The sequence below is a fragment of the Fringilla coelebs genome (genome assembly GCF_963513975.1).
Source record: "Fringilla coelebs genome assembly, chromosome: 23".
Classification (NCBI taxonomy): domain Eukaryota; kingdom Metazoa; phylum Chordata; class Aves; order Passeriformes; family Fringillidae; genus Fringilla; species Fringilla coelebs.
Window position 1 is genome coordinate 4,779,047 of NC_140049.1, and position 69,806 is coordinate 4,848,852.

At 50.9% G+C, this 69,806-nt stretch overlaps 5 protein-coding genes across 6 annotated transcripts in view; 3 read left to right on the plus strand and 2 right to left on the minus strand.

Moving 5' to 3' along the window:
* Positions 1 to 9,412: 9,412 nt before the first annotated feature.
* Positions 9,413 to 11,347, plus strand: KCNA10 (potassium voltage-gated channel subfamily A member 10; the record flags this gene model as incomplete). The annotated part of the gene is made up of 1 exon (XM_084220768.1): positions 9,413 to 11,347. The coding sequence occupies one exon, from the start codon at positions 9,413 to 9,415 to the stop codon at positions 10,961 to 10,963; it is 1,551 nt and encodes a 516-aa protein (XP_084076894.1). The 3' UTR covers positions 10,964 to 11,347.
* Positions 11,348 to 15,930: 4,583 nt separating this feature from the next.
* On the minus strand, positions 15,931 to 22,618 carry LOC311162363 (embryonic pepsinogen-like; the record flags this gene model as incomplete). The annotated part of the gene is made up of 9 exons (XM_084220666.1): positions 15,931 to 16,068; positions 16,239 to 16,337; positions 17,041 to 17,185; positions 18,061 to 18,174; positions 18,990 to 19,189; positions 21,178 to 21,296; positions 21,695 to 21,812; positions 22,073 to 22,235; positions 22,563 to 22,618. The coding sequence occupies 9 exons, from the start codon at positions 22,616 to 22,618 to the stop codon at positions 15,931 to 15,933; spliced, it is 1,152 nt and encodes a 383-aa protein (XP_084076792.1).
* A 4,144-nt stretch (positions 22,619 to 26,762) lies between these two features.
* Positions 26,763 to 29,195, plus strand: LAMTOR5 (late endosomal/lysosomal adaptor, MAPK and MTOR activator 5). The gene is made up of 4 exons (XM_084220626.1): positions 26,763 to 26,841; positions 27,098 to 27,159; positions 27,794 to 27,911; positions 28,873 to 29,195. The coding sequence occupies exons 1-4, from the start codon at positions 26,807 to 26,809 to the stop codon at positions 28,931 to 28,933; spliced, it is 276 nt and encodes a 91-aa protein (XP_084076752.1). The 5' UTR covers positions 26,763 to 26,806; the 3' UTR covers positions 28,934 to 29,195.
* A 2,489-nt stretch (positions 29,196 to 31,684) lies between these two features.
* SLC16A4 (solute carrier family 16 member 4) lies at positions 31,685 to 51,470 on the plus strand. 2 transcript variants are annotated; one of them, XM_084220682.1, is made up of 9 exons: positions 31,685 to 32,053; positions 32,473 to 32,594; positions 34,604 to 34,736; positions 36,343 to 36,486; positions 38,053 to 38,214; positions 39,080 to 39,616; positions 43,902 to 44,113; positions 45,870 to 45,963; positions 50,889 to 51,470. In XM_084220682.1, the coding sequence occupies exons 1-9, from the start codon at positions 32,044 to 32,046 to the stop codon at positions 51,029 to 51,031; spliced, it is 1,557 nt and encodes a 518-aa protein (XP_084076808.1). In that variant the 5' UTR covers positions 31,685 to 32,043; the 3' UTR covers positions 51,032 to 51,470. The 2 variants fall into 2 exon arrangements, with proteins under 2 accessions (XP_084076808.1, XP_084076809.1); XM_084220683.1 differs by having other exon boundaries at positions 32,476 to 32,594.
* Positions 51,471 to 68,356: 16,886 nt separating this feature from the next.
* RBM15 (RNA binding motif protein 15) overlaps positions 68,357 to 69,806 on the minus strand; it is a 3,089-nt gene continuing 1,639 nt past the window's right edge. The window contains exon 1 of the mRNA XM_084220812.1: positions 68,357 to 69,806. This exon is cut by the window's right edge and continues 1,639 nt beyond it. Coding sequence (XP_084076938.1) covers positions 68,612 to 69,806 — 1,195 coding nt within the window. The 3' untranslated portion in view covers positions 68,357 to 68,611.

Below are 69,806 nucleotides of genomic sequence, written 5' to 3' on the forward strand. Positions count from 1 at the left end.
CTGGGCTGACTCACGTGGGGTGATGGGTGCTGCTCACAGTCCCAATGGATCACTGGAATAACAGAGGGGTTGTGGCCACATCCAGAGCTCTGCCCAGCACCTGCTGAGAGCTGCTCTGGCCTCAGAGCAAGGCACAGCCAGGACCTGGAGCTGTCCATGGGGGTGTGACACCCCCACAGGGTGTCAGGCATGAACAACAGCCCCTGGCCATAGAAAAACAGGATGGGAACAGCCCTGGGGAGGCAGTTCCAGCTCCTGGAGCTTCAGCAGTTTGGGAGCTCAGTGCTGGCAACCACAGCTCTGGGAACAGAGGATTTTCCTGTGTGCCAGGGAAAAGCCAGGCCCGGCTGAGGAAGTGCCTGGACAAAGGCCTGGAGGGTCTCTGGGTGTGAGGCTGTGAGGCTGTGCTGGCACTGGCAGCACTGCAGGCTCCTGCTTTTCCTGCTTTTCTCTCTGTGGAGGCAAACCCCCTGTGAGCCCTGTCCTGGCTGCCTGTGAGAGCATCCCGTGAGCAGCCCTGCTCGGAGGGGACAGAAGGGGTCACACCTGGGCATCACCTCCTCTTCCTCTGCTCCACGCTGCTCCTTCCTCACCTCAGAGGCCTCAAACCCCTTTGTAGACATGAAAGAGGAGTGCAGGAGCCCTGACTGCCGCTGCCGCTGCCGGGCAGGACCAGCGAGGGAGCAAAAACCCATTTCAGGCACAAGGAGAATGAGGGCAAGGAGTCCCACCGGGCTCACGTGGGCACCGGCATCGCCTTTCCGCAGGAGAGGCTGGAGCATCCCCGGCACAGGCGGAGGGGCAGCTCCGCCGGGCAGCCCCGGCCGGCCAGCCCGGGAGGCGGCGATGGGAGCGCGGGCAGCCCGCACGCCGGAGGAGGATGAGGACGATGCCAAAACCGGGTTTGTTGCTCCCCTCTTGGGCTCAGCCGCCGTCGTGGCCGGGGGAAGTTTGGGGGCAGAGGAGAGGGGAGTTTGGGGAGTGGGTTTGGGGCAGTCAGATTTTGTTTTTCTTTTTCTTTTCTTTTTTTTTTTTTTGGATGGTGGTGACTGGGGGAAGTTTAATTTGTCCTTGGAGAAGCGGGGAGGGTGAAGTGTTCCTGAGCTCGGGGTGAGTGCTGCGAGGAGCCCGGGCTCTCGCTGGACTCATCTCAATCACTTTAAGTCCTAATTACTTATTGTGGGTCCGAATTCCCACGTCCTCTCCCGGGGGTACCTGGGGGTTGCCGGGCTGGGCTGGGGGCTGCCCTGACCTCTGCAGTGGCTCTGGCTCAGCACATGAAGCCACAAGCCTGGAGTGACACCGGGACCCCACAGCTGCCACCTCTCAGGCTGCTTTCAGTGCTGCTCTTGCAGAAACCGGGATCAATGCAGGATCTGTCTGGCCCCATTAGCGGCTTCCTATTGCTTTCCATTTATACCTTCTCTCCATTTTTGGCTCCGGCCGCCGACCTCCTCCAGGGTTTGCTGCCGGTGCAGATTTCCAGGGGGGACAAAGTCCTTTGCTCACCCCTGGGAGCGGAGCGAGGAGCCAGCGCCGAGCTCCGGATGGGGACGGGGGCGGCTCTGCCTCTGTCCCAGCACTTTGGGCCACGCTGGGAAAGTTTCCCATCGATTTGGGATCGGGTTCTTTATCGTGTTACAGGGCTGTAAGCAGGAGGGGGGCAGCGCGGGGGTGGCTGCCTGCCCCGGCCCCAGGCAGGCGCCCGGGAGGAGCCGGGATGCTCCAGGGGGAAGAGGTCACTCCACGCACCTCCTTTTCCACACCTCCGCTGGGTCAGGCTGATCAAAGCACTTTCCAAGCGCTTTGTGTCCGTGTGTCCATCCATCAGCCGCTTCCAGAGTGTGTCCAACGCTTCGCAGCAGCAACTGCTCCGTGAATCCCAGGGGGAAAGAGCCCCAGCCCCCAACGAGCCCACTCAGCATCCCCAAAAAGCCACCGCAGCACCTCACGGCCAAAAATCCATTTCAATCTTTTCCTGAATCAGGCTAAACCCCGGCTCGGAGTGCAGGGAAGATGAGCAGGGCTCAGCTGCGGCCAAGCCTGGCCCGGTCCCAGGCTGTCCCTGTCCTGTCCCTGTCCCTGTGCCTCGGCTGAGCAGCCGGCACCGCCGCAGGGCTGATTTAATCCCATCTGGCTTTTCCTGCTACCTGCGCTGGGCTGGGGCAGCTCTCACGGCACACCCGGAGCGGGACCCCGCCGGCTCCCTCCGAGCAGGAACTCGCCCTCGCTGGTTATTAAATTACATCCTGACCCGGTTAATCCATAGCTGATTAATTTTGGACTCCATGGCTGGGTATAAGAAAGGGTTCATCTGTCTCGTGGTGTGTACTGTATGTACTGAGCTCTCTGATAATCAGATTTTTTTTAATATAAAAAAATCAGAAGAGGTAGAGAAATCAGAAGGAGGTATGAAAAGTGGGGAGGGCTGGACACATCTCTGCCTGCTGTGGGGTCAGCAGGGATGGACACTCCCTCCCAGCCCTGGGAATCCAGCTGGGGATCTTCCTCATGTGCATCTTGTCCTGGGGTCCTGCCTGGCTTTATGGGCATCCACAGCCCTGGGGAAACTGAGGCACGGAGATGGAAGCAGCCCTCAGGAGTTGGTGGCTGCTTGCTCAGGGTCATAATTTGTTTCCTGGTGCAATTTCGTGGAATGCCAGGATGGTGTGGGTTGGAAAGGACCTCAAAGCTCATCCTGTCCCACCCACACCTTCACTGCCCCAGGTGCTCCCAGCCCTGTCCAGCCTGGCCTTGGGCACTGCCAGGGATCCAGGGGCAGCCACAGCTGCTCTGGGCACCCTGTGCCAGGGCCTGCCCTCCCTCCCAGCGAAGAATTTGTCCCAAATACCTCATCTGAACCTACTCTCTTTCAGTTTAAAGACAATTTGTGTGTTTAGATGTTGAGGTTCATCCTGCCCCCCCCTTTTGCCACAGACAAACTTTAACCTCTGCTTTTAGAAGCAAAGAGGTTTCAGGTCTGGCTGCTCCTGAGCCCTGGGCTCTCCTGGGGCTGCAGAAACCCTGGGATTGCCCTGAGTCACACCATTATTTCAGTGGATTTTGGCCCCTTTTCCATTTCTCCACTGTTCCCACAGTCAGTACTCGAAAGCAGATGCAGCTTTTGCCAGAGCCCATCATCCCCTGGAAGATCTGAATGATTCCTTCCTGTATTTTCATCATTCATAAACTACCACCATCTCCCCTCCTGCTTATTTCCTCACAGCTGCACACATTTGCTTGGAATTTAGAGAGTTCCATTCGCAAACCCCTCTCCTGAGGAGGAGGATGAGCCACACATTTTCACAGCAAACCCAGCAGCTCCTTGCTTTCCTTCCAGAGATGATTCCTGCCCCTCTCCATCAGTGCCAGATGCTCAGGGCACCTCACTGAGCCTCCAAGGACACTCCCTGCTGCAATCAGAGCTCCAGTATTAATTACCCCAGCCCTAATTGAGGGCGTTCAAGGGTCTGGAGTGTGGTTTTATATCCTGCACCCCGCAAAATCCAGCCCTCCTGAAGCTGGGGGACTGTTGCTAATTGAGGGGCCCTTCAATTAGCTAGAATGAGAAATAAGAAAAATTCCCTCGGTGGAGAGGCTGCGGAGCCACCTGAGCTCCACCCCGGAGCCGCGGGGCTGGAGTCACCGAACCCCAGGTAATTAGTGCTGCAAAGAGAGGACAATTAGCAGAGGCTCATTAGTGCCCTGAGCTGCTCCGTGGCCCGGAGCCGGTGCCGGCAGAGCTCCCACGGATTTCACAGCACCGCTCTGCTTGGGAATTCGGGGAAGGCAAAGGAAATGTCACTGCCTGGTTCCAGCACAGGCCGGGACCTGCAGGACCCCTCCAGCCTCCTCCCGCACATCCCGTGTCAGATCAAAGGGAAAGGGAGGATGAGCTGCTCTGTCTCCTGCGCCATTTCCCACAGGGAAAGTTAAGCTCCCTGTCCAAACAATAATTCAGGGACCTGCTGCCAAAAATTCCTCCTCCGCCAGCTAATCCCTCTCTGGTTTTGGGCAGGCTCGGGGGTGTTTTGTCTCCCCTCTGGTGTCAGAGCTGTGCGTGCAGAGCTGCTGAGCAGTGATCCCGTACGGGACTCGCTGGATTCTGCTCCATCCCGGATGCTGGACACCCTCAGGGGCCAAATTTGCCTGTGGGATAAATCCCAGCAGAGCCGGCGATTCCAGGAGCGAGGATTAGAGGGAGAGAAGCGCCGGAGGAGCGCCTGGGGCAGCCCGGCTGGAGGAGGGACTGAAATCCTCGGAGCCGAGAGGGTGTTTGGAGTCACCTTGGCGGAATGCAAAGGCAGAGCTTTCCCGGGGGTGTCCGGGGTGCAGCCGAGCTCCCCGGAGGGGAGGCAGTTGTGTAACTGCCCCGTTTCTTGCCGGCAGTGATGCCATTCCGGGCTTGTCCCCCCGTGCCCGTCTCCCCTGGACCGCAGCACCGCTCCCACTCCAGGGATATCCCCGTTATCTGAGGGGTTTTGCTAAAGCTCCTCAGCCCCAGCACGACCCAGATCTGCTCCTTTGGATGATTCTCACGCTCTGCATTTCCCTCAGCCACAGCTGCTCTTTGCCCGGGTGCAGGAAGTGACCCTGGCTAGTTCCAAGTAGATTTTGGGGGAAAAAAAACACCAAAAAAAGTCAGATTTTCCCCACAGGCCCCATCACCCTGTGGTCAAAGCCCTTCCAAAGCTGGGTTTGGAGGTGAGATGGACACAAGCTGAATGGAGGTGCCAGGAACAGAAATTGTTAATAAATGCCCTCTCTGGGATGAGGGTAAATTTAAGGACTGTATTTTGTAGGGGTAGAGAAATGGTGTATAAAATGATAAAGCCTCCCTGAAGGGCCTGATCAAAGGTCTGGATAATCTCCTGTCCCCTTTCCATCACAGAAGGCTGGAGATGTCTGTAAGATGCTCCAAGCTGGCTCCAAGCCGGGCTCTCCTCGGGGACAGGGAGGTTTAATGTGCTCATTAACGTCATGAGAGGAGAAATAGCTCAGAGGACAGAAAAGGATGCTGGAGGGGGGGAAATCGAGGTGAGCGGGTCCCTCAAGAGCAAAGGAACGTCACCGAGGAGGAATTCAGGAATTCAGGCTGAAGCCTGCGGGTAGAAATGTGCCACCCCCTCCTCTGCCTTCCCCTCCTGCCTGGGAGGCCGAGGAGGGGACAGAGGAGGAAGAGGAGGGTGGGAAGATAACCTGGGTGAAGGTGGAGGTGGGATCCAGCCCTGGGTGAGGCCAACGGGGACGAAATCACTCAGGAGCACCCAAGGCGAGATGGCCGTGAGCAGTAGCAGGCTCCGGGATGGAAAGAAAATAAAAATAGGGAAAGAAAACAAAAATCCCGGTTATTTTAACGACTCCTGCCAACCTGCCCGGTCCTGCCCACCCAGGGTGCTCATTTATTTATTAATTAATTCCTGGAGGTGACAAACCCGGTGGCGCTGGAGTCGGAGCCAGCCTCCAGCTGCACCAGGCGTGAGGAAGGGCCACGTCCGTCCTCTCCCTCGTCCCCCACCGATGCCCTTTGCTGGGCTGTGCCAGCTGTACCCGCTGCTGCAACTGGTCCCAGTCACCCCGGGGCGGGGACGGAGATGTCCCACGTGGTGGTGGTGGTGGCACTGTGGCCGTCCCCTCCTGGAAAGGCGCCCGCTGTCCCCACGACCACAGGCGAGAGGTAGGTGGGCAGCAGGGGATGCTCCAACCCTTGGGCTTTCCCCTCCCCTCCTCTTTTCAAAGCCATTCTTTTAAAATAATACCGAAAAGAGCTGTAAATCCCTCTGCGGGTGGCAGCGGTGTGCGGGTCCCTGTCCCCCCTCTCCCGGGGACCAGCTCAGACCTCGCCACGTCACGGACAAGACTTGTCCGCGCTGGACCATCCGCAGCATTATTGGGGATTAAAGGTGGCATCCGCCAGAAGGGCACGTCCTCCCCCGTCTCGCCGCCGGCGGGTGGGGGCAGGAGGTGGGTGGCTCGGTCCCCCCTCCCCGGCCGAGGGGGGCGTGGGGAGAGGGTGTCCCCAGAGCCAGCAGCGCCTTTCCATGGAGCCCCGGCTGGTCCCAGGGCTCCCGGGGGGATGGCGGGGCCGAGGCCCCACGGCCGCGCCTGCCAAAGCCCGGCCCCGGCTTAGGCGCGGGGCTGCCGAGGAGAGAAGAGCCTTTCCCATGACACTGCCCGCGTCAGCCCAAAGGCGCCTTTCCAGGGTATGGCCGGACTTTTCTCTCACCCTACACATCCCTGTGTGTGTTTGGTAACTCTCTCCCCAGATGCAGAGAGCCTTGGCGCTTCCATGCCTTGCCCAGGTAAGTCCTTGCAGGCGGGGGCGGGCAGCGGGGACAATCTGCTCCTTTCTCATCCCACCCCGGGATGGCGATGGGGAGGGGACAGGAGCGGGGAGAAGAGGCTCAACACCTCCAATAATCTGGGAAAACCTTGGGGATGGACGTTGTTCATACAGGAGGGGATTGCAGGCGGGTGCCTGGTGGAAAGCACAGCCCTGGCTCGCTGGGATGTGCTGGGTAAAACACCAACTCTCCCTCCAAATGACCTTTCTCTTTCACCGTGGCTCTCCCTCGCGTGGTTTTTTTGTTATTATTATGATTTTCCACAGGCAGGGATTTCCGCTGAAGGATATTAGTTAATCAGATTCTGAGAAGCAGATGTTGGGTGATTTAAGAGGAAAAAATGAGGCAACTTTCTAGTTCAAGCCTCGGCTGGAGCATGGAGCAAAGCTTAGGGAGGATGTTTTGTGGCTTTGGGATGCACCGTTAATTTTGGTTTTAATTAAAAACGAGACAGATAAGGTGGTTTGTGGGACAGGTGGGGCAGCTCCCTCCGGTGATGGGACAGACAGACATCAGCATGCTCAGGGGATTTAAGGTAGGGAAAGGAACCTCAGAGCCCTGCATCCCAATGGAAATTGTTCAGAGGACTTGAAATGGAGCTGAAGTGCTCTGGGAATTTCACAGTCAGCTTTGTTCCACTGCCAAGAGGAGTTCCTGTGCCTGTGGACCCCTCTGGGTCCTCCCCCTGGCTGGAGGTGTGGTGGGCCAGGTCAGCTCACCCTGCCACTGAACACTGAACTCTGATCCAAACTTTATTTTATTCTGATTTAAAAGCCAGCTTGGGATTTATATTAAGAAAAAACAAGTAGGCAAGAAGGGAATGATGTGTGCTGCTTTTCTTCTTTCCTTTAAAACTTATTTTTCCCCTGAAAGTGCTTTATCAGTGCCAGGTTTGTTGCAGCATCCCTTTGTAGGCCTCCTGATGCTCCTGAAAGCAGGGTTTTCCTCAGCTCTGATGCCCCAAATCATCCTGCCAACACCAACTTCTCACAAAGGCACCAAACAGGCCAGCCTGGGATGAATGCAGCCCCGTGGAGAGCAGCTGCACCCTGGGCATGTCCAAGCTGAGCAGGGCTGGGGCTTCAGGACTCAGGTTTGGAGTCCTTGAGGCTCCCCAGCTTTGCCTGAGGTCACTTTGAGGATACAACCACGCTGCTGCTGCTCCAGGCATCAGCTCTGTCCCTTGCCCCAGCCACTCCTCTCCACACATCCCCAAGAGGGAAATTCGGCACAAAGCCAGCCTGAAACTGCTCCTTAGGGCTGGATTTCTAAGAACAGCCAAATTTTGTGGGTTTAGCTCAAGCAAAGAGACCTGGTCTGTAAATAGCTTATGATAAATTGTAGGATTTGTCCCCAAATCCAGAATCTCTTCTCCTGAGGAGAGAGCGAGGTTGACCCCTGGATGCTGGGTCCTGTAAGGGCTTCTGCTGTCAGAGCTGTAGAGCTGAGAGGAGGAGAGGGAGCAAGTCAGGGTCTTCATGCCCATTCCTGCAACAGATTGGGGATTTTGGCCTGTCCTACCCCATCTGTGTGTCAGCAAGGATGGATCCTCAGCTTCTAGGGAGGCAAAACCTTCAGCACCCCAAATCAGCTTGGGGAGCAGCTCAGGCCCCGTAGGGGGTTGGGTGCCTGCCCAACTCTGGGAAGCAACCCTACCCCAGCTGTGTGTCAGCAAGGATGGATCCTCAGCTTCTGGGGAGGAAAAACCTGCTGCACCCCAAATCCCTGGAGCAGGGAGCTCGAGGCACCGGGAGCAGCTCGAGCCAACCCAGCACTGGGGACCACCCTCATCACAGGACCAGCCCTGGCACCACTGCTGCTGCTCCATGGCCTAAATTGTGTTGCTATTCCTGGCAGTTGAGGGCATTTGGGTTTTTTGTGTCCCTCTGGCTGGAGCTGGCTGGGTAAGAAAGCCAGAGTGCCCTTGGTGAGCAGCGGTCACGCAGAGCAGCTCCACGTGTCCTCCTGTGGTGTCTCATGTCTGGGAAATGCATTTGGAGGGGAAATAAATCAGGGCACTGGATTTACTTGGAAAGTTCATTCTGGGGAAAATCTCCACAGAACTGCTCCCTGTTAACAGCTAATTTCTCTCTGTGCTTCTCCCTGATGCAGGACAGGTAATTTCCCAGCTCCAAAACTTGGCCTGGTCCCTGGGCTCCTCTTTGACTTTGCTGAGCTCAGAGTGATGTTGGTGTGTGGGGACGTGTGTGCCCAGGAATATTTGGGGATGTGGGAACTGTTCCTGAGTGCCTCTCAGAGTTGGACTGGGAAGGAATCCCCCCCATGGCCTGAAAGGTGCTCTCCAAGGGATCCAAAGGTTTAGTCCTGAGCTTCCTCCTGGGGCTGGGAATATCAGGTCTGTTGTGGAGGAGGGCTAGGAGAGCTCTGGGAGATGTCACCCCATCCTCTGCCTGCCCCAAGGTCAGGGGTCCTGTTCCTACCCCTCCTTTCAGACCAAAGGGGTTCTCCAAGGCTGGTGGACATTTCTCCTCCTGGGCTGCATTCCCCAAATTCCAGTGTGGTTCCTGCTTTGGGAATTGCTTCCAAACAAAGGTTGACCCATCTGCACTGTGCCCAGGACCTCCTGGGGTTTCACCCAATGCCTCTCCCCCTTGGATCAAGGGCTGTTCTTAGCTTGGGACAGCTGTGTTCAAAACCTCCAAATCCTGCTCTGAGCTTTGGATCCGCACCTGGAAACAGATGAAACGACCCCTTGCTCTGGGATCATGGGGTGGAACACCTGGATTCACCCCCATCCTCTGCTACTGCCTGACCTTCCATCCTTGGGTTCTGTAGGAGGTTTGGGGAGGTTTAACAATGGCAAAGCTGTGCCAAAACGACGTGCAGGATCCAAAGCTGAGTGACTTGCTGGAAGTCATTTTGCTACTCAACAGCATTAATGCTTCCATTAAAAAACAGAACAGGATGGTGTGGCCTTGGGTTTGTCTGAGCCTGCCCATGCACAGTTCAGCTCTGTGTCCCTGTCCCTTGCAGATCCTCCTAGCGTGGGAGAGGCGCGGGCAGCCGGCGTCGGCCGCGGGGATTTCTGCTGCTGAGCTGATTAGCGTATGATGGACGTGGCCAGTTGGAAGGAGATGGAGGTGGCACTAGTCAGTTTTGACAACGCTGATCAGATCGTGGAGGATCCCTGCTACTCCAACGACCTCAGCCCCGCCGGGCAGTCGCGGAAGGGCCACCCCAGCTGCGCCAACCTCCTGTCCAACCTGCGGATCCTCATCAACAGCGAGAACGCCAACAATGAGACCATCTTCTCCAGGTTCTCCGCCGAGTTCAGCGACCACCTGGTGGGGGAGAGGGTGGGCATGGATGAGGGGGACCAACGAGTCATCATCAACATCGCTGGGCTGAGGTTTGAGACGCGGCTCAAGACCCTCGACCAGTTCCCCGAGACCTTGCTCGGGGACCCGGAAAAGAGGATGCGTTACTTCGACTCCATGAGGAATGAATATTTCTTTGACAGGAACAGGCCCAGTTTTGATGGGATCCTGTACTACTACCAGTCTGGGGGGAAAATACGGCGCCCGGCCAACGTCCCCATTGACGTCTTTGCTGATGAAATCACCTTCTATGAGCTGGGTGATGAAGCCATGGACCAGTTCCGGGAGGATGAAGGGTTCATCAAGGATCCTGAGACCCTCTTACCAACCAATGACTTTCACAGGCAGTTCTGGCTGCTCTTCGAGTACCCTGAGAGCTCCAGCGCAGCCAGAGGCGTAGCTTTGGTCTCCGTCCTGGTCATCGTCATCTCCATCATCATCTTCTGCATGGAGACCCTGCCGGAGTTCCGGGAGGAGAGGGAGTTTAGGTCCACCCAGGAGCTTTCTAAGAACGTGACAGACACCTTGCTGTCCCACAGCACCTTCACGGACCCTTTCTTCGTCATAGAGACCGCCTGCATCGTCTGGTTCTCCTTTGAGCTCTTTGTCCGGTTCATCGTGTGCCCCAGCAAGACCGAGTTCTTCAGGAACATCATGAACATCATCGACATCGTGTCCATCATCCCCTACTTCGTGACGCTCACCACCGAGCTGATCCAGCAGAGCGAACTCAACGGGCAGCAGAACATGTCCTTGGCCATCCTGCGGATCATCCGCCTCGTCAGGGTCTTCCGCATCTTCAAGCTCTCCCGGCACTCCAAGGGGCTGCAGATCCTGGGGCAGACCCTCAAGGCCAGCATGAGGGAGCTGGGCTTGCTCATCTTCTTCCTCTTCATCGGCGTCATCCTCTTCTCCAGCGCCGTTTACTTCGCGGAAGTCGACGAGCCGCAGTCCCATTTCTCCAGCATTCCCGACGGCTTCTGGTGGGCCGTGGTCACCATGACCACCGTGGGCTACGGGGACATGTGTCCCACCACGCTGGGCGGGAAGATCGTGGGCACCCTGTGCGCCATCGCGGGGGTGCTGACCATCGCCCTGCCCGTGCCCGTCATCGTCTCCAACTTCAACTACTTCTACCACCGGGAGACGGAGAACGAGGAGAAGCAGATGCTGCCAGGGGAGGTGGAGCGGCTGCTGGCCAGCGTGGCCACGGGCAACGGCAGCATGGAGTCACTCAATAAGACCAATGGGGGTTACCCTCGAGACAAGGCCAAAAAATGATGGTGGAGGCCCTGAGGGACTGGGCACAGTCAGGTGGGATTGGCTGGAAAACTTATCCAACATCTGCATGCTCTGATTTTTTCTTTTTTTTTAAATTATGTGCTGCTGCTTTCTTTTTTTTTTTTTTTTAGACATTTTTCAATCTCTGATTTCCTGTGGCTGTTCAAATAAATGCCATCTTTCTTATCTCTCTGCCCTGCCCATCTGGTCTGGTCTGGTGTTTTTTATTTGATGCTCATCTGTTTGACATTTGTCTTCTCTCTTCTTCCACACTCCCTGGTGTCAGAGTGGAACTCCCCCACATACAGAGATTTCCCCATTTACTGGAGAGAAAAAAGGACAAAATGACATGAAATGCTTGGCTTGGTGACACCCAACTGCCCAGGGATGAAGGTGGGTCCAGCTCCCTGCTTTGCTTATAAAAATAGTTTAAAATATTTGAAATAGTTCCTCCCCACCCACCACTTCAGATCTGGGGGTCTGACAAATTCCCAGACCTGCGACAGCTCTGACTGAAAAATAAGCTGGCAAAAAGAAATGAGAAGGGGCATTTTTAGCTTGCTCTGCCTGACTCATTAATTTTGATGGCACAGCAGGGTGGGCAGTCACAGATGCACCCAAGGCAGCAGGGGGGATTTGGGGTTGCTGACCAGACACGGTGGCACGGCCACCCCAAAGGTCCAGGGCACTGCAGCTCAAAGCCCACCGGGGTTCCTGCTGGAAAACTGAGCTCTGACAGAGGGAATGGGATTTCTCCTGCAACAAATGCTCATTATCTGGTCTACAAACAGCCCTGGGGATGAGCCACTGTGACCTTGTAGCTTTTATTGTCACTTCTGGTGCTGCAAAGGGGGCAGAGAGCAATGAGAGCCAACATTTCCTGACAGCTCCGCTCCCTGTTGTAACAAGGCACTTCTGATTTCCTAAAAATGCAAATTTCCAGTGGCACTTTGGATGGGAGCAGCCAGCAACAGCTCATTTTGCCGTTCTCTCCAATGCCAGCAGTTTTTCTGACAAAAACATTTTGTTCCCACTTCACTGTTTCACTCCACATTTTTTTTTTTAATGTTTCTGCCTCCATTAAAACCCCAGCTTCTCGTGCAGTGTCTCATCCACTCTGGTGTCCCACACCTGCTGCACAGATGTCTCATCTCCTGACGGATCCCCGTGATCTTCACGCAGCGTGCCAGCATTTCTGGTTTGCAATTTCATTCAGAAAGCAGTGCTGGAACAGGGCTTGGATTTATTGCTCCTGCTCTGTTGGAAAATGTGGCTTTGGGCTTGCTGGGATTTTCCCTGCAGCAGAAATCCCACAGCCCTGGTGGGAGGGGGTTGTTATTTTGGTTTGAGGGGATTCTGTGCCCTTTCTGCACTGAGGTGTTTTGCACCCCAGGAGATGGATCTGAGACATGACCAGTACAATCCCTTTTCCCTCTGGGACAAATCCCACTTACCACCTGCTCTCCCTGTTGTTTTTTTCCCATCCCTCCACCATCCCTTTCCCCTCCCTTGCAGCCCTCACGCCATCATCTCAGACAGGAGGAACTGTCAGAGCTATTTAATCTCCTCCCCACTGTGTCCAGATTCTGTGGGGACACTTGGAGAATGCACAGCTGGGCACAGCTGGAGGAGGCACAGCTGGGAACAACACTCAAACGTTCCCAGCTCCTCTATTTTCACCCCTCAGTTCTCTCCAGCAGCTCTTTCACATCACTATTTTTATTTCATAGCAGGTTCTTTCTCATTTTCTTCTAGAAAACTTGATTTTTTTTTTCCATTCTTTTGTATTTTTATTGCTCCCCTCCCCAAATTCTCTCCCAGCCTCTCTGATCTGAAGCACTTTTGGTGTTTTTTCCTTGGGAAATCACCGTGAAAAACTCTGATGAGAAGGTTTGGGCTGGGAAATATTCATCCTGATCAGCCATGAGCACACTTCCATTCCTCCTGCAAACCTGGACTGTAATGGTGCTGGGATGGGTGGATGGATGGATGGATGGATGGATGGATGGATGGATGGATGGATGGATGGATGGATGGACGGACAACCTGATTCTTATAAACTTGTAAACTATCCTCAAATAAAAGAATAAATGCTTCAAAATCTGATATGCAGAAAATATTGTTTGTTTGGACTCAACTTTTTTGTTCTTGGCTTTGTGCTGCTCCATGGCAACTCAGTTCCAGCTGGGGATTGTGTGTGGGAGGGGTGAGACATAGGGCAATACAGAATCCCAGAATGGTTTGGGTTGGGAGGGACCTCAGAGCTCACCTCATTCCACAAGGCAGGGACACCTTCACCTATCCTGGATTGCTCCAAGCCCTGTCCAGGGACATTTCCAGGGAAGGGGCAGCCACAGCTGCTCTGGCAAACAGGAGATTGCAGCTGTCCAGCTCTGTGAGATGAGAACAAACCCTGCAGCTTGGCTCACACCATCCATTGTGGGAGGCCAGGTCAAGGGGGATCCCTGACTGATGCCATGGGAAGGGGAGCAGAGGCATCAAACCCCCCCAGACACACCAACCTATTTCCAGTTTGCCCCATAGAGGAGGAAAACCAGGCTATGAACTCCCAGTGTCAGCACTGATGAAAACCTGCAAGAAACCCCATTTTCCTGCACAATTTGCAGCTTTGTCCCTTCCCAAACACAGGCCCAAAGCCCAAAGCCAATGAAATCCATACAAAGTCCCCAGTGATTGTCCTGTTCCAGAGCCAAGCCCTAATGAACCAATCTGTCCTGTCCTTCTGCACACAGGATGAATTCCCTCTTGGAAATTCTTTAGTGCCTCAGGAAATCTAAAAGGAGACAAGAACCCCCTTTGCTCTATCAGAAAGGTGTCCTGGCCGTGTTTTATCCTTGGAGAAAGACAAAACCTGTGGCCAGGTCTGAAATATTTGCAGGTAGGAGTGACTCCCTCCTTTGAGCCGAAATTCCCGAGAAATCCCAGAATGGTTTGGGTTGGAAGGACCTTAAAGCTCACCCTGCCACGGGCAGGGACACCTTCCACTATTGCAGGTCACTCCAAGCCCTGTCCCACCTTGGCCACGTCCAGGATGGAGCACCCAGGATGTCAGGTTGGGAGCCACGAGATGGCACTCCAGGATCGGCATTTCCCTGCCACGGGCAGTCCCCGCTCTCCAATCCGCTCTTGGAAGCTTTTCCTTGGTTTATCCCTTTATTGGAATGCGAACTGCGGGAAGGGCTGCCCCGGCCAGGGGGATGCTGCCGTGGGGGAATCCCTTTGTCGGGAATTCTCAGCAGGAGGAGGATTTAGGAAGTGCTGGCGTTGAGGCCGGGTGGGTCCTGCCTGGAATAAGGAGCAACACGCCACTGCCATCACTCTGAAAGGGCAGGTCCAGCCCCGGCTGCTCCTCCAGGTCTGCTCCGTGCTGGCAGGGCTGATCCTCGCTCCCCCTGCACCTGCCTCATTTATTCTTGGTCACAGTGGTGCCTTGTGCAGGCTGAGCTAGAGCAGAGACCAGACAGAGCTAAAGAATAAAGCAGGGAGTAAATAAACAATATAAAAATAGAGATAAAAACCAAGGGGGATAAAATAGGGATAAAAAAAGGGAATAAATTTGGAGGCCTCAATGGATCCACCTTGGGCAGCACAGGAGCCCAGCCAGGGCTGCACCCCAAAATGGTCACGGGGTCTCTCACTGTGATCAGCTCTGCTCCATTTGCATATTGGAGTTAATTGTCCAATTACAGCCCCAGCCCATGCAGTCCCATCCTTGTTTTTCTCTCTTCAGCCCACGTTGTTTGTGCTCTTGGGTCTGAGAGTTGGATCATTTGTCCTTGGTCCCCAGCTAGAGCAGGAATTGTTTTGTCTCCCTGCTCTGTGCACAGAGCTCACCATCCCCTAGTTTGAAGCCCAGACCCACACACTAAAGCAGAACAGAATGTGAAAAATATCAAAGCTAAACCTGAGGCATCAATAGTAGTGAGAAAATTCCTGTGACAGAGCTGAGGGTGAGTCCCGCATGCCCAAAATCCGGGGCTGGATCACTCTTGTGCTTGGGCACAAGGGATTCCCACCAGCTGGGCTGGGAATCCCAGGTATGGGGGGGTAAATCCCACTCCCACCATCCCCCATCACATCCTCCTCTACAGCCAGCTCAGCTTTTACACAGTGCAAGAAGACAACAGTTAATTTCCAGCCCAAATCACTTGGATCTCTCCCTCCACATCCCTGTTCCTGCTGGGTATGGAATCTCCAGGCCCCACCAGTGGTGGAGCCTCCTTCACCAATAAATAAAGGCAGCAGTCCCTTGTCCCTCAGCACTGCAGGAATGAGGACACAGCAGGGACTTGGATCACTCTCCTGGCTTCCTGCTGAGCAATTCCACTGCAGCTGCTCCTGGGGAAAGAGGCAGCTTCCATTTTTAAATAGGGTTGGAGGAGGTAATTTCCTTCACAAAACAGAACTGTGCAGGTTCTGTGCCTCTGTAAAAGCCTCACCATGGGAGGCACTGGGTGAAAGCCTTTTCCTGCCCTCTTGGGTGGTCCAGGGGAAATGTCCAGCTGAGCCATTTCCTCCTGGGGGATATCCCTGCCCTGGGGTGGCTTTGGGCTGTCAGACACCTCGCAAGGAAAGTGGGAACAAGCCCTGTGCCCAGGGATGGGGAACTAGCAGGGCAGGAACTGGTGGGACGTGGTTGTGGGTCTGGGATGGTTAGTGCCTGTGGTGGAAATTTGGAGGTTCTAGAATCCCCCACTTGCTGTAGCCCCAGTAAAAGAGCCAATCTTGGCTTCCAGCCCCCAGCCCTGCAGCGATCACAGCTCCCAGTGGCCCTCAGCAGACCTGTGATCACCACACAATCCTTGGCTCCTTCCTGCCTCCTGCCATTCCATCAGAAACAAGCACACAGCCACCAGCCCAGAACCACCAACTCTTTATTTGTGCCAAAAGCTGTGTTTGGGGCTGGCTGTGGACAGAACCCCAGCAGCACTCCCACCTTGGTGGATCTAAACAGCCTTGGCCAGCCCAACACGGTTGTTGGCCCGGTCAAAGATGCTGTAGTACACCCTGATGAAAACATCTCCCAAGATCCAGAGGTCCCCAGAGGTGTCCTGGAAGCTGCTCATGCATGATCCTTCGTTGTGCTGCATTTGAGCACGAGAAGGAAATTGGGGAAATGTGGGAAATCTCTTCTGGAGATGGCCCATGGCCGTCCATCTCCCAAGGGAATGGGAGAAGCCAAGGTGAGCAGAGCCACTGGAGAGAGCAGAAGGACCTTGAGAGGGGCAGCCAGGAGCAGCTGGTCCCCACGTACCTGCTCGGTGTAGGCCACGGCAGACACGGGGTACTGGACCCCATCGATGACAAAGATGACATCAGGCATGGCAGGGATGGAGCTGCAGTTCACACTGTGCTGCAGGGAGCAGAGGGAAGGGAGCAGCAGGGAAACGTGTTCAGAGGGTGAGGAGTGAGGGGAGACCTCACTGGGGCCTTCAACCCCCTCCTGAGGGGCAGCAGAGGGACAGCTCCAATCTCTGTGACAGGGACAGGACCCAGGGAATGGCTGGGGCTGTGTCAGGGCAGGTCAGGCTGGATCTCAGGAAAGGCTCTTCCCCAGAAGGTGCTGGCACTGCCCAGGCTCCCCAGGGAATGGGCACAGCCCCGAGGCTGCCAGAGCTCCAGGAGGGTTCAGACAGCACTGCCAGGGATGCCCAGGGTGGGATTGCTGGATTGTCTGTGCAGGACAGGGTTAGACTGGATGGTCCTGGTGGGGCCCTTCAGCTCAGGACATCTTGTGATTCTCTGTCCCAGCCCAGGACATTCTGTGATTCTCTGTCCCAGCTCAGGACATTCTGTGATTCTCTGTCCCAGCCCAGGGCATTCTGTGATTCACTGTCCCAGCCCAGGGCATTCTGTGATGCTCTGTTCACCCCAGGACATTCTGTGATTCACTGTCCCAGCCCAGGGCATTCTGTGATGCTCTGTCCCACTGGTACAAACCAGAGAGCCCCAGGCTGTCTCTGCCGGGGTTGCCGTGAGCACGGGGCGCTTTCCCCACGCCTTGGCTGGGCTCTGCTGTGCCAGCGGCCTCCAGGGCCAGCAGGGCGAGCTCTCACCTCTCCATACTCGCCCTGCCTGGCCCCAAGTGTGCTCTGGATGCTCCTGATGCCCGAGGGGGGCCCGGCCACCAGGGAAGTGCCGGTGTCGAGGATGGCCTGGCAGCCACCAGCGCATGCGACCTCCTGGCTGCTCACAATGATGCTGTGGGAGAGACCAAGCAGAGGCTGTGGAATAACCAACGGGGCTGTGAGATAACCAACGGGGCTGTGAAATAACCAACAGGGCTGTGGAATAACCAACGGGGCTGTGAGATAACCAACGGGGCTGTGAAATAACCAACAGGGCTGTGGAATAACCAACGGGGCTGTGAGATAACCAACGGGGCTGTGAAATAACCAACAGGGCTGTGGAATAACCAGCGGGGCTGTGGAATAACCAACAGGGCTGTGGAATAACCAACAGGGCTGTGGAATAACCAACGGGGCTGTGGAATAACCAACGGGGCTGTGGAATAACCAACGGGGCTGTGAAATAACCAACGGGGCTGTGAAATAACCAACAGGGCTGTGGAACAACCAACGGGGCTGTGGAATAACCAACGGGGCTGTGGAATAACCAACAGGGCTGTGGAATAACCAACAGGGCAGTGAAATAACCAACAGGCCTTAGGGATGGGTTTTAACTTATTTTGTGAGAGTTAAAGCTGGGTAACACCAAGTGCTGCCTGTCAGCCTGTTCCTGTCTGGAGCTGCAGAGCCACCACTGCAGACGTGGGCACTGCACACATCCCAGCAGCTGGGACCCACTCCAGCCCAACACAAGGGGGTTTTGACCCATGATTTTGCTCTCCTCATCACCAAAGGCATTCCCTAAATCACAGGACAGGAACTAGGCACAAAACATCCTCATTTTGGGTGACAGTTACCAAAGTACCACAGAGTTTGTCCCCTTATCCCCCCGCACCCCTCAGCCCTGGGGTGGGGATGTCTCTGGGAGCCTCTGGTGCTGATGGGCCCAATGTCTCTTTAGAAGCAAAGCTTTGAGGTGACCAGAGAGCCTCAGAGCTGGTTTGTCACCTGTCCATGGAGATCTGCCAGTAGCCCTGGTAAGAGACAGGGATCCAGTGGATGGGGCCAGTGAAACAGGACTCGTCGATGCCCCCGAAGATGACCGCGCTCCCTGCTGCCTGGCTGGATGGTGCAGGAAAGAAAACAGGGAGGTTTGCCAGGTTCAGTGCAGGGCTCTGTGTCCCAAGGGTGGCATGCTGACTGTGTCATGTCCCTCCCCACAGCACAGCAGCAGGACCAGGGCCAGGGCCTTTGGCACCAGGAGCCATGTATGTGCCTGGGAGCTGCTTCCCAGCAAGCCATAAGCCCTCGGGGGAGGCTGGTGGCCCCCTGAAATAGGAGCCTCCTTGAGCCAGGTCTCACAAGCTCTTGGAGGTCTATTTCATGCCCAAGATAGCTCAGCTGCTTTAGAAGGCATAAAATCAGCAGGATGGCTTCTGCTGCAGTGTTGGAAACAAAAAGGTTGCAATAAAAGGCAAAATAACAAACTATTTACAGAGAAAAACTGATCCAAGTGCAAGAGGCCCTCCTGCCCCTGGTAAAACGCCTCACAAAAGTGATTGGTTTCTTTGTTCTCTTCTTTTTTTAGTAAATTGCCTAAGCAGGACTTTTTGGCTCCTGTCCAATTGGCTAACCTTAGGTTTGAGGTGAAGTCCCCCAAACCTATGAGACGCCTTTTTCACCCAATCAAAAAGAGAAACTCCTGAGCTTATTTCCTTTTTAAAGAGACAAAGAATACTTTTGTCACTCCATCAACAAGAAGCACATTCCTACAGCCCCCAGCCCTTGCCCGTGGTGACACAGACACAACACCTGATGGCAGCAGCAAGAGAGGAGACAGAGCCAGCAGCAAACCCTGCATGAGGCGCATCCCTGTCGGAATTCAGGACATCCCCCTGGCTGTCCTGGATTCCAACACATCCCCCCACGTGGCTCACCGGGACAGGTAGACAGAGAAGAGGTTCTGCTGCAGCAAGCTCTGGTTCACCAGGTTGTCAAAGACAGGAGTGATGCCATCAGCAGCCAGATTTGGGTAGCCCAGGCCCAGGATGCCATCGAACTGGACGTGGACGAAGAAGGGGCCGGGCTCGGCGGTGCTCAGGCCAAAGAGCTGGTTGGTGTCCACCAGAGAGGCCACCTGGGGACAGGGGGGAGGCCTGGAGCAGGCACTGGGATTCTGGTGCTAATGTGGTGGGGAAGGAGCAGGGGATCCCCTGCTGCAGGTGGAGCACGAGCTTCAGGCAAAGGTTATTAAAGGAACCCAAAAGTTGAGGCGGGAGGGGCTGAGAGAGGCGCTGGCTTTCTGAGAGTCTGGAGGCTGCTGGAGCCAATCTTACCTCAGACTAGCAAAGAGTTGGAATTCTGCAACCTCGTCCCACAACTTTTAATGATGGCAAATTAAAGCAGACAGCTGGCTCCCTGCAGGGCTCGTGTGCCCCAGGCGAGCATGGCCTGGAGAGCTCAGTCCTTAGTGACCGAGTGCCCGGACACCCAGGCCGCTCTTAGCCACAGGCTGCCTTAGCAAGCCCAAGGGATATCAGCTCTTGGTGATTTTCAGCTGTTAGGATTTCAGCTCTTGGCTTGCTAAGGAGCCTTGCAGGCTGGCCAGGACGCGAGGGAGGAGAAGGCAGCCTGGAGTTCCACAGCCATGGTTCAGTAGCAGGTCCATGAAGGGTTCCAGTGATGGCTCTTCTGGCCAGAATGGGCTAAAGTAGCCGCTTATACAGGGCTAGAAAGGATCAGAAATTGTCCAGTAGCAGGGGTTAGGGAAAAGTAACCCATGGGGTGACAGAAAGATAAGCTAGGGTCTGGAAGGTGGAAGAAAGGGGCTTCTGGCCTTTTCACAATGACTTGGCCTTTCCTTACTTTAGGCCTTGGTCCTCCATGGGGCTTTAGCCAGGCCTGGGCCTGCTGCAGCAAATCACATACATTTAATAAAAGATGAGATATTTAGTAGGAAAATGAACAGACAAAAGATAACAGATGAAATATCTCCACGAGAATTGCTACACAGGATAAAACTAAAACTCTACAAATAGGTTACAGCATAACATAAACACTGCGCTATATTAAAGCTGGCATAAGAATCATTACATTACCACACTGTATTACATTTTAAACCCTAAAAACTCCTCTTTGGGCCCTTCTGCCAGGCTAGCAGGGTCTGCTCTGCCCCTTGGAGCTGCCTGCAAGCAGAGGGTGTTGTTCCATCCAAAGGGGATCCCCTTCAGCTGGCCACACCATTGTTTTCCAGTTGTTCAGTAACTGAGGCATCTCAAAGCTGCTTTCATTTCAATCTCACTTTTAGTTTCCATATTCTCAAAATCTATTGCCAGGCAATCATAGTTATAAGGCTTTCCTGTCTCATCTTCCCCCACAGACCATCCTACCCCCTGTTGCTCCTGCAGGTGGGGTGTGGGATGTTCCCCAGGGATGTTCCCCAGGGATGTTCCCCATGGACGTTCCCCAAGGATGTTCCCCATGGATGTTCCCCAGGGATGTTCCCATGGACGTTCCCCATGGACGTTCCCCAGGGATGTTCCCCATGGATGTTCCCCAGGGATGTTCCCCATGGACGTTCTCCATGGACGTTCCCCATGGATGTTCCCCATGGATGTTCCCCATGGACGTTCCCCAGGGATGTTCCCCATGGACGTTCTCCATGGACGTTCCCCATGGACGTTCCCCATGGATGTTCCCCATGGACGTTCCCCATGGACGTTCCCCAGGGATGTTCCCCATGGATGTTCCCCATGGATGTTCCCCAGGGATGTTCCCCATGGACGTTCCCCATGGACGTTCCCCATGGATGTTCCCCCTGGATGTTCCCCAGGGATGTTCCCTATGGACATTCCTCATGGATGCTCCCCATGGATGTTCCCCATGGACGTTCCCCATGGACGTTCCCCCTGGATGTTCCTCATGGATGTTCCCCATGGATGTTCCCCCTGGATGTTCCCCATGGATGTTCCCCATGGATGTTCCCCCTGGATGTTCCCCATGGATGTTCCCCATGGACGTTCCCCAGGGACGTTCCCCAGGGATGTTCCCTATGGACATTCCCCATGATGTTCCCCATGGACGTTCCCCATGGACGTTCCCCAGCCCTGCCATGGGGACACTCACGGTCACGGTGTCCAAGCCCACGATCCCCTCCATCTCTCCCGTGCTGTAGTGGATGGACAGACTCAGCCCTGTGCTCTTGTAGGTGGAGGACTGAGAGGGGTCAAACACCCGGTGGGTTTCTGGATGAGTGGAAAACACAGAATTTAATCTTTGGGTAAGGCCAAGCCTAAGGGAGGTGTGGGAGGGGGACCCCTGCTGCATTGCTGTACTTTATCCTGCCTTCAGGAATAATTCAGAATTCAGCTGTGAGCATTTGCTGCTCATCCTTCCCCTCCTGCAGCAATCACAGGCATTCCCATCCCCCTTGGGCCCACGGGGAAACTGAGGCACCGAGCAGTAATCCCATCACCTGAGGAATGCAGCCCTGAGCAGCCCCTACACCCCAAATATCCATCACTCACAGCTGCCATGGCCCAGCTGGGTGACCCCCTCTCCCCTGGCAATGTCACCCCAATTTTTGGGCTTGGTGGAGCCATTCCAAACCCAGAACATGCAGCTGGGTCTGGCTCCTACTCACGGCAGGCCAGGCTGGGGCAGGACACAGAGGGGACCCAGAGGTCGGAGGAGCCGGTGTCAAAGACCACGCTGAAGTCCTGTGGGGGGGTGCCAATGGAGATGGTCCCATAGTATTCCACCTGCAGGCCAGGGATGGATTTTGGAAGCATGAAAGCAAACCTGGACCTTCCCCAGGCTTGTTCCCCTGCTCCATGGAGACCCCCTGCTTCCAGCAGAGCTCCTGAGGGTTATTTCTGTGTTCAGAGCCACCAGCATGGGCAGGGGGGGGTGAAGGATGAGAGCTGAAGGCTTTGGGATGAAGGATTTGGGTTTGGACAGAGGGCTGGCCATCCCACAGAGCTGCCAGGGCTGTGTCCCTGGGATTGGAGCCCATACTCACGTCGAGGGCGTTCAGCAGGGGCTCGGTGGCCACCCCGGTTCCGTTGGGAAAAGCGTGCGGGAACTTGGCGCCGATGTCGTAGTGGTGATGCTGGAAGAACTGGTGCAGCAAATCCTTCTCCCTGAGGACATCTCTCAGCTTCTTCCCCCTTTCCAAGGGCAGCCTGGCACAAGCAACAAGGGAAAAGGAGAGTGAGGTGGGATTTTGCTGCCTGCAGCTCCGGTGAGAAGTGTTTGACACCTCCAGTGCTCTGATCCAGCAGCAGGACCACAGGAAACACCCCCAAAACTCTGAGGGATTTCCTCAAAAATCCCAAACCAGCCCAGAAACCAGCCCCTCCCCAGACACACCCTCCTTCTCTGCACCCCTGGAGCAGCTTTCTGCAGCCTCAGACCTCACCTCTGCTCCCCAAAGCCATGAAAAGCCTCCAAATTCTCATGTCCCCCTCACTTTTCCCAGTGGCCCTGGCCCTGATGCTGCTGTGGCTCACCTGGTGACACCTTGGCAGAGGGCAGAGACAGCACAGAGGAGCACAAGGAGCCACATCCTGCCAGGACAGCCAGGGCCACTTCCCTCTGGTTTATAAAGCCCCTGCCCACCCCACCTGCCGTGCCAAGGGCAGCCAGGACCGGTGGGAGCTACCCCCTCCCCTCCTTTGGGCACCTGGCCAAGGCAGGTGACACCCAGGGACTGAAGGACACAGCACACACGAGCCACACGTCACCTGGCAGGGGGAACTGTCCCCTAATGCCTCCCATGATCCTTTCCTGGGGACCCCGTGCTCCCCACCAGATCCCAAATCCAAACTCTCCATCCTTTAGGCTCCAAATCCTTCATTGAGACCGGCAGTGCCTGGCTGGGGGCATGGATCCAGAATTCCAGGATAATTTGTGTTGGAGGGGACCTTAAAGCTCATCCAGTCCCAACCCCTGCCACTGTCCCAGGTGCTCCCAGCCCTGTCCAGCCTGGCCTTGGGCACTGCCAGGGATCCAGGGGCAGCCACAGCTGCTCTGGGAATTGCATCCCAGCCCCTCCTTACCCTCCCAGGGAACAATTCCTGCCCAACATCCCATCCAGCCCTGCCCTCTGGCAGTGGGAGCCATTCCTTGGGTCCTGTCCCTCCCTCCCTTGTCCCCAGTCCCTCTCCAGCTCTCCTGGAGCCCCTTCAGGCTCTGGAAGGGGCTCTGAGCTCTCCCTGGAGCTTCTCTGGATGTGGCACTGGGTGCCAGGGTTCAGTTGAGGTGTTGGGGCTGGGTTCACTCGATGATCTTTGAGGTCCCTTCCAGCCCAGTCATTCTGTGAATTCAGTGAATTCTGTGAATCCTCCTCCCCAGGTGAGCACCCCCAGCTCCCCCAGCCTGGCTGCAGAGCAGAGAGCTCCAACCTTGGGAACGTCCCCGGGGCCTCCTCTGGAATTGCTCCAGCAGCTCCACACCCTGAGGCTGCAGACCCCGGAGCTGGAGGCACCATTCCAGCTTTTCAGCAGCCAAAGCTGTTGCAAGGAGCAGTGGCACTCTGTTTGCAGGACACTCCTGTTTGCAGGAGCCCCCCAGGCTGGCACAGGAGGGGCCCTGTGGCTGCTGACGTGGGTGCCCCCCTTATCTGTGACCCCAGGAGCAAACAGGACAAGGTGACCCCGCCGGGCTGGGCTGGTGCCAGGCTGGGCTGGGACAGAGAGCCCCGTGGATTTATTGAAATCGTGGATATTGCTCTAGTGCCCATATCCAACTGCGAGGGACAAAGACTCTGACAGTTTAAAGTTAGAAAGTGTGTGTTCATTGTGGGGTAATCCCAAATACACACCCAATTTACAGGTGATCACAGAGCCCTTTTATCTGTACAGGTATTGAATACCCAAAATACAAATGCATATTCATCACTTTGTACATCCCAGTCCCCACTTCCCATGGTAATTAGTTCAAAAGCCATTAAGCATGGTAATTAGTTCAAAAGCCATTAAGCATGCATAGTTTGTTCCCCAAAATGGGTTTTTCATGGGGAGGGGTCCCAACATGAGGAAGTAAATGAAGTCTTCCACGTTCTGACCTTTTAACCTTTCCAATGCAAACATGACAAATGAACCCTTGGTAGAACTCCCATTCCCTGTCTCCAATTGGTTTCAGAGCAGAGGAGCCCTACAATTGTCTTATGTTCCTAAAAACAATTGTCTTATGTTCCTAAAAACAATTGTCTTATGTTCCTAAAAACAATTATCTTATGCTCCTAAAAACAATTGTCTTATGCTCCTAAGAGCTCTTTATCAATTTCTATATTCTTCATCAAAACCCAGCTAACCAAACACTGTGTTGACAAGCAATCAATTATTAGTTAACTACTAACTCTTAACTTCATCAGGGCCTATCCATTTATTTTGATTAATTCTAATGAAGCTTATCTCTAACTAAAAGTTCATCTCCTCTAAAATCTCTAAATTCCTTAAAGTTTATGTCTCACTGTGCCACTGGGATATTTTCTGAAAAATCCCTTTGCCAGGATTTCTTCTCTTGGGAAGCTTCAGCCTCTCCATGTTTTGCTGCTTTGGAATGTGATTTGGAGAATTGTTTACCCAGCCTGTGAATTGTTTTGATTTCATGACCAGCCCCAGCATATTTCCTGTTTTCTAGAAGTTAAAAGGATATTCTATAGGATATTTCCTATTTCTCAGAAATTAAAAGGATATTTCCTGGAATATTTCCTATTTTCTAGAAGTTAAAAGGATATTTCCTATTTCTTAGAAATTAAAAGGATGTTTCATCTTTCTTATAAGTCAAAAGGACTTATAAGAAATATCCCCTAGGATATTTCCTATTTCTCAGAAATTTAAAGGATATTTCCTAGCATATTTCCTATTTTCTAGAAGTTAAAAGGATATTTCCTAGGATATTTCCTATTCCTCAGAAATTAAAAGGATGTTTCCTCTTTCCTATAAGTCAAAAGGATATTCCCTCAGATATTTCCTATTTCCTAGAAATTAAAAGGATATTTTCTGGGATATTTCCTATTTCCTAGAAGTTAAGAGGATATTCTATAGGATATTTCCTATTTTTTAGAAATTAAAAGGATATTTCCTCTTTCTTATAATTCAAAAGGATATTCCCTAGGATATTTCCTATTTCCTAGAAATTAAAAGGATATTTCCTAGCATATTTCCTATTTCCTAGAAGTTAAAAGGATATTCCCCAGCATATTTCCTATTTTCTAGAAGTCAAAAGGATATTCCCTAGGATATTTCCTATTTCCTAGAAATTAAAAGGATATTTCCTAGCATATTTCCAATTTCCCAGAAATTAAAAGGATATTTCTTAATCCTAAATTAAAGACATTTTTCCTAGGAAAAAAAAATTTTTTTTTAACAAAAACCCCATTTCTGAGCCGCTCTCAAAGTGCATTTAGGGGAACAAAACCTGGTTTTTGTTAAATTGCAGGGAAAACCCTGCAGGGATGCAGGAAAGGGGAGCTTCTCCACCTTCTTCATTGTGGAGATTCCAGTTAATTCCCGATCTGGAATCCAGCCCAGCCTGCCCCTGCAGTGGGGGTGTCCCTTTATTTAATAAAAGGATTTCCCACCAAATTGTCACCTCCTGGAGCTGAAAGCCACCGGGAGATTGGCAATTCCCGCTCCTGGGAGCCCCTCCAGGATGGGAAATGAGGATGGGGAGAAGCTGCCAAGATGTTTTGTTTCTTTTTGTTCTGGTGGGGTCTGCTGGGAGAAAATAATTTGTGGTATTTTCCACCGGGACATGTCCAAAAATTCAACAAAACTCCCACGTTTACGGCTCTTTCTGCATCCGCTTTTGCTCTTCAAATTGTCTCATCCTTGATTTTTCCTGGATGAAATAAAGAAGGGATGTGGAAGCTGACGGGCAGCATCCAGGAGCCAAGATCTGGGGAAGGGATTTGTGATGCCACGGAGAATCCAGGAGCAGCATTAAAAACCCACTCGAATTTCCTTCGGCTCTGCGAAGAGGGAGGGACGCAACTGGAGGAGAAAATCGAGAAAAAGAAGGAAAAAACCCCAAATATCGCAACTGTGCCGGAAAACAGCCAAATCGGGGCATCCCCAAATCGGGGCATCCCAAAATCGGAGCATCCCCAAATCGGGGCATCCCAAAATCGGAGCATCCCCAAAATCGGAGCATCCCAAAATCTGGGCATCCCCAAATCGGGGCATCCCCAAATAGGGGCATCCCCAAATCGGGGCATCCCAAACTCGGGGCATCCCCAAAATCGGGGCATACCAAAATAGGAGCTTCCCCAAATCGGGGCATCCCCAAATAGGAGCATCCCCAAAATCGAACATCCCCAAATTGGGGCATCCCCCAATCGGAGCATTTCAAAGTCGGGGCATCCCCAAATCGGGGCATCCCCAAAATCGGGGCATCCCAAAATAGGAGCATCCCCAATTCGGGGCATCCTAAACTCGGGGCATCTCCAAATAGGGGTATCCCCAAAATCGGGGCATCCCCAAATCGGGGCATCCCCAAAATCGGAGCGTCCCCAAATCGGGGTATCCCCAAATAGGGGCATCCCCAAAATCGGGGCATCCCAAAATCTGGGCATCCCCAAATAGGGGCATCCCCAAATCGGGGCATCCCAAACTCGGGGCATCCCCAAATGGGATCATCCCAAAATCGGGGCATCCCCGCGGAGCCGAGCGCGCCCCGAGCGCTTTTGGCCCTGCGGAGCCGCCGTCGCGGGGTCACGTGGGCGGTGCGGAAGTGGAGGCGAGGGGCGATGGAGGGAACGCTGGAGCAGCACCTGGAGGAGACGTGAGGGGACGGGGGGACAGGGGGACACGGGGGGACACCGGGGGACACGAGGGGAGATGGGGGGACGTGGGGGGCACGGGGGAACACGGTGGGATGTGGGGGACATGGGGGATATGGGTGGCACGGGGGGACATGGTGACACAGGGACGTGGGGGGGCGCACACGGGGGGACGCGGGGAGCATGAAGGCACGGGGGGACACCGGGCCGGGCTGTCCCCCCGCGGGGCCGGGCTCTGAGCGCCGCTGTCGCCCGCAGCATGAAGAGCCCGGCCGTGGTGGGCGTGCTGTGCACCGACTCCCAGGGCCTCAACCTGGGCTGTGAGTGAGGCACCCCTGGCATGGGGGGCACGGGGGGGGCTCCTTCGAGGGCTCCCAGGGGTTGGGGTGCCCCAGGTCCTGCCCCACGGGGGTTGGGGTGCCCCAGGTCCTGCCCCAGGGGGGTTGGGGTACCCCAGGTCCTGCCCCAGGGGGGTTGGGGTACCCCAGGTCCTGCCCCACGGAGGGTTGGGGTGCCCCAGGTCCTGCCCCAGGGGGGGTTGGGGTGCCCCAGGTCCTGCCCCAGGGGGGTTGGGGTGCCCCAGGTCCTGCCCATCCCCTTTGAGGGGCTCCCAGGATGGCGATGGGGGCTCCAGGCCCAGCCCTACAGACCCTCCCCAGCCGGGGGTGCCCTGTCCTACATCACTTTGGGGACACCTGCTGTGCCCCACTGCCCTGCCCCCAGCTCTGGGTGTCCCCAAGGGCCACCACCTGCCTGTCCCTTTGAGGGCCAGCTCCTCCTGACACCTCAGTTTGGGATTTTGGGTGGAGGGAGAGGAACCATTTGGGGAGGTGCAGAGTCAGCAGGAGGGCAGTGGCCGGGACAGGAGCACCCCCTGGGCCTGGGGGGCAATCAGGGCTGTCCCAGCACTGCCCTGGCACAGGGAGGGGGTGACCCAGGGCCTCCCCCCTGCAGGCAGGGGCACCCTGTCAGATGAGCACGCTGGCATCATCTCCGTGCTGGCCCAGCAGGCGGCCAAGCTGACCTCGGACCCCACGGACACGCCCGTGGTGTGCCTGGAGTCAGACAGCGGGTGAGGCCCCGGGCTGCAGCCCCTGCTGAGCCCCCTGTGCCCTCCCCCTGCCCTGGGGCAGCTGTGGGGGAGGCACTGCCACAGGCACCGGGTGAATGGGGATGGAGCAGCAGGGGAAACCTTGCAGGGGCTGCTGCTCACTGCAGCTCAGGAGCTCTTCCCCCTTGGGGTCCCTGTGGGGGACAGAGCCTGGGGTCCCTGTGGGTGACAGATCCTGGGGTCCCTGGGGATGACGCAGCCTGGGGTCCCTGTGGGTGACAAATGCTGGGGTCCCTGTGGGTGACACAGCCTGGGGTCCCTCTGGGTGACACAGCCTGGGGTCTCTGTGTGGGACAGAGCCTGGGGTCCCTGTGGGTGACACAGCCTGCAGTCCCTCTGGGGGACAGATCCTGGGGTCCCTGTGGGGGACAGAGCCTTGGGTCCCTGTGGGTGACACAGCCTGAGGTCCCTGAGGATGGCAGAGCCTGGGGTTGCTGGGGATAGCAGAGCCTGGGGTCCCTGTGGGTGACACAGGGTGACAAATCCTGGGGTCCCTCTGGGTGACAGAGCCTGGGGTCCCTGTGGGTGACACAGCCCAGGGTCCCTGTGGGTGACAGATCCTGGGGGTCCCTGTGGGTGACAGAGCCCCGGGTCCCTGTGGGTGGCAGAGCCTGGGGTCCCTGTGGGTGACACAGGGTGACAAATCCTGGGGTCCCTGTGGGTGGCACAGCCTGGGGTCCCTGTGGGTGACACAGGGTGACAAATCCTGGGGTCCCTGTGGGTGGCAGAGCCTGAGGTCCCTGAGGATGGCAGAGCCTGTCTGTCAGTGGGGCAGCAGGGATGTCTCCACCACTGCTCCCGGAGTGGGGAGATGGAGCAGCCAAGATCTGGGATGGGGCCTGGGGCTGCTCAGTGATTGCCCTGCCCACTCCCCACCCCCAGCAGCCCAGCTGCCCCCCTCAGCCCTCTGTCCTTGCTGCAGGAACATCATGATCCAGAAGCACGACAGCATCACCGTGGCGGTGCACAAGCTGCTGTCCTGAGCCCTGGGGACAGCTCTGCTCCAGCTCCTCCCTGCACTGCCACCCTCCCTCTGGAGCTCCTCACCTGGGATGAAGGCTCTCCCTCTCTCCCTCTCTCCCTCCCTCCCTCCCTCCCTCTCAGCAGCTCCAGCTCCCATTTCAGCCCCTGTGCTGCTGAGGATGCAGCGTGGGCACACCCCCAGGCCCTGGAACAAGCAGGTCCTCCCTGCTCTATGTGGGGGCCTCATTTGTTGGAAAAATCAATAAATGACCTGTAAAAACCTTCCTTGCTGCTCTTTGCTCTGGTGGGAGAGCTGGGCCTGGCAAGGGGACTTCTCCCACCGCCTTCATTAGCATTTCTCTGGAGAAAGAAGAGAGGCTCCTCAGTAGGAAAGGTACAAAAGCTTCCTGAGGAATTTCTCCTAGGAAACGTCTCACCTCCCCAAGTTAAACATTCTGTGGGAGTTCTTGCTCACTGTGCCTTGGGTTGAAGTTCAAACCTGGCCCTGCCAGGGCCCTGGGGAGCTGTGAAGGGATCTTGGCAAGGTCCTCACAAACCCAGACCCCTCTTCCTCTCACAGATTTGAAATGCTGCAGGGAAGCAATCCTGCAAAAAGGTGGGGGAGCTGCTAAACCACAACAGTTCCTGTGTGCTGGGGAGGGAAAAGGAGCTGGGCTGCAGCTGCAGGAAGGGGGAGTTTCACAGCAGAGCATGAGGGAAAACTTGGGTGTCATTGTCACTGCTAGAAATGAAGGGATGGGACTGTTTTCAAGGTAAAACGATTTATTGCTGAGATGAACATCAGTCTCAGAGGCTGTGGGGGTTTAGAGGAGCAGGCACTCGGCCATAGCTCAAGAGCAGCACAAGATTTTTTGTTATAAGGCAATATAGAATTTTCTAACCCAGAAGAAAAGGCCACAGGATTTATTTTCTTTATTTACTTTGCTGCACTGTGGATACTTTTATCTAATGGGCTTTTAACTCACAACTTCATGTTTCTGGTATAACTTCTGAACTCCCAACCTACTCCATACTATTTTATTACTGCACTATAAACTCTTCACCATCTTATCAATACAATTTCTCAGTTACTTAAGGCACATTCTTACTTACAACTATAGAAACATAAGAAATATAAATATTATAAAGAAAATATTATATAGCAATATAATTATAATTTTTCTGCTTAATGTCTGTGTATAGTATTTTTAATCAATCCAAGCTTCTCCCAAGGCTGCAAATCAAACCCTGCAGTGTCTGTGGAAGTTGTTCTGCGGGCTGAGTCAGTGCAGTGCCATTGTCACTGCTCTGACTTTACTCCTCGGAGCAGCTCCGTTGGGCAGTGACAGTCAGAGGCTCACACAGGAGCAGCCCCTGCCCAGCCAGGCTCCACACTCAGCTCAGAGCTCAGAGCTCAGCTGCAGCACAGCCCTGATCTCGGTTAATCCAAGCCCTGTGCTGGTCCTGGGCAGTGCTGCTCCCCTCTCCATCCCCCGAGCATCCCACAGCTCTGAGTGCAGGTGCTGCTGCCCCTCTGCCCCCTCAAACCACCTCACTGCAAACCTGATCCTGCCTAAATAAAGCTCAGGGTTCATGTTCCACCCCCTCCTGCAGGGAAAGCTCCCTGAGGTCCTGGGCTCCACCGGGAGGATGCAGCTTCTGCGTTCTGTGCCGAGGGACAGCAAGAGCATCCCTGTCCCCCACTGCTCAGTTTTTTCTGCCCTCGGGGGTGAATCCCACCTGGGCTGGCAGCTCAGCGGGAGCAGCCGGGCTGTGCTCACCCAGGGCTCACAGCGAGGCAAGGAGCCAACACCCGGGGCTGCAGAACTCGCAGTTTCCCAGCCTGTCCCCCCTCAGTGCTGCCTGTTATGAGTAGAAAAGTTACCCATTTTTTTAAAAGGTTGCAGAGTTCACAAGTTATGCCACTTGCTGCCAGGGTGGAGTTCTAACTGTTTGTGGTTGATGGTTTCATGTGTAATCACCTGGTGTTAGTATTTTTCATTAATTCCCTGTTGTTGCTGGTTGGAAATCCCCTTTATCGAGTACCACCCTGCAGCTCCCTGGAGGATGGCACCCCCGGGACGGTGAGGAGGAGGTGACAACAGGGTTGACATGCAAATGAGGAAACCCCTCACCAAACCTAGCAGGAAAAACCCCTAAAACAATGAGCCCCCGTGGAATTAAGACATGGAAGTGATGTGAGGAACGGAATCCAGTGTCTGTTAAGACCCTTTTTACCTTTCACCTTAACCTAAAGATGTCAGCTAGAAAGAGGACTCGAATGTCAAACGGAAAAACGGGGAATGTCCTGGTGCTCCTGTGAGGATGGAATCCCCCAGCTCTGCCTGCCTGCCAGCGGACACAGCTGCACTCCTCCTCCTCCTCCTCCTCCATGCCACTCCTGGGAGCAGCGGCGGCGTGTGTGCGACCCGTCGGTTCTCCCCACCCAAGCTGATTTTTAATAAAGGCATTAAAAAAGGAGAAAGATCTCCTGCCCTATTTATCCCAGGACAGGCAGGGACAGAGCTCGGCTCCCCGGCAGGCAGCAGCAGCCCCAGCCCGGCTCTGCTCGGCTCGGGAGGGACCGGAGCTTTCCCCGCGCTCAGAACTTTGCAGGCTCCCCCTCCTTTTCCTTCCCAACAGGATTTCTGCTCCAAACGCCCCGGGTTTCCTGTTCCCAGCTGGGCAAGGGGAGGGACTGCCGGCCCTGGGGCCTCACAAACCGAGCTCTGCCTCCAGAGAGGAGGAGGAAGAGGAGGCGGAGGGGGAGGAGGATGGGTCCGTCCCCCCAGCGCTCACCAGGCTCCATGTCCCGCTCAGCACCGACACCATCATCCTCATCCTCACCGCGTGGGGATGAGGGGGCAGACTCTGGGCTGCCAAGTCAGTAAGGGGGGATTTAATCTCAGATGAAGAGGTTCTGAAGAGATCGAAGAGGCTCTGAAGAGATCGGAGAGGATCTGAAGAGATCGAAGAGGCTCTGAAGAGATCGGAGAGGATCTGAAGAGATCAGAGAGGCTCTGAAGAGATCGGAGAGGATCTGAAGAGATCAGAGAGGATCTGAAGAGATCGAAGAGGCTCTGAAGAGATTCCTCTTTACTGTCCACTGTTCCGGGGTGCGCTTTCCAGCATGCAAGGCGGTAAGGAAAAGTTCCAGGATCATCACCCCAGCTGCTGCCTCGGGGAGGATCCTGCCTCTGGCAGAGGCACGGGGTGGGTCAGAGGATGGGAGCAGAGAAAGCTGGAGTGGGAGAGCCGGCACAGAGCTCCGAGTGACCCCCGGGCTTCTGGCACAGCCCAAACTGCCAAAGCAGCGCTGAGGCACTCACCTGCCCTGAAAGCTGAAGTGGTTACAGTAATTTGGAGTGAGGAAGAGCATGAAACTGTTTCCAGACTGGGATAATTGGAATTGTCAGAGAGTCTGGTGGAAGCATCACCCCAGTGAGTGGGAGCGGGGTGTCTGCCCCAGCACAGCCCCGGGGCTCAGGGAATGGCTGGGAATGGTTGGGAATGGGAACAGAACATGGAAGGTGTCCATGTGTCCTGCCGCTCTCACCAGCAGGAGAGGGGAAGGAGGATGAAGAGCCGGAGGCTCCGGAGGCTCCGTCAGGCGCGAAGAGCCGAGGCAGAGGAGCAGCAGGCGCAGGGTGGGCGTGGGGAGTGGTGTTCCACTTCTTCCTGGTAAGCGGGGAACGATCCAAACCCTCCCGGGCTGGGGCAGGGGAGCTCCAGACTGGCTCGGAGCACAGGACAGGCTGAGCACAGGACAGACAGACTGAGCACAGGACAGACAGACTGAGCACAGGACAGGCTGAGCACAGGACAGGAGAGACTGAGCACAGGACAGGCTGAGCACAGGACAGGAGAGACTGAGCACAGGACAGACTGAGCACAGGACAGACAGACTGAGCACAGGGCAGGAGAGACTGAGCACGGGACAGACTGACCACAGGACAGACAGACTGAGCACAGGACAGGACAGACTGAGCACAGGACAGACTGACCACAGGACAGACAGACTGAGCACAGGACAGGACAGACTGAGCACAGGACAGGAGAGACTGAGCATAGGACAGATAGCACAGCACAGGACAGACTGAATACAGGACAGACAACACAGGACAGGCTGAGCACAGGACAGACTGAATACAGGACAGACTGAGCACAGGGCAGGAGAGACTGAGCACAGGACAGACTGAGCACAGGACACACAGACTGAATACAGGACAGACAGCACAGCACAGGAGAGACTGACCCCAGCACAGGCTGAGCACAGGACAGGCTGAGCACAGGACAGACTGAATACAGGACAGACTGAGCACAAGACAGCACAGGACAGGCTGAATACATGACAGACAGCCCAGGACAGGTTGAGCACAGGACAGACAGCACAGGACAGACAGCACAGGACAGGCTGAGCACAGGACAGGCTGAGCACAGGACAGACAGCACAGGACAGACAGCACAGGACAGGCTGAGCACAGGACAGGCTGAATACAGGACAGGCTGAGCACAGGACAGACAGCACAGGACAGGCTGAGCACAGGACAGGCTGAGCACAGGACAGACTGAATACAGGACAGACAGCACAGGACAGACAGCACAGGACAGGCTGAGCACAGCACAGGCCAGCCCAGCCATCCCAGGGCACACCCAGCCATGCCATTCCCTGTGGAATGCCTCCTACAAACCTCTCAGCGATGCACAGGAGGATCCCCTTGCCAGGATGGCTTTTCCCAACTCAAACACATCACCCCAAGGCAGTGTCAAACCCCTAAAGGTGCCAAAGCCCAAAGGAGAGCCCTGAACCTTCAGCAAGGGCATGGTCCCACCTCGGGCCGTGGGGGGAGCCAGGCGCTGACTGGGAGCAGCTCACGCTCTCAGGTGCTCTCTGGGAGGACCAGGCACCTCAACACCCCTCAAAGCCACTAATCCTCTGTGCCCCAGGCTTTATCTTCCCACCAGGGATGAATCAAGGAGTTGTGAAGCTTGGAGAGGACCTTTAAGGTCACTGAGTCCAACTGTAAAGAAGGCACCGTGCCCCAAGCTAGGAAAGCTCTCCTCCCTTCAAATCCACCCTGAGTAACTCAGTGCCAATCATTAACCACCTGCACCAGGGAGACAGCAGGAGTTAAAATTCAGGACACAAACTGTCTGTCCTTTGCCCCTGTGGCAGAGAAATCCTGTGAAACTGCCCCAGTTAACATCCATCCCTGCTGCCCTCACCCCCCAGTGATCTCCACACTGGTCCATTTTGACCATTGCTGCAGTGCTGAAAAGTAATTTCAAAGGTAAAAGCATCCTACAAGGGCTGAGCTCTAGGATGAGAGGGAAAGGGAGAGGGAGAGGAGAGGGAAAGGGAAAGGGAAAGTGAAAGGGAAAGGGAAAGGGAAAGGGAAAGGGAAAGGGAAAGGGAAAGGGAAAGGGAAAGGGAAAGGGAAAGGGAAAGGGAAAGGGAAAGGGAGGGAAACTTTGTTCCTTTCCTTTGGAAAATCAGTTTGCAAAGGGTTTGCTCAGGGTCTGCTGAGACCAAACTGCAGCACGGCCACACCCAGCCCACCCTGCTGGCGTTCTCCAGTTCAAGCATCCCCGTTTGTTTCTCCCATACCCCCCCAAAATGAGCAGAAGGAAAAGCTTTTCTATCCTCCTGATGCCCTGTGGCACCTCCCCTGCACCCCCTCTCCCCTCAGGTCAATGTGCTCGTGATGGGAACCCTCAAGACCTTTGGGATTTTCTTCGTGGCTTTCCGAGAGGAGATGGAGGGATCTTCAGAGCAGCTCAGCTGGATCGGCTCCCTCATGTCCTCCCTGCGCTTCCTGGGGGGTGAGCTGCTGTCCCCAGGGTGGGGTGCTGCTGAGGGGGCTCTGTGCATCCCATCCCATCCCATCCCATCCCATCCCATCCCATCCCATCCCATCCCATCCCATCCCATCCCATCCCATCCCATCCCAGACTGCTCCAAACTGGGCATGGCTGGCACCCACTCGTGTCTGAGCAGGAATGGGCTCTAAACACTGCGACATTCAGATGCGATGGGGAGGAAATTGGAAATTGGGAAGAAATCCTTTCCTGGCAGGGTGGGCAGGCCCTGGCACAGGTGCCCAGAGCAGCTGTGGCTGCCCCTGGATCCCTGGAGGTGTCCAAGGCCAGGCTGGACAGGGCTGGGAGCAGCCTGGGACAGTGGAAGGTGTCCCTGCCATGGCAGGGGTGGTGCTGGATGAGCTTTGAGGTCTCTTGCAACCCAAACCATTCTGGGATCCCCTGAACTTCACTGGAGGTTTATTGTACAGCTCCAGAGCAAACAACACTCTGTCCCAGCTGTGGAATGACTTGGAGCTGCTGGGCATGGTGTGACTGAGGAAGGAGCTCAGGAGAGCTGAACCTTTGGGCTTTGCCTCCTTCCCTGCCCCACTCCCCGAGCTCAGGGCACGGGCAGAGCCTCTCTGCTGGACATGAATCCTCCCACACCCCCTGTCCCCTCCTGCCTCCCGAGGCTTCCCAGTGCTCCCAGCCAGGTCCCCAAGGCCTGCCACAGCAGCCTGTGTCCCCTGGGCTGGGCTGTGTCCCCCAAGACTGAGCTGAGCTGTGTCCCCCAGGGCTGAGCTGTGTCCCCAGGGCTGAGCTGTGTCCCAGGGCCGATCTGTGTCCCCAGGGCTGATCTGTGTCCCCAGGGCTGAGCTGTGTCCCCGGGGCTGAGCTGTGTCCCCCAGGGCTGAGCTCTGAGCTGTGTCCCCAGGGCTGAGCTCTGAGCTGTGTCCCTGGGCTGAGCTGTGTCCCCAGGGCTGAGCTGTGTCCCAGGGCTGAGCTGTGTCCCCTGAGCTGAGCTGTGTCCCCAGGGCTGAGCTGTGTCCCCTGAGCTGTGTCCCCTGAGCTGTGTCCCAGGGCTGATCTGTGTCCCCAGGGCTGAGCTCTGAGCTGTGTCCCCAGGGCTGAGCTGTGTCCCCAAGGCTGAGCTGTGTCCCAGGGCTGAGCTGAGCTGTGTCCCCAGGGCTGAGCTGTGTCCCCAGGGCTGAGCTGTGTCCCCAAGGCTGAGCTGTGTCCCAGGGCTGAGCTGTGTCCCCAAGGCTGAGCTGTGTCCCCAGGGCTGAGCTGTGTCCCCAGGGCTGAGCTGTGTCCCAGGGCTGAGCTGTGTCCCCTGAGCTCTGTCCCCAGGGCTGAGCTGTTTCCCCCAGGGCTGAGCTGTGTCCCAGGGCTGAGCTGTGTCCCCAAGGCTGAGCTGTGTCCCAGGGCTGAGCTGTGTCCCAGGGCTGAGCTCTGAGCTGTGTCCCCAGGGCTGATCTGTGTCCCAGGGCTGATCTGTGTCCCAGGGCTGAGCTGTGTCCCCTGAGCTGAGCTGTGTGCCCAGGGCTGAGCTGTGTCCCAGGGCTGATCTCTGTCCCCAGGGCTGAGCTGTGTCCCAGGGCTGATCTCTGTCCCCGTTTCCTTGCAGCCCCGCTGGTGTCCGTGCTGTGCCAGCGCCTGGGAGAGCGGCCGATCTCCATCCTGGGGGCTGGGCTGGTGGCTGGGGGCTGCCTGCTCAGCACTCAGGCCACCAGTGTCCCCTTCCTCTGCTTCTCCATGGGCTTCCTGCTGGGTGAGATGGCCCTGGGTTACTGCACGGGCGGGAAATGGCTTCTTTAGCCTCACACCTGGGGAAGGGGGTTCTGTTCTGCGGGGGTTTTGTTCAGCTGGAGGAGCCTGAGGTGATCAGGGGCAGGATCCAAGGAAGGAGCTGTGCCAGGGGTTGGGATGGAGATCAGGGAAAGGTTCTTCCCCAGAGGGTGCTGGCACTGCCCAGGCTCCCCAGGGAATGGGCACGGCCCCGAGGCTGCCAGAGCCCCAGGAGGGTTTGGACAGCGCTGCCAGGGGTGCCCAGGGTGGGATTTGGGGGTGTCTGTGCAGGACAGGGTTGGATGTGATCCCTGTGGGTCCCTGCCACCTCAGGATATCCTGTAATTCCATGAACCTTCAGTGCCAAAGCATCCCCAGCTCCTGTTTGTGAGACGCCGTGTGAGCTTCATGCTCAGAACAAAACACCAGCTTCAACATCCCAGTCCCAACGAACCTTGATGTTTTTCCTGGACCTACACGGATCCTGGCCTTTTAAAATCCCTTCTAAAAGGGCAGAGCCCCCAATCCCCCAGCCACCAAACCTCAAATCTCACTCTGCCCTGCTGGGAGAGCAGAAATCCCCTCTGCTGCAGAGCCAGGGACTGCCAGCCTGGGACAGCAGCCCATGGAATCCCCACCCTGGAGCCCTTTTTGGGACTGGAAGGGGTTTGTGGCTTCCCTTGGCCTCAGGGAATGTTTCTGAGGAGGAGCTCTCTGGGATGGGTTTGTGCCAGAGACATCTCTGCCATGGGGCACACGAGCCTCTCTGGGCTGGGAACCTCTTACTCTCATTTTCCCCCTTTCCCCAGGGGTGGGCTTTGCCTGATGGAGTCTCTCTGTGGAGGGAACCTCTATTCTCAATTTCCCCCTTCCCTCAGGGATGGAGTTTCTCTGGGGTGGGAGTCCCTTATTTTCCCCCTTTCTCCAGGGATGGGCTTTGCCTGATGGAGTCTCTCTGTGGAGGGAACCTTTATTCTCAATTTCCCCTTTCCCTCAGGAATGGAGTTTCTCTGGGGTGGGAGTTTCTTACTCTCATCTTCCCCTTTCCCAGGGAGGGGCTTTGCCTGATGCAGACTCTCTATGGTGGGAATCTTTATTCTCATTTTCCCCCTTTCCACAGCGATGGAGTCTCTCTGGGGTGGGAGTCCCTGATTCTCAATTTCCCCCTTCCCTCAGGGATGGAGTTACTCTCATTTTCCCCTTTCCCACAGGGATGGGCTTTGCCTGCTGGAGTCTCTCTATGGAGGGAACCTTTATTCTCAATTTCCCTTTCCCTATTCTCAATTTCTCCCTTCCTGATGCAGTCTGTGGTGGGAGTCTCATTTTGTTTTCCCCCTTCCCACAGGGATGGAGTTCCTCTGGGGTTGGAGTCCCTTATTTTCCCCCTTTCCCCAGGGATGGGCTTTGCCTGCTGGAGTCTCTCACTCTGATTTTCCCCTTTCCCCAGGGATGGGCTTTTCCTGCTGGAGTCTCACTCTGATTTTCCCCTTTCCCCAGGGATGGGCTTTTCCTGCTGGAGTCTCTCACTCTGATTTTCCCCTTTCCCCAGGGATGGGCTTTGCCTGCCTGTACCAGGCAGCTGCAGTGATGACAGCCAAGCGCTGCCGGGCTCGCCTGGCCTTCTGCAACGCCCTGGCCCGCTCGGGCATGGGGCTGACCTTCCTCATGGCCCCCTTCACCCAGCTCCTCATCGAGGCCTATGGATGGCGAGGTGAGAGGGCACAGGGTGCCCAGACCAGCTCCTGGATCCCTGGCAGTGCCCAAGGCCAGGCTGGATGGGGCTGGGAGCAGCCTGGGACAGTGAAGGTGTCCCTGCCATGGTGGCACTGGATGGGCTTTGAGGTCCCTTCCCACCCAAACCATTCTCCCAGGACATCTCTGGACACCCAGGATCCCCTGATCCGGCAGGTTGGCACCATTATCATTTGGCATTTCCTTCTGGAAGGCATTCAGGGTTCCAAACTCCTTCCTCCAGGAAGGCAGAGCAGCATCTCCCACCCCAGTCATTCCCAGAGCTGCCTTAGGGAGGCAAACAGGCTCCAGGCTGGATCACACCTGCAGGGGCAAAGTCCTTCCAGAGCTGCAGCTGAATCCTGTTCCTTCCAATTCATCAGCTCTGAGAGGGAATTTGGGGAGATCTGGAGACTCTAAGAGGCTCTTCTTAAAAATTCAGCACACCAGGGAATAACTCTGCCTCTTCTAGGATAGTCTGGGGACATCTTGTTAATAATTAAACACTTAATCACTCATTAAAATCAGAGTCAAAGCACAGATCTCAGAAATCAAAACCAGAGATCCCTAATTTTACTGAAGTGTTTCAAGACCATCTTGAAGGTCCATCCTGACTTTAAATGAGGAAAAGCAAACCGATCCCAGAGGCAGCTGTGGATTTGTTCTGTGCATCACAGCAAAATGAACTTCCAGCTTGAAAAACAGCTTTGTTAACTCCTCCAAAGGAGAAGGCAAACAGAACCTTCTCCATGATCACTGAAAATCCCCCCCTGTTCCACAAAGGCCATTTCCTGTTGCTCCCCCTTTCCCAGCCCAACAACAAACCCCCTTCTGCCTTCCCTCAGGTACTCTGCTGATTTTTGGAGGTATCATGCTGAACCTGGTGCCCTCCAGCATGCTGCTGTGGCCTGTCAGCCCCCAGCCGCCCCGGGAACCTGCCAGACACCAACACCGGGGGTCTCCGGGGGCAGAGAAGGATCCAGAAACTCCTGCTGGGTGTTCAGCTGGAAGCACTCAGAGGGAATCACAGCTTCCCCAGGCACAGGAGGCTCCCAGCTCGGGGAGAACCGTGGTGCCTCATGGCAGAGATGCCTCCAGTCCCTCTGCCTTGGGCAGGCAGCAGAAGCCCAGCCCAGAGAGCTCCTCCTCAGGAAGCCCCAGCGAGGCCAGGAGCAGCCCCCAGCCCCCTGCAGCCGCCACAAAGGATCCTCCCCAGCCCCTCCTGGACTTCTCCCCGCTGAAGGATCCCCTCTTCTTCATCTTCACCTGGTCTTTCCTCTTCAGCCACCTGGCCTACTTCGTGCCCTTCTTCCACCTGGTGGCCAGGGCGAGGACGCTGGGCATGAGCAGCAGGGACGGCTCCTACCTCATCGCCGTGGCTGGTAGGCACAGCACCCCTCACACCCCCAGTTCTGCCCAGAAATGGCCCCAGATGTGTGCTGGGATGGCTCCTCCTGGCACAGGTTTAGCCCTGAGCCCACTGGGGTGCTGGGTGCTTCTCTCAATGCCACCCTCCCTGCTCCCCCAAAACCCCAAATCTCCACTTAAAATCTCTCTGCCCACCACAATCCCTGCTGGGCTTAAGCCCACATGCCACCAGAGTCCAGAGGTGCATCCAAAACCCTCCAGCTTGACCCAAAAGGGAAAAATTCAATACTGAGGGAAAACCCTCCCACAATAATGTGGATCCAATTTGGATTTGGCATATCCACTTTCAAGTGGGGGGAAAAAACAAGGCACACTCCCCAAAAATCAAATCCATGCCTGGCTGTAAGGCACATTCCCCAAAACCAAACTTATGCCCAGATCCAGGCATTTCGATGTGGCACATCCCAAACAAAGTGGGGAAAAAACAAGGAACAATGCCCAAAAATCAAACCCATGCCTGGTTATAAAGAACACTTCCCAAACCCAAACCCAAGCCTGGTTTTAAGGCACATTCCCCAAAAACCAAGCCCCAAAACTCAAACCCCTGCCTGGCTTTAAGGCACATTCCCCAAAACCCAAACCCATGCTCTGATCCAGGCATCTGGATTTGGCACATCCACCTCCAAGTGGGGGAAAAAACAAGGCAAACTTCCCAAAAATCAAATCCATGCCTGGTTTTAAGGCACACTCCCCTAAACCCAAACCCCAGAACCTAAACCCATACCTGGCTTTAAGGCTCACTCCCTAAACCCAAACCCATGCCTGGTTATAAAGAACACTTCCCAAACCCAAACCCAAGCCTGATTTTAAGGCACAATCCCCAAAACCCAAACCCATGCCCACATCCAGGCATCTGGATTTGGCACATCCACCTCCAAGTGGGGGGAAAAAACAAGGCACACTCCCCAAAAACCAAATCCATGCCTGGTTTTAAGGCACATTCCCCAAAATCAAACCCATGCCCAGATCCAGGCATTTGGATTTGGCACATCCCAAACTCCAAGTGGGGAAAAAACAAGGCACAATGCCCAAAAATCAAACCCATGCCTGGTTATAAAGAACACTTCCCAAACCCAAACCCTTGCCTGGTTTTAAGGCACATTCCTCAAAAACCAAGCCCCAAAACCCAAACCCATGCCTGGCTTTAAGGCACATTCCCCAAAAATCAAACCCATGCCTGGCTTTAAGGCACACTCCCCAAAACCCAAACCCATGCTCTGATCCAGGCATCTGGATTTGGAACATCCACCTCCAAGTGGGGGAAAAAACAAGGCAAACTTCCCAAAAATCAAATCCATGCCTGGTTTTAAGGCACACTCCCCAAAAACCAAACCCCAGAACCCAAACCCATGCCTGGCTTTAAGGCTCACTCCCTAAACCCAAACCCAAGCCTGGTTATAAAGAACACTTCCCAAACCCAAACCCAAGCCTGATTTTAAGGCACAATTCCCAAAAACCAAACCCATGCTCTGATCCAGGCACATCCACCCCCAAGTGGAGGAAAAAACAAGGCAAACTCCCCAAAAACCAAACTCATGCCTGGTTTTAAGGCACACTCAAAACCCAAACCCATGCCTGGTTATAAAGAACACTTCCCAAACCCAAACCCAAACCTAAGCCTGATTTTAAGGCACATTCCCCAAAACCCAAAACCACTCTCAGATCCAGGCATTTGGATTTGGCACATCCCAAACTCCAAGTGGGGAAAAAACAAGGCAAACTCCCCAAAAATCAAACCCATGCCTGGCTTTAAGGCTCACTCCCTAAACCCAAACCCATTCTTGGTTTTAAAGAATACTTCCCAAACCCAAACCCTTGCCTGGTTTTAAGGCTCACTCCCCAAAAACCAAACCCCAAAACCCAAACCCAAGCCTGGTTTTAAGCCAGGATTAACACTAAAACCATGCTGGGCTAAGAAAGTGGCTCCAGCCTCAGTCAGCAGCAAATATTTTATTGTACAAAAATAGATTTTATTTCTGCAGTGCTGGGGAATATTCAGCAGGGAGGGGTTGCTGAGGTGTTAGGAATGCCCAGGAATTAATTAGGATTAATTAATTGGGATTAGGAGTGGGGGGGACACAGGGGTCAGTGGGACATGAGCTCACTCCAGAGCTCCTTGGTGTTTTCTTCATAAAAATGTACCAAGAAATGTCAAAAAGAGCTCTCAAAACTCCAACTCTCAAAACCCCAACAACTAAAAGGCTGCTGAGCTCTAAAATGTCTGGGTTTCTAGAAAATGCCTGGGGTTTTACAAAAATTGAATTTTAGAATTTAAATAGAAATAATTTCAGAAAAGTTGTTAAAACCTTGGCTGCATTTTTCTCCTTAATATTCAGATTTTTCTCTTCAGCAGGTTCCTCTGTCCTGCTTTAGGGCATTTCAGGTGCAGCCACCCCAAAGGGTGAAGTTCCCCCTGAAGGGAATTTCCCAGAGCACTTTGGTGCCCTTGGGAAGAGCAGCACAAGGGAAAAGGGAAAACCCCAATCCCTAAAAACACCTGGAAGTTTTTGGTCATGAGCAAAGAACAGGGAAATTTGGATATGTCAATAACAGAATAATACTGAATTAAAAAAATAAAGGAATATTATAAAAATCAGTAATAAATAAGAAATATAATAATTTCAAACTATAGAAATAAACATATATAAAAATAATGGATATAGCAATATCAAACAGTGCAAATCATTAACAATATAGAATAAATAGAAGAATAAATTATATTAGGGTAAATATAAATAATCAAGTATAACATGAATAATGTATATTAATAATAGAAATGATATATTATAAAATACTGTAAAATATAACTATATTAGAATAGAGAATATGTAATATATATTATAATGTATAGAAAAAATAAAAATAATGAAAATATGCAAATACAAAATAATAAGTATAGTAATGTAAAGATAAGTATAATTTAACTATATGAAATACAGTTAATTATAGAAAATTATGTAGATAATATAAAAATAGAATATGACATACTATACAATAATATAATATATACTAATATACAACAATACAAAATATCATATCATATGTATAATATAAAATAATCTCATATAATATCTATAATTTAATATAAAAGTTATATTATATTATATTATATCATATTATATTATATTATATTATATTATATTATATTATATTATATTATATTAGTAATAAACTATAATATTAGTAATATAAAAGATAAAATACTGTAAGTATCAATATAATACATATACTAAAAATAATAAAAAATTATATAAAATACTATAAAATATAGTTAGATTTATAATATCTAATAAATGTATATGAAGTACTAAAATATAAAAATACCTAGAAATAACCGAATTTCAGCATTACACAAAGTCAATAGATATTTTAGAATTTATATTATGAAAATATTATATATATTTATATTTATTATATTTATTCACATTTTAAAATTATATTTTATATATTATAAAATATATATTATATAAAATTTATATTATATTATATTATATTATATTACATTATATTATATTATATTATATTATATTATATTATATTATATTAGTAATAAACTATAATATTAGTAATATAAAAGATAAAATACTGTAAGTATCAATATAATACATATACTAAAAATAATAAAAAATTATATAAAATACTATAAAATATAGTTAGATTTATAATATCTAATAAATGTATATGAAGTACTAAAATATAAAAATACCTAGAAAAAACAGAATTTCAGCATTACACAATGTCAATAGATATTTCAGAATTTATATTATGAAATTATATATATTTATATTTATTATATTTATTCACATTTTAAAATTATATTTTATATATATTATAAAATCTATATATTATAAAATCTATATTATATAAAATCTATATTATATAAAATCTATATTATAGTACATTATATTACATTACAGTATATTATATTATATTATATTATATTATATTATATTATATTATATTATATTATATTATATTATATTATATTATATTATATTATATTATATTATATTATATTATATTATATTATATTATATTATATTATATTATATTATATTTAAAGTAAAATCTTAATATATTAAATATACTACAAATAATTAAAAATAATATAAAATACTCTACAATCCAGCTAGGTTTATGATATCTAATAAATGCATATAAAGTAATAATTTATAAAAATACCTAGAAAAAGCAGGATGTGAGGGTTGCACAGGTCTGTGAGAGCCGCTGTTCCCTCAGGCATCACGGAGATGCTGAGCCAGCTGCTCTCAGGCTGGCTGGCCGACCACAACTGGACCAAGAGGTACCACTTCCATGTCACCTACCTGCTCCTGAGCGGGGCCACCAACCTGCTGGCGCCGCTGGCCACCTCCTTCCCGCTGCTGCTGGCCTACACCGTGGCCTCTGCCGCCTTCTGCGGGGGCTTCATGGCCCTGGTGCTGCCCGTGCTGGTGAGTGCTGGGGGGGAGGGGGCTGCTCCTGGCCCAAAGCACCTGGGACAACAGAACCAGAACCATCCCAAAGCACCTGGGACAGCAGAACTGTCACAGATCCCCTGGGACACCAGAACCAGATCCCCTGGGACACCAGAACCAGAACCAGATCCCCTGGGACACCAGAACCAGATCCCCTGGGACAGCAGAACTGTCCCAGATCACCTGGGACACCCAGAACCATCCCAGATCCCCTGGGACACCCAGAACCAGAACGAGAATCACCTGGGACACCAGAACTGTCCCAAATCACCTGGGACAGCAGAACCAGAACCAGATCCCCTGGGACAGCAGAACCATCCCAGATCCCCTGGGAAACCAGAACCATCCCAGATCCCCTGGGAAACCAGAACCATCCCAGATCCCCTGCCTCACCAGAACCAGATCCCCTGGGACACCAGAACCATCCCACATCCCCTGGGACAGCAGAACCATCCCAGAATCACCTGGGACACCAGAACCATCCCAGATCACCTGGGACACCAGAACCATCCCAAATCCCCTGGGACACCAGAACCATCCCAGATCACCTGGGACACCAGAACTGTCCCAAATCACCTGGGACACCAGAACCAGATCCCCTGGGACACGAAAACCAGAACCATCCCAAATCCCCTGGGACACCCAGAACCAGAACCATCCCAAATCCCCTGGGACACCCAGAACCAGAACCATCCCAGAATCACCTGGGACACCAGAACCATCCCAGATCCCCTGGGACACCAGAACCATCCCAAATCACCTGGGATAGCAGAACCATCCCAAATCACCTGGGACACCCAGACCTGCAGCAGGGCCCCCCAGGACACCACAGGGATGCTCCCAGGGCTGGAGGCAGCCTGGAGAGCTGGGAGTGCTCAGCCTGGAGAGGAGAAGGCTGCAGGGAGAGCTCAGAGCCCCTGGCAGGGCCTGAAGGGATCCAGGAGATTCCTTAGAGCCCCTTCCAGTGTCCAAAAGGGATCCAGGAGATTCCTTAGAGCCCTTCCAGTGCCCAAAAGGGATCCAGAAGATTCCTTAGAGCCCTTCCAGTGTCCAAAAGGGATCCAGATCCCCTTGGAGCCCCTTGCAGAGCTGAAGGGGCTCCAGGAGAGCTGGAGAGGGACTGGGGACAAGAGAGGGACAGGGAATGGCTCCCACTGCTGAGGGCAGGGCTGGATGGGAGACTGGGAATTGGGAATTCTCCCCTGGGAGGGTGGGCAGCCCTGGCACAGGGTGCCCAGAGCAGCTGTGGCTGCCCCTGGATCCCTGGCAGTGCCCAAGGCCAGGCTGGACAGGGCTGGGAGCACCTGGCACAGTGAAGGTGTCCCTGCCATGGTGGCACTGGATGGGCTTTGAGGTCCCTTCCAACCCAAACCATTCTCCCAGGATATCTCTGGACACCCAGTATCCCCTGATCCAGCAGGGAGGCACCATTATCATTTGGCATTTCCTTCTGGAAGGCATTCAGAGTTCCAAACTCCTTCCTCCAGGAAGGCAGAGCAGCATCTCCCACCCCAGTCATTCCCAGAGCTGCCTTAGGGAGGCAAACAGGCTCCAGGCTGGATCACACCTGCAGGGGCAAAGTCCTTCCAGAGCTGCAGCTGGAGAGGAAATTCCCCAGAAAAAAGAATCAAATCACCTCTTGTGCTTTAAAAAAAAATAAATCAATGAATCTGTTGTGCATATGCATTCCTCTGAAGCCAATCACTAATTATCTATTTTGGTTTCCCAACAGGTGGATCTGGTGGGAGTGGAGAAGCTCCACAGCTACCTGGGCTTTGCTGCTTTCTTTGCAGGGCTAGCAGCCATGGGAGGACCCCCTCTAGCAGGTGAGTGATGTTAAATCAAACACCCACCCACCCCAAAATCCAGGGATAAACCATGCTGCTGGTTCACTCTCCTACAGGGATCCATCCCAAGATGGGTTTTCTGTTCAAACAGAGAGAGGAAAAAAAAAATCCTGTTTCAGAAATGTATTTTTATAGACAGGCAACATTTTGCTTGGGAATTTGCAAAATCCAACCAGCAGCTTGGAAAATGCTGCCTGGAGTATCTGGAAAATGCAGTGAAGCCCCATGTGCAGGGTTCAGCCCTGAGCACAGCAGGGTTACAAGCACATTTCCATGGATTTTACTCCCAATGGTGTTAAAATAACACTGAACTCGGGCTGGAGGGGAAGCAAGGAGAGGAAGGGAAAGCAAGGACAGACTCAGCAAGATTCCCACCAGGCAGAGGCACTGAAACATCAGGAGAAGCCTCAGTAATCTCTTGTTTTGACAGAGATTACACAGCTCAGCCACCAGAGCTCTGGGCCCAGAGATAAGGAGCATGAAAAGCCTTTGCTCTTCTCCTCCTGCCAGGAAACCAAGGCAGCTGTGAGGATTTGGGAGATTTCAAGTGCTTAGAAATGAGTGTCCAGGCTCTGCTAAGGAGCAGGGGACTTGTTCTCCTCCAAACAGCTTGGCCAGGACAAAGCTTTCCCTTCCCTGCAGCCCAGCTGCTCCTGGGCTGAGCCCCCATCCTGGGCAGCAGGGGAGGGGGATTCTGCCCCTCTGCCCTGCTCAGGTGAGACCCCAGAGCTGCCCCAGCCCTGAGGAACAACATCAGGAGGACTTGGAGCTGCTGGAGAGAGTCCAGAGGAGCCCATGGAGATGCTCCAAGGGCTGGAGCCCCTCTGCTCTGGAGCCAGCCTGGAGAGCTGGGGGTGCTCACCTGGGGAGGAGAAGGCTCCAGGGAGAGCTCAGAGCCTGAAGGGCTCCAGGAGAGCTGGAGAGGGAGTGGGGATAAGGAGGGAGGGACAGGACACAGGGAATGGCTCCCAGTGCCAGAGGGCAGGGCTGGATGGGAGATTGGGAATTGGGAATTGTTCCCTGGCAGGGTGGGCAGGCCCTGGCACAGGGTGCCCAGAGCAGCTGTGGCTGCCCCTGGATCCCTGGCAGTGCCCAAGGCCAGGCTGGACAGGGCTGGGAGCACCTGGGACAGTGAAGGTGTCCCTGCAATGGCAGGGGTGGAATGGGAGCAGCTTTAGGGCCATTTCCAACCCAAACCATCATTTTTTGTTCCTTGCCCTCCAAATCAGCTGCCCCCAGCCTGCAGAGGCACCTGGCTGGAAGCTGCCAAGGGTTCTGTAAATTCCAGCTCCATGCACAGGGAAAAATGAATATTCCCAATCAATATCCCTGGGCTGGTTCTGCTCTGTTGATGCAATTTCAAGAAGCCAAAACATTTTATTGACCAGGAGCCTCCCAGGGATGCCCAGCCTGGATTGCAGATCCCTGCTGCTGTGCAAGGTGTGCACTGAGCACACAGCAATCCCTCAGCTCCCCTGGCACCCTGACAAACAGCAGGGGCTGAACACCCTGGCTGTCACTTCTCCACACTCACATTGCAGTTCAAAAAAGTTAAATTTCCATCCAGCTGTAAGATATCTGCACTAATGGGAAGCTTTTTGCTTTCTGCAGTGGGTTTGTAAAGCAAGCAGGTTTCCTGCAAAAAGCTTTCCACAGAAATCAGGCTTAAGGCAGGTGGGATAAATAAAGGCCAAATAAAGCCAAGAAGCAAAACACTGCCTGATCCATCTTGTTACAGGCAGAGCAAGATGGAAACAATCCAGAGCTCAGGATCCAGGCTTGGGATCCAAGATAAATTCTGCAATTTTCTCTTGCAATGCAATTTTAAGTGTGAAAACTGAGTGAGACAAAAAACTCCTGATGGAATGTCCAAAACCATCTGCTCCTTGCAGAATGCAGGATTTAAATCCTCTGTGAGACCCTGGGATTTGGTGCTCTCACTTCTCAAAAATCTTGAGTTTAGAATTACAATGTCATCAAACTCAAAGTGTTTTTACACAGTGGAAATAATGGTGATGGATAATGAGAACTGCAAAGGTTAAAACTGCCTAATTTACATATTAGACCAAAGCCTAATAGAAGGAAAAGGTGACTTACCTGCAAATCTGGTCAGCTGAAAGCCCTGAACTCCAGGGGCAGCTGGCAGGACCCAAAGGGAAAGTTTGGAGTCTCCTTCAGAGCTGCCCATCCACTGGCACCTCTGGATGCTGAAAAAACCCAGCCCAAAGCAGAATAAACATTATTCTGGCAGCCAGGAGCAAGCTGAGGAGAGAAGGGCACAGTTTGTTTCCACAAGCAGTACAAATCACCGACTCAAAATGCAAAAGAGCTGAACCAAAGCATGTAAAGCAAATTCTAGAAAAGATTCCAGCCCCCAGAGGACAAACTCCAGTCCCAAGAAATTTGGGTGGTGAAAAAGGAGAGGATGGAGTCATCAAAAGCTCTGCTGGCACACGTATTTAGATGTTTGCTAAATTTTACCTTCACCTTCCCACTGAATTTTGCTCCTCAGGGCATCAGGAATAAATAAAAGTTTTGATTAAAAGATCAGCAGTACCATTTAAACAGCCTGACCCAGCTGGTAGCAGCAGCAGTGCTGGGAATGTTTAGTTTGGATTACATTGCTGGGATTTACCAGCATTCCTCACAAAACTGCTGCTTTGTTGGGGTTTGAACACCACAAGCTCCCAGTTCAGCCTTCTGCAGCAGGAGTGATTATTGTTTTGTTTTGGAAATTAATTGGGGGAAGAGATTGGAGTTGCTTCAAAAGGTTGGGGTGTGATGGAAGTTGATGGCTGTGCTGCCAGTGAGGCAATGCTGGTAAATCCCACTGCACCTAAATCCCATTCAGCACCAAAAAAACCCCAGGAAAATAAAAAAAAAATTACGAAATATCCTGAAGGATATTTTAAGAATTGCAATAAATCAGAGCTCAGCTGGAGCACTCTGTCCTGCTCCTCTCACAAATAACTACATCAGCATCCCCTCTCCAAACCCCAGAGACTTCCAGGCAGCAGAAACAGATCCCAGCCCTGGGAATGAACCTCAGGGTCATGGGAGAGGCCCAGGGGAGGGATCCCAGCAGGGGAGGGATCCCAGCAGGGGATGGATCAATGGATCCCAGCAAGGGATGGGTCCCAGCAAGGGATGGATCCCAGCAGGGGATGGATCCCCCCAGGGCATGGATCCCAGCAGGGCATGGATCCCAGCAAGGGATGGATCCCAGTAGGGGATGGATCCTATCACAGGATGGATCAATGGATCCCAGCAGGGGATGGATCCCAACATGGGATGGATCCCATGAGGGGATGGTCCCAAAAAAGGGATGGATCCCAGCAGGGCATGGATCCTAGCAGGGGATGGATCCCACCATGAGATGGATCCCACCAGGGGATGGATCCCACCAAGGGGTGGATCCCACCAAGGGGTGGATCCCACCAGGGGATGGATCCCACGAGGTGATGGATCCCACCAGGGGATGGATCCTACCATGAGATGGATCCCAGCAGGGCATGGATCCCACCAAGGGGTGGATCCTAGCAGGGGATGGATCCCAGCAGGGCATGGATCACCCCCAGGGGATGGATCAATGGATCCCAGCAAGGGATGGGTCCCACCATGAGATGGATCTCAGCAGGGGATGGATCCCCCCAGGGGATGAATCCCAGCAGGGGATGGATCCCAGCAGGGGATGGATCAATAGATCCCCCCAGGGGATGAATCCCAGCAGGGGATGGATCACACCAAGGTGCGGATGCCACCACAGGATGGATCCCCCCAGAGGACGGATCCTCCTCTCCAGCTGCAGCTCCTCCAGCACGTGGCTCCCAGGACTCCCCTGAGGAGCAAACACAGGGACTCCCCCCGAGACAGCAGTGAGCCAAGAGAAACTGAAACTGGGCAGAAGCAGCTGTTCTGTGCTTTATAAAAGCACCTGTGGAAATCTACAGCAGGGAATGTCAGTGCCTCTGCTCCAGCACAGAGCCCAGACCTCACTGGCACCCTCCGAGCCCAGGACCTCAGGGACTGCCTCCTGTCCCTTCCTGGGTTTGAAAGCCCAGGTTTGGGCCAGGTCTGCTCTTTGGGGAACTCATGGAAGCCTGTGGATGTCTGCATTCCATGGATGTCTCCAGAGGAATTGCATTGCATGCCAGCAGATCTGGCTCAGCTGCTGCCCCACACCCACCCCACACCACATCTGGGACTGGATTTGGGTTTTTATGTGCAGCAGCAGCAGCATCTCCCAGCACTTTGCAGATTTTAGATTCAAAGAGAGGAACTCTCCACCTTTCAAAGGACTGCCCAGAGCCCAGATGATTTGCCAGGACCAAACCCAACACTTGGAGGTCACTTTAAAAGGTGACCTGAATCCTCCAGACATTCCTGAGGCTCAGTGGAATTCAGCTTTTCCTTTTAAGTCCTCCCAGAGCCACTTTTATCAAGTTCACTTCCAGCTCCTGGCCTGGGGTCTCTCCTGTTAGACAAAGGACATGAAACTGGGTCTGCTCACAGAAGACAAGGCTGGAGAACAGAGGCTTTGCAGCCCAGATGTTGCAAATACCAACATGTGCAAGTCATCCTCCAATCCAAGGGGATCTTCCATCAGCCACTTTTGGCCCACTTACTTAAACAGGAAAAAAAAAGAAAATAAATTCAGGGATTAAATTCAATCAAATTAAAACACCATGTCCACTACAAGGATCAAAGTTGGCTCTGGGAAAAATGACCTGCATGTCATTTCCTTACAGGAAATGCTGCCCAGGAAGAGTTAAAATAATTTAAGGGAAATATCTGAGCAATTCTTAGATGAGAACACACATCCTTTGCCTCCCACCCACCTCCCTGAATTATTTTTTTCGCTGAGAAAAATCCCCCAGCTTTAATAACAACCTTCTCTCCTGCAGGGTGGCTCTATGACTACACCCAGACCTACGCCTGCTCCTTCCTCTTTGCTGGAGCCTGTGCTCTCATCTCACCCATCTCCTTCTTCTTCGAGCCTGCAGCCCAAAAATGGAAGCTCAAAAAAGCCAATTTGAACAAGAGCTGAAGTTTTAAAGGCTGGCCTTGATCTGTGTGGGAAAACCATTGCCTGTACTGGAAGGATCAACACTGCAAATGGGAATTTCTGGATGTCAGATTCAGTTTGGATCCCCGGATATTTGTGCTGATTAAAGCCAGCTGAGAAATGCTCAGTGTGAAGTGTATGGGGAAAATGCAGCCCGTGGTGCCTCTGCTCCTGAGCTGGGCTTTTCTGCCTCTCAGATTTAATCCTCAGCTCTGTCCTCCCCAGAGCAGAGCTGACTCACTCACCTCGTGGGATGAGCAGCTCCCAGTGCCAGAGATTTCAGCTCACTCTGCTCACACACAAACAACTGGGCAGGGATGAGAGCAGGGACAGGGAGGGCAGGGTGACACTTCCACGAGGATCAGCTGCTCCAGGAGCTCCTCTCTCTGGGGGAAGGATGCTGCAGTGGGGCCATCCCACATCCCAGGCACAGTTACTGCCACAGCACACAGGACCTGGAGGCAAAACCAGCTTTAATTAAAGCCAGAACCACAACACAGCAAAGTCAGAGACCAAAGCCACCCTCCCCAGCTTCCCAACCCTCCAGGGACTCCATTCCAGAGGCAGCTCCAGTGTGAGCCTGGATGCAAAGAGCATCCCACAGATTTCATTTGGATGGATAAGACACAACACAGCAGCCTGGACTTTCTTTCCAGTAGTGAAGGTGCAATTTTTAAAAATCTGGTATTTGAAATTATTATAGTAAAAAATTCGGTATTTTAAATTATTATGTCAGCCTGGGATATCCATTCCAGCCAATGGCATTATCCTTCTTTTTACTTTTCCTTTTTTTAAATATTAAGGTGATTTAATTATCCTATTTTTTTTTCTTACCCCTTTTATTCCTCATCCCTTTTTTTTTAATATTAAGGCAGCAAGAGTTGTTTCCCCTATAGAAACACTCATTTAAACTGTGAAACAGGTTATTTCAAGCCCAAAATGAGGTGGTCTATATTTAATAAAAAGCTACAGAATACTGTGACAGTTCCAAGGAGCTCCAACACTGTCACAGGTAAGAAAGTTTCTCTGCAGATGATGGGCCAGATCCAGCAGTCACACAATTCCACTGAGCTTAAAAGGGGGAAAAATTACAGGGAAATGGGGAATATCAGGGCTACAAACCAGTTCATTTCTCATATGCTGTTGGACAGCTTCTCCCAGGGATCTGCAGGGAATTGTCCTTTCCATCATCAATTCACAGCTGAAACCTCAGCACCCACCACTCTGGGGCTGGGATGGACCAGAGAATATCAGTGAGGATCCCCAGGATTTCTGGATCAAGTGATTATTGCTGAGGTGTTCAAGGCACTGGGAGCTGCAGGGGGATGAACCACACTCAGCCAATCCTGCACTGAGCCCTTCTGCAGCAGGGATGAAACTTTCATTCAAAAAAAAATGGATTTTTCACCTGGTGAAACAATAAAGTTCCTCACTCTCACCAGCTCAATCATTACCAGCAGCTTTGGTTTGCTGCTGTAACAGGAACCATGTGGGAGGTGTTCCAATCCTAAAGCTTTAGGATTTTAGCATTTTAGGATTTTTTCTGCATCTCCCCAAGAGCAGCTGTGCTTTTGGCTTCTAACAGAGTGGGAAAGAGCCAGCCCAGCAGCTCCTCACCCTGCTGCTCCCACTCGAGACAATTCCAACACCTTTAATGCTCTCTCCCTCTCCCTGGAAATGAAGCCTCTGCTCAACACCTTCCTCCTTTCAACACAAGCCCTGGGGTATTTTCACCTCTTTTGCCACCAAGAAACAGCAGCAGGATGTGGTGTCCACACCTCCCACCCCATCCATACCCACTGGAATTATTTTATATTATTTATACTTTATTTTAATTCATTTATATATATTATTTAAATTTTATATAATTTAAAATATCTTTATATATAAATATTTTATCTATATTCCTATAGATATTATAGAAATCTATATAATATATTATATCTATATAATATATATCTATAGATAATCTATTCTATCTATATTTCTATACATATTATCTCTAATATTTTATATTATTCAATAGAAACGTTTATCTATTAATAAATAATAATTTAATTTAGTTATACATATCACTTATATTTTATAGAACTTTATAGAATTTATATATAATTTTATATATATAATCTATATAATTTATATATAATTATATATTTATAAATATCTATTTATTTATATATAATTATATATAAATATATAAAAATATGTATATACATAACTATATAGAAATATATAGAAATATATAATTATTATATAATCAATAAATATTATTTATATTTTATATTATTTATAAATCTATTTCCTATATTTATAGATATAGATATAGATATATAAATAATAAAATTTTTATTTTTAGATTTTATTTTATAATTTGTACACTGTACACCCCTGAGTGTCCTGGCTACCCTTTCCCTTCCCTGTTCTGTGCTCTGCCTCACTGAAAGGCAGCACACAGCAGCCAGAACATGGATTTAGGATCTCAGAGTGCACAAACCAAACCTCTCCCTGCCCCACACTCTCTGTGTTCAGGCTCTGCCCTTGATAAAAACCATAATTACTGAAACCCAAGGCTGTGAATTTCCCATCTGCTCCAAGAAATTCCCCCCCAAACCTGCGGGATCTTAAGGAGAGTCCTGCCCTCTCTCCATCAGATCAATATCACCAATTTTTTACCCTCATTCAGCAAAATTGGAGCTCTTGTCCCCCTCTCTTTCCTTCTGCAGAGGAGCAAACAGCTCAGGAGCTCCCATTTCCCACATCCCAACCCCTGGATGGGCACCACCAACCTTTATTTACCCCAGAACAATCCTGCACAGGATTATTATGAATTATTGATGATGAAAGCACCTTTCTCCAGCCACATTTACCTCTTGTCTATCCAAAACTGTTGAGGAAACCAATGCCCACAATGAGAAACTCCTCCCAGGAGCCCTGCACCATCCTGCCAGCGGGCTGGAGGGGGGTGAAGAATCTTCAAACCTTTGTTTTTCCACTGAGCAGGCGCAGGCTGGTGCTCCAACACTTCTCTGCTCACACCTGGGGCTGGGGAGGCAAGCACAGAACAGATGGTTCAGTTCCCCTGGCAGCTCTGAAAACCAAAGGCATTTATTTACTGCAGGATACGACATGTGCATGAGGGAAATGAGCACTGAGGATGGGAACATCTGCCCCAGGAAGGTTTTTCCATCCCACTGAAGTCATGGTGCAAATCAAACACTTCCTAAAGCTGCTTCTGCACAGTGCAGAACACCACAGGGTGGAGAAATCCAAGAGTTGCTGGGACACAAATGAGGTTTAAAGCTCAATCTGAGGTGGACTAGAAAATCCCTTTTGTCCCTGCTCCCTTCACAGAATCCCAGGATCTTTAAGGTTGGAAAAGCCCTCCTGGATTGTCAAATCCCAGCTGTGCCTGACCCCCACCTTGTCCCCAGCCCAGAGCACTGAGTGCCACCTCCAGGGATGGGCACTCCAAACCTCCCTGGGCAGCCCCTGCCACGGCCTGAGCCCCCTTTCCATGGGGAAATTATTCCTGAAAGTTTTCCCCTTACATTCCCTTTACATTTCCCTTACAATCCCTTAATTTTCCTTACATTTCCCCTACATTTCCTTTACATTCCCTTAATTTTCCTTACATTTCCCCTACATTTCCTTTACATTCCCTTAATTTTCCTTACATTTCCTCTTAATTTCCTTACATTTCCTTTACAATCTCTTAATCTCCCTTACATTCCCTTAATTTTCCTTACATTTCCCCTACATTTCCTTTACATTCCCTTAATTTTCCTTACATTTCCTCTACATTTCCTTTACATTCCCTTAATTTTCCTTACATTTCCTCTACATTTCCTTTACATTCCCTTAATTTTCCTTACATTTCCTCTACATTTCCTTAATTTCCCTTACATTTCCCTTAATTTCCCTTACATTTCCCTTATTTCCCTTAATTTCCCTCACATTTCCCTAATTTCCCTTACATTTCCCTTAATTTCCTTACATTTCCCTAATTTCCCTTACATTCCCTTACATTTCCCTTAATTTCCCTTACATTTCCTTACACTTCCCTTACATTTCCTTACATTTCCCTTACTTTCCCTTACATTTCCCTTAATTTCCTTCATTTCCCTTACATTTCCCTCAATTTCCCTTACATTTCCCTTAATTCCCCTTACATTTCCCTTACATTTTCCTTAATTTCCTTAATTTCCCTTAATTTCCCTTACATTTCCTTACATTTCCCTTAATTTCCCTACATTACATTTCCCTTAATTTCCCTTACATTTCTTTACATTTCCCTTAATTCCCCTTACATTTCCTTACATTTCCCTTAATTCCCCTTACATTTCCTTACATTTCCCTTAATTCCCCTTACATTTCCCTTAATTTCCTTACATTACATTTCCCTTAATTTCCCTTACATTTCCTTACATTCCCTTAATTTTCCCCTTTGAAGGAAATTCTCCCCTCACTCATCTGCAGCAGAAACAATCAGCAGCAGAGGCTAAACCTGATCCTCAGCATGACAAAAAAACCTGATCCTCAGCATGACAAAAAAAACCCCCATTTTGTGGAAGGGTGGTGCCCTCCCAGCCATCCCTGCAGGTCCTGGGCAGGCAGTGGAGAGCTGGATCCCTCCTGTACCTCACAGGCAGCATCTCCCCCCTTTGCACTGGGAGGAAATCACCAACAATCCCCTGGATCTTTCCAAGATTTCACTGACAATAAATCAAACCCCTGGGAAAAGCAATGCCAGCCTCAGCACTGTGCCCTGTGTCACCCTGGGGACATTTTCCTGCCCAAGCCCATCCTCTGCACATGGGATAATTTGCCATGGCCAGCTGGATCGTGATGGGAAATCACATTTGGAAGGACTTTAACCAGGATTCATTGGTTAAAAAACCTTCTAAACATCATGGTGCAGAGAAACCAAACACTCCAAGAATTCTCCAAAGATCCAGAGACCTGCAGGGAACCAGAGCTGGCTGGAAGGAATCTGAGTGACCAAAGGAGCCCAGAACAGCCTCCAATTTTCACTGCACCCCAGCAAGGACCTGCTAAAACACCTCAGTCCCTTTGGGAAAAAAACCTTAACAACTTCACTTATAATTAGCTTTCTGAGCACTGACAGAGGACTGATCCCCTGAATCCTGATTCATTTTAGCAGCACAGGATAAAGAAAGCAAGAAGAAAATGTGGAAGTGGCTTCTCCAAGCAGACAAGGATCCCTCCTGGGGTTGTGCCATCCCTCCTGGGAAGGAAACGCTTCTCCACTGCTACCAGGGATTTACTCCCAGGTGGAACCCTGAAGGAGGAGCCTGGGCAGCCTCCAGGAGCTGCTCCCAGTGCTGCCAGGCAGGATTGATTTATGGGGTGGGCACCTGCTGGGTCTTAAACCCTCCTCAAGGGATGTTCCAGGATAAAAAGCTGCTCAGACTCAGCTGGGTCTATCAAAGGGATGGGAATTGGTGCAATAGGAGCTCACAGCAGGAAGCACACAGCACCCCCCAACCCACTGGAATGATTTTATATTATTTACACATTGTTTTAATTTATTTATATATATTATTTTAATTTTATATTATTTTAGATAATTTAAAATATTTCAATATATAAATATTTTATTTATCTTTACATATTATTTCTATTTTATACTATTCCATAAAATAGATATGAATATATAATTATTTATTTAGACATATTACTTATATTTTATATTACTTTATAGAAATTTTTATATCTTTAATATAGAATTATTTAATTTATATATATATTATTTATATTTTATATTATTCCATATAAACATTTCTATATTAACATATAATTATTTCATTTATTTATCCATATTACTTATATTTTATATTATTTTATAGAAATTTTCATGTATTTAGTATATAATATATTTTCATATATTTAGAATATAATTATTTATCTATACATATTGTTTATATCTTGTATGATTCCATTATATTATTCCATATAAATACGGAGTATTCCATGTTTCTATATTAATACATAATTATTTATTTATCCATATTACTTCTAGTTTGTATTATTTTATAAATTTTAAATATGTTTAATATAGAATTATTTAATTTATCTCTACATATTATTTATATTTTATATTATTCTATATAAACAGTTATATATTACCATATAATTATTTCATTTATTTATCCATATTACTTATATTTTATATTATTGTATAGAAATTTTCATATATTTAGTATATATTTTCATATATGTAGTATATAACTATTTAATTTATCTCTACATATTGTTTATATCTTATATGATTCCATTATATTATTCCATATAAATATGGAATATTCCATGTTTATATATTAATATATAATTATTTATTTATCCATATTACTTCTAGTTTGTATTATTTTATAAATTTTAAATATGTTTAATATAGAATTATTTAATCTCTACATATTATTTGTATTTCATATTATTCCATATAAACGTTTATATATTAAGACAGAATTATTTCATTTATTTATACATATTACTTATATTTTATATTATTTTATAGAAATTTTCATATATTTAGTATATATTTTCATATATGTAGTATATAACTATTTAATTTATCTCTACATATTATTTATATTTCATATTATCCCATATAAATGTTTATATATTAAGACATAGTTATTTCATTTATTTATATTTTATATGATTTTATAAAACTGTCTATATATTAATATATAATTATTTAATTTATTCATACATATTATTTATACATTATATTATTTTATTTTGTTTATAGCTATATTTTATATATTTATATACAATTATAAATAATAAATCTATTATTTATATATTTTATTTTATAATTTATACATTATACACCCCTGAGTGTCCTGGCTACCAGCTGCAGCTTTCCCTTCCCTGTTCTGTATTCTGCCTCATTGGAAGGCAGGACACAACAGCCAGAACATGGATTTAGGATCTGAAAGTGCACAAACCAAACCTCTCCCTGCCCTTGATAAAAACCATAATTACTGAAACCCAAGGCTGGGACTTTCCCAGCTTTCCTCAGATTCCAAGAGCAGCTAAACAGGGCACAGAGGAAGTTGGTGCTGAGGTTTATCTGGAATAAGGAAAAATTTCTGGGATTATTCCAGGTGTTTCCCCACCGTGCCCAAAGATATTTGCTTTTACAAATAAACTTTAGGTTTGCTGAGAAATTAAATTGGACATTGAAAGAAGCAATGGGGAAGAAAAACCCATAAATTCTATAGAATTAAAAATGAAAAGGGAGGGTTGTACATAGAGGGGAATATTTTATATCAGGTGTTTTGGGAAGTCTGGGCCTCTCAGAAATGGGGACAGAGAGGAGGGAAATGCAGCAGGAAATTGGGATAAAAAGGAGGCTGCATCCTCCAAAAATGTGAGAGACCCCAGGGGAATGCCCCATGGCCTCTCCCTTTGTTGGAATAAAGCCAGAAGGGCTCCTCTGTCTCCTCTTTGGACACAAACCTCTGGTGTTTGTGGGTTAATTTTCCTAAGAGCAGGGTGAGGGTGACAGCTCTGGGTTTAACCCCATCCCTGGGATCCCCCTCTGACCCTTCCCAGGGCTTGTCTGACCCCAACCCACGGCAAAGCTGCTCCTCTGCACTGCTCCCAGCACACCCATTAACCACAGGGGGAAATCTCCATCATCCCCATTTTAAAGGGGAACAAGAGGCATTTCCACAGCTGTGGAAACACAAAAACCACCCCAAACAAGGTGCTTCAGCTACCAACACTGCTGGGTTCCTGCGTTCACCTTAAACCACATGAAGAAAGCCCAAAGCAATTTAAAATAACTGGGTAAGGATGTGACAGCAGAGCCTTCCAGCAACAGGAAATGTGGCTGCTCTTCCCTCCCCTGTCTGGCAGATCCCTCGTGGTCTGGGCTGTTTACTTGCCCTCACACACACTGATAACAGGAACACTTTTTTACTCTTTTTTTTGGTGCTGGTTTCCCCCCTGGCCTGAAACATGTCCTGCAGCTGTGTTTATGAAGCAGAGCATTATTAGGCTGCATTTCAGCAGAGCCTGAATTTAAAAGTTTCACTTCTGAGGAGCTGGAAGCCTCCATAGGAGGTGGGAGTTGTTTGGAAAATAAAAATGTTTAAAGATACCATAACGGTTCTCAATGAAGTCCATGGGAATTTATCAGTGACTCTAATGAACAAAAATTAAAGCAGATGTTGAAAACCCAGAAGTTGAGCTGAGATCCTCATGGGAAAACTTTCCAGCCTGCAGAAACCACAAAGGGGATGGGAGCTCTTGCTCATGGCCACGGACAATTCCAGAAGCAATTCATGGGTCAAAGTCTCTTTTCCAAAGCAGACTTTGCCTCTGAAGCCACCACCAAGCTTTGCAAAACTTTCTCCTATAGATATCTCTCACGTGGACAAGACAGAGCCAGGAGTGTACTCTGGAAGGAAGAGGCAAAGGGTGTCTTTACAACAGCCCAGGGACAAAGAGAACATCAATAAACTGAGCTCCAGCCCCTCCTGGCTGACACAGGGTGGGGCAGGGATGGGGGTTTGGGGACTGGGCTCTCCCAGCCTCAAGCTGCTCTTGGGATGAGGCTCTGAGGAACAGCAAAGGCACCCTGAGATACCTGAGAGCTCAGAACAGGCTGTGCCTCAGGGCCAGAGGGGAAAGCTGGGCTGGCACGGGTAAAACACAAGGTCTTGGAATCACAGAGCCCTGGAATGGTTTGGGCTGGAAGGAACCTTAAATCTCATCTTGTTCCTCTCCCTGCCACGGCAGGGACACCTTCCACTAGCCCAGGTTGTTCCAAACTCCATCCAACCTGGCCTTGGACACTTCCAGGGGTGGGGCAGGCACAGCTGCTCTGGGCACCCTGTGCCAGGGCCTCCCCACCCTCACAAGGAAGGATTTCTCTCAATATCAAACCTGAATTTCCCCTTTTTCAGTTGAATCCATTCCCCTTTGTCCTGCCAGTCCAGTTCCTGATGAAGAGTCCCCCTGACCCTCATTCACAGTCTTGTCTTCACCCACCCAAGAAGAGCAGCATGAGAAACACCAACATCCCCTTTTCTCACCACCTGCTCCCCACAAGCCTCCACAACAGCAGCTCAGGTGGTTCAGGACCTCATCCTGCCCTGAACCTCTGAGCTGGAGCAGCCCAGCCTGGCAACAACCAAAGCAATCCCTTGGCCAAGGGGGCTGCAGACACCTCCATGGCCCAAAGGACATCTCCTCTCCATGGGCAAACAGCTCAACAACCACCCTGGGAGACCTCACTGGCTTCTCTTCACTCAAAGCCTTCCACACCCCTCCTGCATCCTCAGACACAAATTTGTGTCCCCAGCCATATCTCAAATGTGCACAGTTGCACACATGCAGTAAATGTGCATATTTTACTTTATAAAATGTGCAATTGTAGAGCCTGGAAATGCAGCACATGCATCTGAAAGGAGAGGCTGGCTGCAGGATCCAAGTGCTCCCCTGCACACAGGGCAGCAGTGCCAGGGAACGCTGCCAGCTCGGGGTGGGTGAGGCTGTGTGCATTGCTAAACCCTGGCCTGACCTCTCACTGCATCTGGGGACAGGAAATACTGAAGAGAGCTAAAAACCTCCAGCCTGATCTTCAGATGCAATTGCAGAACTAGGCATGAAGGTCAAGGCAGGCAGATAAGGAGATGAAAGGGCTGTGACCCACAATTGATCCACAGCTCATCTGTGGATCCCACCACATCCCATCCCTGTCCTGGGACAACACACACGAGCTCAAACCCGAGCTGGGCTGGGAGGTGGCAGCTCATGAATGCACAGCAGCATGTCTGACAGCACCCACACCCCGGCTTCCAGGGTTTCATTAACACATCCCTGGAGTGGGGTACAAAGGGGCAAAAATTAGGCAACTTTTGTGCCACCATCCACGTTCTCTGCTCCTGCTACAGGCACCTCCAGCACGTGGACAAAGAGGAAGAGCAGCAGGAGGATCCTGTCAAACCCATCACAGCACGTGCACTGACCCAGTCCCTCAGAGCTCACTCTGCTTAGGAGTTTACCTCACCCAGTTCTCAAGGCAGCTCTAATTACACTCAGGCACAGGGCTCCGAGCCAAGAACCGCAGGAAACACAACGGGAATCACAAAGGCAGCAGCCCAAGAGCCTTTCCAGCGCTCTGCCTGTTCGACCAAACCCTTTTCAGCCTTTGCCCCAGACCTCAGGACACGAGGTGGGAGCATATCCTCCAAGAGCATTTGCCATTTCATAGTAAACCAGCAGCATGAGGCCAACACAAGCTTGTTATTGGCCACAAGCAGAATCTGGGCCATCTGATGTTTTAAACTTATTAATTCAGCTGCAGCTGGTAAAAGCACAGTTCTAAAATAACGTGTGAATTCAAATAACCTGCTCCCATCTAATCCGCTCGCATTGCTCTCTGCTGCAGTGCAGTTAATTAAATGGTTCTCGTTATAAATCCACTTTCCCCAGAAGTCTCATTAGCCAAATTAATATGATGCATATAGAGCACTTAACTCTTCCAAGAGACTGGTTTTAACAACAGCCTGGCTCTACCTGGCCACTGGAGCATCCCTCTAAGCCCTTCAGAAGGCAGAGGGGCAGACCCAACACCCGAAAAACAACTCGCTATGGCAAAGTGACTGCAGGAGAACCATCCCACAGCACATCCCACGATACCTCTGAGTCTCTGGAATAAATGCATGATGCAAAGGAGACAGGCAACCATCTCCCAGTGAAACAGACAGTGAAATCTGACTCAGAGAGGCAGAACTCTTCTGGAACAGCCACTGACATTTCCAAGCACACCCAAAAAGTGGGACAGTGCCCAAGGCCTGACACAAACACCTGGATACCAGAGCAGGTGACCAGCTTGCCAAAAAGAGCCCCTTTTTTGGGGTACACTGACAGATTACTCATCTCCCATCAGCATCAACCCCCCAGCCCAGGCAAAGGGGCTAAAACACATCTCCCATTATTGCTACCAGCCCCAGATCTATTGTACAATACTTCAAAGGAGATTCAGAGGTTGTATCTCAACAGCACAAGAAATACATTGCAAAAAATAGGAATTTTAACTACAAACACCAGCTTCTAGAAGAAAAGGCATCTCCTGAGTCTCCCCTCTCCAATTCCCTTCCCTCATAACCAGCAATATCTACAATTGCTCCCATTTACAACAAAAAGCTTCATTTAAATTATTACACCAGCATCCCACAAACACAGACAATTTGCCAAATCATTGGCTTGGCTTTCCTTATCAACACACACAAATTATAAACACTACTCTGGGTTAAAGCAGTGTTAATTCAAGCAGTTCACAAAGTCAAAAAACCAGCTCCAGCTTGCCAAGCTGAGAACATGTAGCTTTATGTGCAGGGCCCTGTTTCTCAACGGGACTCCCCAACAAACAGGGAAGCACATCCAAGAGTCGGCTCCTTCGCCCCCATTCCCGAGCGGGTGGAGCAGCACGGTGACTGAAGGAACCACAATTAGTAAGCATTAATCAACTGGAGAATCAAGGCAACAAAAGGTGAACAACAATCTTCTTTTACATTACAACTCAGTCCAACCTCTTCCAGCCCCTTACCTGTTTTAGGGATTTACACAGCGCTTTGACACCTTGCAGAGCACAACCACAGCATCCATCGGCTGATAGGCACCTGCAGCCTAGCAAAGCTCCTGCCCGGCTGCAGGGGGTTATCCATGGAAGTTAAAGTGTGTCAAGGCAAACAGGGCAAGCGTTGGAGGTGTCTTCATGGCACATCACAGGAATTCTACCACCAGCACAGCACGGGAGCTCCTGAAGCCGACGACGCAGCGGTGGCGGCTTCCTCTCGACGGCCGCGGTGCTCAGGCGCGCCCCGAAGTCTCCTGCAGCAGACACGGAGTTGTGCTCCTGCACGGGAACAGCTTTCCAAAGCTCAGGAGCCCCCGGCACAGGAGAACTACAGCACACAGCGTTTTCGGGCCGCCTCCGGCTGTTCCTCTCCCCGTCCGCACTACACCGGGAGCGACTGCACGGAGCGCGCGGCGGGGCCGGGACGCGAGCAGGGCACATGCACATCCGAGGCGTGTGGAACCACTGGCTTCAAAACCGGTCAAAATAAGGCACTGAGACACCACGCAAAGGTTTAAATTACCGCCTCCAGCTCTCAGGAACTCTTCATCCATTCAGCACTAAACCCACAACTGCTGAAAAGCCCCTGGAGATGGAGGAGCGCCTCGCGTACGGCAGGAAAGGCTTTATTAACAGCATTTAAACACTTTTAAGGACTCATTTCTCTTTTTCTTTTGGCAATTTTGGTGAAAAGGTTTTACGTGCAAGATTCAAAGCAATTTCAAAACTTTTTTTCTTCAAAATTAAAAAAAAAAACCAAGAATCAAAACTAAAGGCAAACATGTTGGGTGAACAAAATAAATCAGAGAAACTTAAAATTCAGGAACTCCAGCTCTTCCAACCAGCGAAGCCCCAGACTTGGCCACCGTTCCGAGGCGCAGGGTGGTGCTTCCCTGCTTCTTGCGTGCCAGCAGCAGCACCGCCGCCCCGTCCCGCTGAGGAGAAACGCAGCAAGTGACCCCATTTTCACTGCAAACACGGGGGCCACAGCAAGGCCATCAGACACAAATTCTTCTGACTGGTACCACAGGTCGATCAACGCAAAAGTGTCGGTGCTCTCCCTGCTTCTTGCTCAAGACCCACAACTATCAGCTCAATTGGGCAGCAGCAGCAGGAACCCCTCCGCTGCCAACACAGGGGCCAAACGTTTGTCGTCAATTCACTTCCAGGCAGAAAAACCATTTTCCTCAAAAGAAACAATTTATTTAGAATGAAACAAAATCAGCTCAACTGTGAGCGCATGTTTGAGTGACAGCTACTTTTAAGCTGTGTGAGCCATAAAAAGGGTATTCCTTTACTTTTCCAGCAATCTTGTGTACACAGCACAAAGCAAAGAGGTCATTTTTTTTTTCCACTTAAAACACGGGCATTGGCATCACAATAGCAGATACACAACTTTTTTTTTTTTTTAAAGCTGCCATTTTAGTAAAATGCACAAATACTAAACAGATAAGCTTTCTTCCACCAGGAGGCCCATGTAAATTCCACATAAGCCACAGCTTCTCTTCCCAAAGGTCCATTAGAGCTTGGTATCCCATGCGGTTGTCTTCTGCAGTCCACCAGACTTGCTTGCAGGAGGAAAAAAAACGTTATTTCAATACAAATGTGTACATCAGATTTGGGTTTTTCCCCTCCCTACATTATACAGATGAACATAAAGAGCTACGAGGCCTTTCTGAGTATTCTACTTGGACTTCAAAAAGCACCAATACCACCCATGGGCACGAAACCTCGGAATGAAGTTGCCTTCTAGGGATAGATGCAAAACAAGTAGTGCAGGGCTTCTTTTTGGACCAGGATAAAACTAGGCTTACAGTACTGATGATTATTCAACTCGCAGTAACATTTGTTGGGGCGCATCAAAATCATTAACCGGGAGAAAAACCAACCTAATTCTTGCTAATTTGGTTGACTTTCCTCACTGGGTATTTCCTGAAGGCAACTTATCAACAAAACCATGAAATGTAGTGTTACACAGCTCTTCTGCTCTCGTTCTGCTGTGCAGTTCTAACAGCAGACAATGCCAATATTAAAAGGTCAAATCAAAGACACACCCAATAAAATTTAAAATTGTTACTATTCAAGTCATATCTCCTAGCCATCGTTTTCACACAATTGGAACTGCGGGAAGATGAACATTCAATGAACCATTCTCTGCACCACCCAGTCTGCTTTGAGCCTGATACAAAAATCACCTCATCGTTCAGTCTACCAATCATTGGAATATCTGTCCTTCAGTGCTATAAAGAAATAAACAGGGGGACAAAGGGGAAAGAACCCCAAAAGCTCCCGAGCCACATGGCAACCATTTCTTCCCCTCTGGGCACACAGCACTCCCCAGGAGTGCTGCCCTCAACACTGTTTGCTTAGAGCCAGGAACTATCATTTTCCAAGGCATTTTTCCCTGAGTCCTCAGAGTTTTTGAACTTGTCTTCACAATTTTGATTCACTCCTCCTCCCCATTAAGACCTCAGGCCTTTCACCTCAGTTACCATCAACCAGAGGGTTCCCAAACCCACACAAGAAATTAAAACTCGTTCTTCATAAAACTCGGCTCTCCATAGAGGCCAAGAAAGTTGTCACCAAAATATTTCATCTTTAACATCCTTGAAAGAAACAAAACAGAGAGAGGGCAAGGTTTGTCTGCCTGGCAGTAATGCCCTTTTCTCTCTGGGAGGCTGACAAGGATGTGTTGGTATTTGTGCCCCTAAAACCTCTGGATTGAGGATAACCTCGGTGTTCCCGTGGCAAACAAAGCCGCTGGCCAGGGACCAAGGAAGTTGCGCAAAGTTTCCAATTGAAAGAAATAAACAACAAAACTAAAATCTCAAACAGAACTACGAGTCATTTGAGGTTCTTTCCCCAAAGCATAAAGCACAAGGATGAAATGATTCAGGAAAAGCACATCCTTTTTCCAGGCTAATTCAACACACTAATGAAATAGAAGAACATCAGCTGCACACAAGGTCGGGAGGGAATACTGAGCTCTCACCAGAGCAACTTAATGCCAGACATAAGGAGAGAGCCAACAACTGCTACTTCTGGTTTGCTCTACACACAGTGGTATCACCCACAGGCTTCTAAACCTTCAGCCCTGGCTAAGCCAACTTCAGTGGACAGTTACTCCAATGGGGAACACCTCAGACCAAGGAGGAAAGCACAGCCCGCCCAGCCGGGACAGCAGCACGGGAATTCAGTGCTGACAAAAAAAAAACCTTTCAAAGTTTTGCCACAAGAACCCTCAAAGGGTGTTAAAATCCTTGCTTACAAAACAGAGCAGCAACCACAAATGAACCAGATTCAAAGAAGCAGGTGCTCCATTAAATAAGGAACCAGAAAACCTGGAGTCAAACACAGCCTCGCCTGCTCCTTCTCGCCCTCCAGCACAGCACAATTTCACAGCCAGTGGCAGGTGGAACCGCCGTGATCTCCCAAGGAAACATGGAAGTGCACCTCACATGCTCTTCCCAAAAGGCTTCCCAAACCAAGCTGGCTTTAACAAGCTATGCTGACCCCAAGTTTTATGGGTTTTTAAGCAGGTGCCTGCTGCAGACCAGCAGAACAAATGCTGCTCTCAGTGTCCAACACAAACTTTAGTGCTTTTTTCCCCCCGGTTTTGGGCAGATTTAAATTCTCAGCTGTTCAAATCTCTTTCCTAGAAAACTCTTGCAAGTGATTTCTGTCAGATGTCAGAAATCTCCCAGAAAACTCCCTCTGAATGCAAGCAGCACTTGCAGCATTGATCACCTGCTGACACACAACAGGCACCTGCTCCAATTAAAACATTCTTTGCAGTAAGTGGTAAACACGTATCTTCTTAAACACAGTGATTTGCATTTCTGGTGTCATTCCCAAAAATTCTCCTTGTTAATAGTAAGCTGAACAGCTGAATTCTGCCATCTCTTACATTCACATTGAAGGACAACCCAGAAATCCTGGATTTTACTCTCAAATTTAAGAGCATTAAATGAGGCTTTCACCTTTTCATTTAGAAAGAAAAGTAGCTACAAAAAACAAAATCTGTGTTTAAGAGATGCTGCCACATTGGAATTCTCAGTTCACCACGATGTTTGGGACGCTGGGTCCACTCATTCTGGGCAGATAAAGGAATCAAAGCCCTCTTAAACCACAGCCCTCTCTGACAAGTGGTGCAGTAACAAAAACCGCTATTTTTGTGACAGAAACTCAAGCAAGTTCAGTTACACCCATAAAATACATTCAAGACATTTCCTCCTTCATCTCCTATTCCACACTTTGAATTTGATTTTTGCCATGCAAGTTGTAACAGAAATCAACTCATGCCTGTATCAATTATCCAAGGAATCTACTGGAGCATGGACCCAGCGAGGCAGCGTCGCTTCTCCGTTGCCCAAATCCCTGAAAACATGGCTAAGTGCAAGATTACATTCTGGGTTTAAGTGCAAGATTACAATTTTAGGGCCTGTAAAGAGATACAGTGAGATTTACACTTCAGTTTAGAAGCTGCTGCAACATCCTTTTGGTTGTTAAACAGAGTATCATGGAATTAGATCACATCAGGGATTGAGATCCCTTCTCCCCTCCTAAATGCCTGAATTACCAAAGGTGGCTAAGACAGCTGGAGAAAAGTGCCCAACGATTGGGGAAAAATAAAAATTAACTATGTTCTTAAAAAAAACCCAAAAAAACAAACAACCTACAAACTGTTTCATCCTTGAATCACAAGAACAAGAGCTCAAACCTCAGTATCTCAGAGTATTTTTAATATTTCTCCAGGATGCTAAAACCACTTTACTCCAGGTGCCCATGATAAACCTCATGTAATGCCCACTGCACACTGTACCTGAAAAGTCCCTAGCAGACAGCAGTTCCTTGCTATTAACAAAGAGGTAAAATGTTAATGAGAACTTTTATGTAATTAAATTATCACAGAATGAAAAGCATCTCTGGAGAGAAGCACTTACTTGCTCAGTTTGCATTGTGGAACCAGACCCCACTGAACCTGCAACTCTTGGAAAACAAAACAAAACAAAAAAAAAAACAAAAAAAAAGGCAGTAAAACCAAAACCCCACAATATAACTCAAGTTCTCCTAAAAGCACCTCCTTGTTTCCTGCACACCAGAGTGAGCACAAGACATTCCTGGTTTGCAACAAAGTCCTCAGCTCTTCACCAAACCTAGTCACTGCTACAAACCCAAAGTGCACATATGGGATACACCGGGAAATCAGGGAAATACACCTGTTAAAAAGCCCAGTTTCAGTGCATGCACCTGGGGGGGCTGGATGAAAAAGGAATCCCTTTCCAAAAAGGAATTCAGTGTTCTGCTGTGTACCCGAGAGCAGCTGCTGCTCACCTGAAAAACGTTGACCTTGAGCCACGCGACTCAACGGGGAAACCACTGAGGCTCCCGAGGGAAGGGATCCCAAAGGGCCCCTGGCCTGAGGCCCACACGGAATTTCAAGGACTCAAAAGAGGAGGTGACACCAGTCTGTTATCAAAGTTATGGTTTTCCATTTCCACTGAGTGCTTTAAATCTGGTCTGTTCGGTTTGGAGCTCTCTCGAGGATGAGCTCTTGGGACTTGCTTTAAAATACATGAAATGAAAAAAGGACATGAATCTAAATTAAGAAGACAGGAGTTTTTCTTTTCCCCCCCCTCCCCCCACCCCCAGTTTTTATTATTTTTCTATTTTCTGTAAATCAAAGCAGGCTGAGCCTCCCTGCTGTCCCCATTGATAGGGAATTCTCAAAATATCCTATTCACGCTACTCCTAACCAACCTCTCTGGCTTCTATCTTTATAGAAAAATGTAGTAACAGAAAATCGGCCCGGGAAAGTCACCTACAAACAAAGATCTATTTAAAATAACGACAGGGCTGGCTAAGGCTGTATCCCATAGCACCTGGCACACGCTGGAGGGGCTGCATGGAGGAGTAGGCAGGGTTGGGAACAGAACACGAGGGCCTTAGGATGCCCCACGGACAATGATCATGACCAGATAGTCGTCCTCTGATTTGGCCAACGCCTTGGCCGTGGAGTCCAGGAACTGCTGGGAGAAGTCGCAGGGCGGAAAGGCGTGCAGGACCCCGCTGTTCTCCTTGTCTTTGTTCCCCCCCACAGGGAGGCTGATCACCCCAGCAGCCTGCTTTTGCTTTAGGTAGGACACCAGATTCCTGAGCGGCCTCTGCGTGGAGGTGGTGGCGGCCTCGGCAGCCCCGGCTGCGGAGCGGTTGTCGGAGGCGCCGGGCACGGCCAGCAGGATGGCGTATCCGTTGGGACCCGCCACCTTGATGCGCCGGTTGACCTCGTCCAACTTGGGCTGGTCCAGGCGGAGACGTTGGGTGATCTTGAGCTGAGCCACTTTCCCGCCAGTCGCTCCCTCCACCAGGAGGCTGCTGGCAACTCCGAGGTCCCCCTGGAGCAGGTGCATGTTGGACGGGAAGTTGCTGTTCTTCAGCAGGAGCATCCCCTGCCAAGCCAAGCACAGCTTGGGCGCCGCCCCGGCCTGCGCTGCTCCATCCTGCTGCTGTTTTTGGGGAGGAGGTTTGAGCCGGGAGCCTCCGCCACCTCCCTCCGCCGCCCGCTCGTCCTTTTTGGCCGGACTTTTGCACTCCTGGGCGGCGGCGGCGGCGCGATGCTTGCGCTCCCGCTCTGCGGAATTCTTGCGGTCGCGCTTTTCGTTCTGCCCCCGCTCCAGGCTGCCCCGGCGGGACTCCCGGATGGGGGAAGGTCGCTCCAAGAGGAGCAAGCGGGACGAGCGCTCAGGGTCACTACTGTAACGCTCCCGGCCTCCGAGGAGCTCGGGGCTGCGGTCCGGGGGAGAGGTCGTGGCCAAGCAGTGGCGCTTTCGGGAGGAAGAGGAGCGCTCGCTGTCAGGGGAACGGTCCAAGTGCCGGCCTCCATCCTCCGCCAGTCTCCGTTTCCTGGGCTGATCCCTACTGCTACTGCCCAGCTCCCTCTCCCCGCGGTCCCGCTCCAAGGACCACCCGTCCCGGCGGCGCTCCAGGCTTTCCAGTGGGTCATAGGCAGCTGCCCGATTACTCCGGTCCCGCACAGGGGGTGGCGGGGGCACCCACTCTGTCTCAGGATAAAGGTCTCTGTCACGGTCTCTATAGAGCAACGGTGGTGTCCTGTCCCGGGCCCCCCGCAGAGGGTCAGGG

What these genes read in the sequence shown, in the direction of transcription:
- LAMTOR5 (XM_084220626.1), top strand. Translation starts at nt 26,807, where the DNA reads ATGGAGGGAACGCTGGAGCAGCACCTGGAGGAGAC. An exon ending in GAGCAGCACCTGGAGGAGAC is followed by an intron (nt 26,842 to 27,097) that starts GTGAGGGGACGG and finishes TGTCGCCCGCAG; the next exon opens with CATGAAGAGCCCGGCCGTGG. An exon ending in CCAGGGCCTCAACCTGGGCT is followed by an intron (nt 27,160 to 27,793) that starts GTGAGTGAGGCA and finishes TCCCCCCTGCAG; the next exon opens with GCAGGGGCACCCTGTCAGAT.
- SLC16A4 (XM_084220682.1), top strand. An exon ending in CTCCCTGCGCTTCCTGGGGG is followed by an intron (nt 34,737 to 36,342) that starts GTGAGCTGCTGT and finishes GTTTCCTTGCAG; the next exon opens with CCCCGCTGGTGTCCGTGCTG. An exon ending in GGGAGGACCCCCTCTAGCAG is followed by an intron (nt 45,964 to 50,888) that starts GTGAGTGATGTT and finishes TCTCTCCTGCAG; the next exon opens with GGTGGCTCTATGACTACACC.